Here is a 72089-nt window from a genome sequence, read left to right on the forward strand (position 1 = left end):
TAACCAATGAAAGTAACATAGACAGATAATTCTCCTCCATCATAGGGCAGTCACCTTCTTTTGTGTCCTGCTTGTTCAATTTGCACTGCATACTGTTAGAAGCCAAGTTTCATGCACAAATACATAATTTTCATATACTGAAAGAAAACTCCATATGGATATTCTTTGATAGCCATCATCCCTTTTTGAAGTAAATTTGTGCTGCCAGGAGTAGACATGTCTAACTGTTGTGAAAAACCTTATGTTATTAAAACACCTTAAATGCCATATTTTCTGTATTTCTGAAGTGTCTGATGATCATCTATCTAAAATATATCTATTTGACTTTGAAAACATATCTAACATGACCAAAAATTTGATTGTTAGATGGCTAAATACTAACCTGTATTTATTACTTATCCAAATATTTTGTAATAAAAGCTTTCAAGTATGAGAAATTTGTGTTACATTGTTAAATATAATATGTAGAAACTATGCATTAAACATGAATATAAACATATATACACTGTAACACAAATAATCTTAAATTTGTATCAATATGCAAAATCCATATCAATGTAAAATATTTGAAATTAATAACTTATTTGTAGATTAAGAGTAGATGAAATAATTTACTCTTTTATCCTTTCATTTCTATACCCCCCATTTTATTTATGGAAAGAAAGCCTTGAATCCTACCTATTTTGTTTAGTTTTTTTTTTTTTTTACCATCACCAATAACGACTTTCAACTATGCTCCTAATAAAAGGCAAACATCAGTTGAATGGCCAGAACAACCCACTCCACCTCTTGGCGATGTGGACATCGTGTTCTCCAGACTGTTTCCTGCTGTCTAGGACAAACAACACCTTTAGGGTACATGGGAAAATTCAGAAAAAGATTAACCCAAGGGAAAACTAGATGTAAATGTTTTAAATCATAGTGTTATGGGAAAGTATAGAACATATATGAAGTCTTGACTGAAGAATTCTGAGGCTCAACCATCTCAGCTAGTGCTTTTAATGTTCTGTGCACAGAATTTTGAGGAAACTACAACAGAAACATTCTGAGAGACTGGACCAGAGATATTCATTTTCATTGGTATCTTTCCTCTTGTTCCGAAAATACACAAACTTTTAAAGGTAACATATATATCTGATTAACAAATATAAGGAATATGCAGTGTGTACAAAAGATGATTTTCTTTTTTATTTTCAGCAGGTAAAAGGCATCAGTCAATTTGATAAGCCTGTTTAAACTATATAACTAAAACTTTGGAATACCCTATGAAAAGATGACATGTTTTAATAAGTCATGAAGATTCTGTAGCCAACAAAAGCTATCATGTCTCACTCAGTCTTAGAGCTATTCCCATGCAATGGGATCAGCATACACATCACATGATCTGTATGTTCTCCTGGCTTCTTCTCTCATGTCCATAGCCAAGATCCTCAGGATGTCTCCCCCATCAAATCTGGTCTTCATTAATTTTGAAGGAATTCATCTTTTTTCATTTTGGTGGAAAAAGAGAACAACTTCTCCCACAATGCAACACATTTCCAAGCTTTCATTTTGAAGCCAAGACATCTCTACTATATAGGCTGGTTTAATTTCAAATTTCCTTTTAATAATCAGATGCCTCTCCACATATGTTCTCGATTCATTAGTATTTAAAAATTTTAAAGTTAACAGAGTACCATAAGATATACAAATTCCCTTACGTGGCTTATTTTTATATTTCTTTACTCTCTCTTTTAAGACTTCATTATTTATTTTTCAACTATTTTTATTACTGTCTATAGCCATTTTCTGTTTTTTCTTCAGCACCTAAGCACCTTTTTAAGCATATTGTACATTTTTAGAGATTTCTTGTGTATGAACCTGGCCTTTTGTACATCTGCAGCCATGTGCTTACAGCTTTTTGCAGGAGATAAATCTTAAACTGTTAGTCTACCACTTCAGAGTGTCACTGGTGGCTGGCTATGTCCCCATTGGTTCCATGAGAGCCTAGCTTCCAGATGGTGGGTAGTCAGGCCCTGGGAAGCAGTAAAAGACAAGATCTCCTGATTAAATTGGCAGCATTGGAACCATGGGAGAGGATTGAAGGTGTGTGGAGGGACAGGAAGAGGGACAGTGAAAAACTATAGCTCAATAAATCAATAAAAAAATAAAAAGGCTTCTCTTTGAAACAGAATTTTGAAGGACTGTCTAACCTTTTCATGAAAAGTTTTGGCAGTCACTGTCTTTTACATCCTCCTTGTCTAATTTGAACAGCATTTCATCAGCATCCAAAGCAAGTGTACTTTCTTGACCAGTGCTTTACTTTTACCAAAAAGAAGACAACCCTCATGTGGAGTTTCTTTGATGCCATTATCTTTTCTGAAGAAGATTTGTGCTGTAAGAAGAGAAATGTTTCATTGTCATAAAAGGGAACTTATGTTATTAAAACATCTTAAATTCCATATTTTACAGCTCTCTGAAGTGTTTGAAGACCATCTGCCTGTCCAAAATATATCTGTTTGGTCTTGAAACATACCTAACATGACTAGAAGTTCTACTGTAATAGGTGACTAACTACTAACCTGCATTTCCTTATTATCCTAAATTTTTGGTAGTAATAACTTTCAAGGGCCAAAAAAATTGCATTATCTTGTTAAATGAGTTGCATATGTACAATATCTTGAACAAAATTACAAATGTATGCACAATATATTCTAACAAAAATAAATCTAAATAAGTATAAATATAAAAATCCAGTTCAATATACAATATTTGAAACTAGTAGTTGCTTCTTTGGATCAAAAATAGGTTCAATAATCTACCTTTTTGTCATATTTCTATATCCCCCTTTATCTTTTCAGAATAAATTTAATAATCTTCAATTATATCCTATCATATCAGTATTGCCCATTTTTTTCTCTCAAAATAAGAACTCTGAATCTAAATACCTCTGTTCAATTTTTTCCATGACCATTACCAATAACAACTTGTAACTAACCCCCCTAAACCATATCCATATTGTTGGAATATAAATATCCATAACCCACTGAACAACCAAAAACCACCCAACCTACCTTTTAGGAATGTAGGCATCATTTTCTGAAATTTATGTACTTCTTTCTGGGGGCAAATATCATCTTTAGAGGATGCTGAAAAGAAAAGGGTTTGGTTTATTGTCAAGTCCTGGCATAGGTAGGTATATCATTTGTTGTCCAGTTCCTGCATAAGAGAAAGTATCAAGGACATATCTCAGGTCCTGGCTAGAGTAGTATATGAGGCTGGATCATCTCCCCTAGCCATGTCAAAATGATCCTAAGAAGTTTGTAGTCTAAAGTCAATCTTTAGGAAGTATTTTTCAGCTTACTGGTATTATCATAATCCTAGTAGAATTGTTGATATGGGATCCCATCACCTTTTGGGGGACATCAGCTATCATGTTATGCCAGACTATTCCTTTTATTGGTAATTTATTCTAGGTAGATCTCCCTTCTTCTTTGGATGCTTATTTGTCCAAAGGTCTTCATACAGAACTCTCCTTTATACAGAAGCAAATCCCCAGCTTTAAGAAGCTGGTCTTGGAAGATTTCTATTCCTCTTCTCCTACTTCAGTGTTCAATTGCTTTAGCCTCATCTTTCCACCAGATGTAGCATGATTTCTAATTATTTTAGTAATAAAAACCCAGAGTCAGCTTTAGGGGCTGAGGGTTGAAATATTAGAGAAGTAGAACATCTAGCCTTTAGTTCTTACCTCTATTAAATCCTCAGACTGTATTGGTGATTATCTGTAGGAATTCTTACAGTGAATGTTTTCTCTACAAAACCTCAAACTGAATCCTCAGTTCCCATCTATTGCACCCTTATATTCCTCTCTCCACCCAGCCATTATAACTTCCCATTTCCACCTCCCTGGTGTGGGGAATAAAGGTGTGAGCCACCACCACTTGGCTCTACTTCACTTTTAGGCAGATTCAATCTCGTGTAACTCGGGGTAGCCTTGAATTCACTGAGACCTGTCTGCCTCTGTCTCCTGATTGCTGGGATTAAAGGTGTGTACCACAATTGCCTGGCATCCTTGGCTAACCAGTGTGGCTGACTCTGCATTCTAATCGCCTGGCAAGGTTTACTTGTTAAAACACTGTTGTAGGAGGAACGGACTCTGTCCAGCTGCCTGGCTAGCTTAGCCCCCGTAATAACCACAAGGAAATTGTATTAATTAAATTACTGCCTGGTCCATTATAATCTAGCCTCTTCTTGGCCAACTCTCACATATTAGTTTAACCCATCTCCATTAATGCATATCACCACTTGACTGTGGCTTACTGATATGAGTCTAACCAGTATCCGTCTCGGGTAGGAGAACCATGGCATCTGCTTGTCTCTGCTTTCTTTCTCCCAGAATTCTGTTCTGTCTTTCCCACCTACCTGAGTTCTGCCCTATCAACTAGGCCAAGGCAGTATCTTTAATAAACAATGAAAGCAACACAAATACGGAAGGACCTCCTACACAAAAAATTTATAATGAAAGGGAGCAGAATGAGCATGGTAAGCTACAAATATAAATTTTGAAGAGAAAAACAGCACCAGGAATTGAAATGGGATAAGTCCTATGTTTAAGGAGATAAATGAATTAAGAAATGGATATTATTTTACAGGGTAGACACAGGACAACCATGGATGATAATCATTATATCTAAATATTGAATATTTATTGTATTGTAGGACCAAGTAGACACTAAAGAAATGTTACAAAATGAAATAATTCTCAGGAAATTGAATCATTACTTCATTACTTTCTAGTACCCTAGAAAAGAACCAATCTTTTAAAACATAGCACATGGTGAAGAGAAATGAGTGGAAGTGTTATGAGTAGTAAAAGTAGCTGTGGTGGTTGTGGGTGCTTTTAGCTTGGGTAGGATAGAAATGATATTTTCATAGGGTAAGTGATACTTGGTAAGAAAACCAAGAAGGAATTGGAATACAGAAAGTCTGCTAAAATCTTCCACATAGAAAACAGAAATACACAGATCCTGATAATCTCAAGAAATTAAAAGAAGTCAGGTTAATCCAACTTAGAATGGAAGATAGAGGATTATCTGAATTCTATTTTGATGTGAATGGAAGGAATTAAAATTTATAAATACTAATAACCTAATATGATCATATTTATAAATGTTATATGTGTTTTATAGACAATTTTTTGTGAAACTTATAAGTGCAATTAACTGTCAGCCTAGCAAGGCATGTCTACTAGTACTATAGTGGCACAAATACCATGGAAGTAATCAAAAACTTACTTGGGCATAAGGTTAGTTCCATAAAATGAAGCCTACACTTAATAACAGTTGTATTAGTGCCAAAAAACTAAGCCAAATATGTCATAGGCTGTAGGGTATAATCTGCCACCACTATCCTGCTAGATATACATAATATCAACTGTATTTGCCTTGACTTGTCATTATACTGATAGACTAGTTTATCGCCCAAACATTAGCAGAACAGCTTCTTTTTGAAGTAGATGGTGATTAACATATGACATTTTAACATGCAGACAACTACAAAATATGTAATATTCAGTTTTAAGTGGGACATATTTATGACATCCCTTCTCTTCAAGCTCATAGTCATTGTGAAAAAGATGGATGGAAAGATTGTAAGAGCAAGCAATCATAGATGACTTAAAAGAAACATTGTTTACAGTACACATAAGACTGGTTGTAGATATGAACTCATGAGAGCTGTGTCCGCATCTACAATTTGAAACCAGACAAATCACCATAGGAGGGAACCAAGGGCATGTAGTCAACCCCTATCAAAGGTAATATTGTCAAATTGATATCTTCCAGGGGATGAAGAGTCAATTCTTTTTAAGAGTGTGGACCAAGTAGGCTAACCATGTGTCAACAGATGCCTATATACCTACTTGCAGTGATATTTTGTTTGTGATTTGGTGTAGGAGGTCCTTCTGTATTTGTGTTGCTTCCATTGGTTATTAAAGAAACTGTCTTAGCCTAGTTGATAGGGAAGAACTCAGGTAGGTGGAGAAGACAGAACAGAATTCTGAGAGGAAGAAAGCAGAGACAAGCAGACACCACAGTTCTCCTGCCTGAGAAGGACGCTGGTAATATTCATGCCAGCAAGCCACAGTCAAGTGGCGATACACATTAATGGAGATGATTTAACTAATACGTGAGAGTTGGCCAAGAAGAGGCTAGATTATAATAGGCCAGGCAGTAATTTAATTAATATAATTTCTGTGTGGTTATTTTGGGGGTTAAGCTAGCCAGGTGGGATGGAACAAAAGGGCCCTGCACTCTCTACCAAAAATTCGCACCTAATGTGGAGAGCCAGATAATGCATGAAACAATCCCACACCAGTTTGGAATTATAAAGTGGTTATTTATTTTATGGGAAAAAACAGGAAAGGAGCCTAGTCACCTGAACCAGAGTCAGAAGCAAGAGAGCCATAGGAGGGCTGCCACTGCTTTTAAAGAGAAAGAGACCACACCCCATTGGGCTAGTATCTCAAAGGCTATTGGCAGAAGGAGTGGGAAAAGCTCCTATAGCAAATTTTCATTAGAGTTACCACTAATATCTACATTTAGGAGACTACACCGGACTGCTTTAAAATTTCTTCTGCCAAGGGAATTAAATCAAAAATCTTCATTTTAATCTCAGGCAAATTCTTCAAAAAAGGAAGATAGAAGTCTTTCGCCACCAAAATACTAAATGAATAATCTCTAGGCAAAGTACTAAAAATCTTCTCCTCTGAAACTTCTCTAGTGAGCCCCCATAGTTTAAAACTCATAGCCCAACTATCTTCCATGCTACTGCTACTAAGGCCCATTAAGCAGTGCTTAAAGCATTCCATTGTTTTTTAAACCCAAAGACAAAAACCCAAATTCTTCAAACAAACACATGATCAGGCCTATCACAGCAATGCCCCAGACCCTGGCACTAACTTCTGTCTTAGTTTGAGTTTTTATTTCTATGAAGAGACACCATGATGACAGCAAACTTTTAATTGAGGGGGCTTTCTTACACTTTCAGAGTTTCATTCTATTAGCACAAGGATGGGAAGCATGCAGTGTGCAGGCTGAAGTGGTGTTAGAGGAATAACTGAGAGTCTTACATCTTGCAGGCAACAGGAAGTCAACAGACACTGGGTGGTATGCTGAGTATGTCAACCTCAAAGTTTGCCTTCACAGTGACACACTTCCTCCATCAATGCCATACCCACTTGAACAAAGCCACACCTCCTAGTGGTGTTACTCCCTGATTATGGGGGCCAATTGCATTAAAAAAATCACAGTATATGAGGGCAAATATGTGACTTAAGCTTTAGTAGTATTTATTTTACAAACTTGGGTGCCCTTGTGGTGAGCATGAGCATAGATGATAAAAATTAAAATGTCATATTGATTTTTCCTTTGATTGGTATGTAGTGTCCTCCCCTGTCTCTTCTGATTAGCTTTGATTTTAAATCTATTTTCCAGATATTAAAATGGATATACCACTTGCTTATTAGGTACATTTACTTGTGATATCTATTCCAACCTTTTACCTTGAGTTAATGTTTATCCTTATGTTAAGGTTTGTTTCATAAATGCAGCAGAAGTATAGGTACTGTTTTCAAATGCATTCTGTTACTCTGTGTCAGTATATTGGGAAATGATATTGGGGATATTAAAAACCAATGATTTTTATAGCTTTCACTTTATTATTATAGTTGATATTGGTGGTACTAGTGGCCATGGTGTTTTATATGTGTGTGTTCTTGTGATTGTGTGTTATTTCCCTTCTATTATTGTTTCTGTGTGAGATTTTCTATTTCCTGTGTTTTTAGAAGTACAGTTAACATCTTTATGTTGAAATTATCCTTCTATCACCTTCTATAGGGCTGTATTTGTAAATAAATACTGCTTAAAATTGGTTTATCATGGAATGTGGAATTTTAGCACACTAGTTGGATAGGCCAAGGAACAGGGAAGCTAATTGAAGACATACACTGCTCCCACCTCTCCTCCAAATTCAATCTCCCAGTATCATCACAGGCTCTCTGATAGATCACTTGCTACCCCGTTCCCTTCCCAATTGCATCCATCTACTTTGTATCTCATAATTTTACCCTTCTAACCTCTCCCCACCACTTATTGCTTTATCTCAGCTCCTAACTCCAGCAGGCACTCCCCACTAACCCAATGGACATTCCTAAAAGGGAATCAGGTAGGCAGACTTCAGATACTCACTTTCACTTTTCTTCCTTCTCTGACTCCAGAACCAATCACATGAATCTCATCCCCAAATCTGTAATAGAAAACTCTGGCAGTCTCTCTGAACTGACTAGATCCATAATCAATCACAAAGATCTTCACCTCTAAGCATCCTTCTCTACTCCAAATCTTCCATCTCTATTCTCTTCCTCTCTCACTCTGCCATGTATCTTTCCCCTCATAGCCCAGTTCAGTCTTCTGGCCTGGTACAGTCTGAACCATTCCAGATGCATCTGGCTGTGCACTTTCTCATATCTACAATAAAACTTTATCTTCAACCATACCTATGACTGTTCATGACCTCATTTCCATTCACCTGCTGCCAAAAACACAGAAGTACTATATTTTTGCCCTTCCCAAGGGACTCTTCCTCTTCAAAACATGTCTCTATTTTGACTCTCTCAAGATATATACAAATCATTTGATTCTTCTGTCTTGTGCCCCCCCCCCATATTTAACTCAAATTTTAGAGTCTGCCTCTTCAGCAGTTTCTTTCATTCACCTGCTATAACCATTCTGTCTCTCTCATCTACTCTGTAAGTGTCTCTATGTCTCCTTCATCTTGCTAAAGCTCCTGGGTGCTCCTCAAACATCTCAGTCTCTGTGGATCCTGTACCATGCTCTTAACTCCTAGATCACCTCTCTGGGCATTTCTTAGGTCTTCTTTGCCCTTATGGGCTTCTGTACTAAGACATTTGCCCCCTTCTGTTTCCAAAAGCCTTTCCCAGATGTCTTTCCAGCTGATTTCTCCTCTCCTTCTCTACTAGATAAGTGTCATCCTGGAGCTGCTTTCTTTGTCTATTATTACAGAAAAGATACAGTGGTGTGTGCCAGGTTGCCGCTCTCACACTACGGGGTTTCTATAGTGGTTAGTGACACTGTTTTATCATGATTTAAGACATTTCACTCTGACAATCCTTTCAATCCATTTGGGGATACCTCATTTTGAAATTTTTGTCACTTAAAAGCTTGCCCCTTCTATGCCCTTTGTTCTTTGCCCTTCTGAAGCTTCCTTTCATCCTCTAAGAGCTGCAACCTGATGCATCCCTATTCTCTCATAAGCCTCTATAATACTGAAATCCTCCTTCAGGTAGGGTCTGTGTTATAACACTTTGTGACGTTATTCTCTCTCAACACCCTCTTGGAAGTTTCACAAATCACTCATGCCCTTTTGGTGATGTGACCATTCCTTCACCTCGCGCATGTCCTCATTTCCCTCCTAAAATTTATTCTCCTCCTTTTTAGAACCACTTCTCTGTCTCTTTCTTCAGCTTCCCAGCTTTTATATATTAGAATCCTCCCTTGGGGGTAGTTCCTTACTTTACAACACTGTACCCTCTAAGCTCTCTCCTGAAAGTCCCAGAGCTTCTTTATGCCATCTTAAGCCTATACTGTGACCCTTGTCCTCACCCACCCTTCACAGCTGCCTGTTCTGTCTCTTCCTTTCTGAGTCTTATATAACACTTCCTATTTTCTTCCTTGCACTCAGAGATTTTATTAAAGTTTTACTGTCTTACTGCAAATGGCTTGGCCTTGACCCTAATACAGCTCAATCAATGGTCAAAGATTGACAAACTACATTTTTAATGTATTGCATATGGCAACAACTTTTGCCACTCCCCAAACAAATGGTTCACATAGCTCCTGTATCTAACCTTGTTCTGCTCTTCTATTCCAAAGGTCTCTTATCTCCAATGTTTTCCTACATTGCACTTTTTAAAATCTCTCCTTTTTGCACAATAACTACATTTACTTGAAACCTCTTTTGCATATACAGTACAGACAAGTCTGTTTTCTAACATGACCTTGCTCACGTTACTTCCTAACAAATATATATTCTTAAAAAACATAAATATTAAAATCTTCCCTCCCTTAGTAGTGATATATTTTGTACTTGGTCTTTAAAGTGGTTTTCATTACTTTGAAACTGACTTTTTTTTCCTTTTAGGATATTTTTAGCATAATGTATTCATCTCCTGAGTAAGAATCTAGTACCTTCACTTGTAAAGCACTTGTAGCTGCATTATGTGTGGTAATGCTTCACTTAGAAGAAAAGATTCATGTATCACCCATATCCATGACCCCACACATACTATGAATACTTTAAGTTTAACATCATTCCCTATGCTGCCTTGTCAAAGTAGGTTATATTTTCATCAAATTCCTCCTCCACAAGAAAATGTCTCAGACCTTCTGGTTCTGGCAGGCAAGGACTGATGGTGTCCTGTGCAGCTGCTGAAGATGTAATACTCTCCCATGTGACAAGAGAAGACCTACAACTTCTGCCTCTCAACAAAACCATCAAGACCACAGTTGCCTAGGATAACCTGCTAGGCAATAGGCAAGTCTCTCTCATTTTAGTTGGTACATAGACCATTTTACTTATACTTCTTATTATAATTTTTCCTGCTCAGACACCTTGTGATATTGGAGGCTAACTATATCTTTATGTTAACACAGCAAGCACACAGCTTCTCACCAAGACTGCATTGGTCATTCAATTTGTTTCATATGTATAATCAGGTTTCAGTCCCCAATTTCCTAGACATTTTGGGTCTCCTGCTGAGAAAGGCAGGATCAGTCACAGTTTACATTGCTGGAAGATAACTTGGTTAAAATGATAAATTCACAAAGAGGTTTCAATGTAAGTGTTTACTATTTCTTTAATTAAAGAAAATTGCTTTACAATGACTAGTCTCAGTAATCATCCACTTATGTCCCATGGTAAATGATTGAATGGGGAAAAGGTTTTAAAGTTTATGTAAGTTATTAAGGACTAAAAAAAGTAACTTAAAGAGTTCTAAAGTCTGAGGAATTGAGTGCTTAGATAAGTTGTAGTGGTCCAAGAGAGTGTTTTAAGGTATATAAAGGAAAGTTGTAAAGTCATAAAAAATTTAAGGTATATGAAAAATGAGAGATGCTTCAGACTTGTTTTCCTCTCTATGCTATTGCTATATTCAGACTTCAAAAAGTCTCAACAGTTATCATTGGAGTTATGATAAGGTATTAATCTCGCACTAGTAAAGCACTGACTCCTATTATCATAGTCACAAGCTCAGAGTCTCTTCCTCTATTTCCATTGGTTGCTATATGAAGCCTCTTTGATGGTAATGAAGCTAAGCTCCTGTCTATAAGTAGAGTTCATTTCATTGACTTTTTTTTACAATTGTGTTTTATTTTACTCTGGGTCTCTGGGATATCCAAACTCTGTTGTTTCTAGCCTTCCAGGAATTGCCTCTCCAGCTAGACCAGTCATTAGCTGGCTACTTCCCTAATTTCTCTGCTGCCTTTTCCCAGAACATCTTGTGGGCAGGAAAAATTATAGGTCACAGGTATTATGGCTAGGTTGTTGTCACAATCCCTCCATTGGAAGTTCTGCCTGGTTATAGGAGATGGCCACTTTGTTTCTTGTCCTTCATTACCTGAAGTCTTAGCTAAGGTCTCCATTGATGATTCTTAGGAGTTTCCATTGCAGGTAAGTAGTTGGCTTATCCCTGAGATACCTCCAATTCTAGTTGTTTCTACTAGTATTTCCTCCATCCATCTTTTCCCTGTTGACTAAGGTTTTTGTCCCACCTGGTTCTGCAGCCATTCAGTCCCAAAGAAAAACACCGATATGTACATTAATTACAAGCTGATTAGCCTATTAGAATGGGCTCTTATTAACTAACTCTCATATAATAAATTAACCCATAATTCTAGTCTATATTAGCCACTAGGCTTAGTACCTTTTATCAGTGAGGCATTCTCAACTTGCTTCTTCTATATCTGGCTTGTGACTGACTTTCTTCCTTTACTCTTCCCAGAATACTCTATTCTGGTCACCACACCTATACTTCCTGTGGGGCTACCAACCAATCAGTGTTTTATTAAACCAATACAAGTAACAAATCTTTACAGGGTACAAGACCATTGTTCCACAGTACTTCCCCATCTTTCTTTTCAAAACAAGAACTCTGAATCTTTTTGTTTAGCTTTTTTCCTGACCTTTATCCATAACAAGTTGTAACCAACACTCTAAACAAAGACAAACATCATAACACAATGTTACAGAAGAATTTTGGGTGACTGTCCAGGCAATGAGATGTTTCTGTCAATTCTAGAGTTTTGAAGTTGTGCTTACAGTGTACTTCCTGTTTACTTTGGTAATGTATCCTTCTGGATTTTTTAATGGAGCTGAAGAATTACTAGTTATAATTACAGTTTTTCTTAGTTATAATAAAAGGTAGAGTAAATATAGATACTGTAATTGTGACTGTTGTTTGATACCTGTTTTGTTATTTGTAATTTTGCTATGTTAAAGTTAAAACCTTCCTTTTCTTTTAGACAGAAAAAGGGAGGTGATGTGGGATTCCCCTCTGTATATTATGTATATGTTTTCTTACCATTGGTTAATGAATAAAGCCGCTTTGCCCTAACAGTAGGAGAGAATATAGAAATGTGGGAAATCTGAACATAGATACGTAGAGAGAGTAGGCAGAGTCAAGGAGAGGCCATGCAGCTGCCTAAGAAGAAAGATGTCCACCTGAGGCTGCTGAAAAATTGCCAATAAACCATGACCCTCATGATAAAATACAAAATAATGAAAATGGCTTAGTTTAAGACATAGGAACTAGCTGGCATTATTCCTAAGTGATTGCCCAAGCAGTGTTATAATTAATATAGTTTCTGTGTGTTTATTTGGATCTTGGAAGGCCAGGAATTAACTTGCAGTCTCCACCTACATTTCCCTACCTGATCCCTCCTGTTCTTATTCCCACAAGGCCTCAGGCCCCCATGATATCTACTCTATTTGTTCTTCCCAGAAAGATTCATGCAACTACTCTTGAGCCTTCCTTCTTACTTAGTTTCTACAGGTCTGTGGATTGTAACATGACTATCCTTACCTTTACAGTTAATATCCACTATAAATTAGTACAAACCACACTTATCTCTCTGGGCCTGGGTTACCTCATTCTGGATGACTTTCTTTTAGTTCCATCTTTTTTCCTGAAAATTTTTATGATGTTCAACATATAGTTTCATGATTCTAGTAGTGTTAAACATGAAATTTCATGTTATTATAATCATAGTTTTATGGTGTTAAACATGACCCAAGTATCACTTCTCATTCTTATCCCAGAGTATGGGATCATGATTTCCCAGGTCTTTTAATACACCCTCACACTATCAGGGGTCTTCTGACACCCCTCCACACACTACTATTTAAAATGCATACCAAGATAAAAATTTTCTTAACCTTCTTAACCTACTGCCCTTAGACTACTTTTCTTCTAGCAGACTTCCAAACAATTGAAGACTGTACATTGCTCCAAACATGCATCACAGAGGGCTCTAAAGCTGCCTAGATTTTAATGGTTCTACATGGTACCACAGAATCTGGGCACTGGGTGAAACAGATGTCTAATAGCCTCCAGTCCTGTCTCCTTTCCTATTATTAGACCAACATTTCAAACTTCCTGCCTCCAGGACAATGATGACCATTTCCAGCACAGAGTCAGTTATAGGACAGATTCCATCACTTCTTATCATCAATTGTTGGTCTCAAGAAGTCATTTTTCAAAGTCTGCTATTTAGATAAAAACCAGCATTCCCTCAGACTTAAAAAGATAGTTCCTGCTCTTCCTCTAAGCAGCCTGAAGTGATCTGTAAAGGTGGTTTACTACTGCCTTGACCCAGAAAACCCTACAGTATCATCCAAATCAGGAGATTCAAATCTCAGATTCATGTTATGGACACCTGTGAAACTGCCCAGGCCATCAAGGATATGCATAGCCAAAAGCTCACTGAGTATCTGAAAGATGTCACATTGAAGAAAAAAATGTGCGAATTCCAGTGGTATAATAGTGGGGTTGGGAGTTGTGCTCAGGGCCAAACAATGTGTCTAGACAAATGGATCAGTGGCAAAAAAAAGAGTGCTAAATTTTTGCTGCACATGCTTAAAATGAAGAGAATAATGCTGAAGAGTTTAGATGGTGTAGATTCTCTGGTCATTGAAGACATCCAGGTGAACAAAGCATCTAAGATGCACATGTGAACTAAGAGAGCTCATGGCTGGGTTAACATGAGCTACCTCTGTCACATTGAGATCATCCTCACTCTAAAGAATAAAATTGTTCCAAAGTGAGAAAAGAGGCTGAAAATAAGGAAAAGATATCCCATAAGAAACTGAAGAAATAAAACTTATGGGCAAAAGAATAAATTCAGCATAAAATAAATACAGACAAAAGTGTTTTTTTTTAAAAAAAAAAGATACTTCATACTAGATAAAATAGGGCATTCACCTTATCTCTGGCAAAAGGGGCTTATGACTCTTCCATTAAGTTATGCCTGTGATGCCTATTATCATATCAAGGTCTATGCCAGCCTCTAGATTCTCTCAGTCTCTACTCACAAATGCCTGTTACTGAACCATCTTAGATGTCATAACACACCCTCTAAGTTAAACCTCTCCACCTTCTGAACGTCACTTACCTGCTCCCAACTTCTCTTTCCTGGATAACTCAGCCATTTTGCCTATTGTTATCCTTGTTCTGCCATGGACTCACCTCCCTTTGTTCCTTTCTCTTCTTTACTTTTTGATCTTCCTTTCTTATTGCCCTACCCCTCTCCTGCCCCTCTCATCATCTAGTTCAGTCTAATTGTCTAGTTCAATTTGGACCTCACCAGATGTCTTTGGTTGTGCTCTTCCTTATCTCTACAATAAGACATTCTCCTCAACCATAATAAGGAGTGGTCAGTTCTGTGTATTCATTCAACGGTCAAGTAGACTTGATCCTAGAGAGTCAAAGATGGTTCAATATATAAAAATCAATAAATGTAATTCACCAAGTACTCAAATTGAAAAAGTATTTTAATGATTAAAGTATTTCAATATGAACTAAACTGAATCAAATAACAACTTGTTTGAATATTTACCTAAGGTAATTGTTATCATGTACTTCCCTTAAGTGCCAAGTGAAAGTGCACCAATACTCACATAACAGGAAAACAAAAGATCACTTGAGATTGACAGGTGACCCCTTGGAAATTAATTATTTTGTGTGAAATGTAGTGCTCCATACTCAATGGGAAGGAAGTAATGATCCGTGGTAATTTAAATTCACACTGCAAGCCATAACCTCAGCAGGGACTTATCCTTAGTAATAACAGTGCAGACAGCTTTGTAGGATAAAATCATAGTGACTTTGAACTTCTTACTTTGAAATGAATTCTTACTATAAGAGGTAAGATTTTGACTTTTTGGTAAATGGAGATACTTTATCCTTTGAAAACATTTACAAACAATATTCAGATGAAGTAAAGTGATCATATAGCAGAAGGAAAATAAAAATAGATTTATTAAACCACCTTATATTTCCATAGGTGAATTATTCAGAATGTTTGGACATAAAATTAAGTTTTCCATTTTTGTTTTATTTAAAATAGATTATTCTCTCATACATTACATCTTGCCAAGTTTCCCATTCCTACATTCCTCCCAGCTACCCCCAACTTTTCAAAGATTTCTTATTTACCAATCCATTAGTAAGACCAGAAACCAACATAACTTCAAAGTTGTTTACACATTCAGCCAAAGGCTAAGAAGTTTGCCTGTTTTGAAATGCTTTGTGAGGGTTTATACTCGATCTGTGCAATGCTAGATGAACCTTCACAAACCTCTTAACTTCTTAGCTTAAATATTTATTGATCAGTGTCCTCTGTTGAAAATCATGTGAATTTACCTCATCACACTCCTGTTACAAAATACTGTGAGACTGGGAAAGCATTTGGTGTGTTTTAATAAAAAATTAGTAATAGCATGTAAAATATTGTTCATATTTAACATGATGATGAAATTGCTATTTCAAGGTACTTTAAAGAAAAGTTATCTATTTAGAAATATTTAAAAAATTTAATGACCTTACCACAGGAAGTTGCATTTGCAATTTTAGTGTGATCTCTGTTTTATTTCTCCTCAGTTCTAATAAGAAAATTGATATTCTTTTTTTAGATTTTTCTTTTTTTATTTATTAAAAATTTCCACTTCCTCCACTCCTCCCATTTTCCTCCCCCTCCCCCCACTCCTCCTCCCCCTCCCTCTCTAGTCCAAAGAGCAGTCAGAATTATGAAAACCTGTCTATGATACAATCTGTGTATCTATACTTATAAACAAACAGAGACCCACATTGGAGCACCAGACTGAGCTCCCAAGGTCCAAATGAGGAGCAGAAGGAGGGAGAACATGAGCAAGGAAGTCAGGACCACGAGGAGTGCGCCCACCCACTGATATTCTTTTTAAAAGTTGATTAAGACATGGTCTTACTTACAGAAATGATAGACTTTGTGACCAGTGTCACCAGCAAAGCACCACTATATGTAATAACCTTTGGGAAGTAGAAATGCCACTCTGATGTCTATGCTTAATTTGAATGTGCCCTCAATTCCTTGGCCACGCATAATTATGTGTGGTAACTAAAAGGAACACTCTGAATTCAACAGGTCTAGTATTCATATCTACTGCACCTTTTAAAAGATTTGTTATTTTGATTTTATGTTTATGAATGTTGCCTGTGTATATGTATGTGCACTACATACATGCCTGGTGTCAGTGAAGTCTGAAGAAGACATTAGTTCCCCAGAACTAGAACCTCAGACTTCTGTGAGAAACCAGGTGAGTACTGGGGATCAGACCCTGGTTCACTGCAAGTGCAACAAGTGCTCTTAATTACTGAACCATCTCTGAAGACCAATAATTATAAAAAACCTTACAAAACGTAAAATACTTATGAATTATAAAATGGAACGTATAAAACTGTAATGATATTTAATGGAATAAAAATATAAAATATACAATATATTTTAAATCCTGTGCTAGAGATATAGCAAGCATTTAATAAAATTTAGCCATTATTTACCTCTTCAAATTGTCTGCTCTTACATTTGTTATATTTATAATAAGTATATTGCTATCTTCTTAAGATTTAGACTATTTATATTTGTTTATGCATTTTTGTGTGAAGGGGTGTTTCAGAAAACAGGTATGTTTTACTATAAATACGTGTAAATAAAAGTTACTTATTCTTTGTAACAAATTTCTAACATTTCTACTTAAATAATTCTGAAGAAATTATTATACACAGACCTATGAATTATGAAAACCCAGGTAAAACATCCATTGTAGGTCCAATTTAAAAATATATTTTTATATTAGCTGGTAATGCTCTCTATGTATGATTAAATGAAATGAAGTGATCTATTTTAAAACCCCGTCTTGTAATTTGTCAATCATGGCCTGATTCTGTCAGGAGCTACACTACCCATGGCTCTCCTTGAGGAAGGGAACCACACTGCAGTGACAGAGTTTATTTTATTGGGATTGACAGATGACCCAGTACTTAAAGTCATCCTCTTCATCATCATCCTGTGCATCTACCTGGTGACCATGTCTGGGAACCTCAGCACCATCCTTCTCATCAGAGTCTCTTCCCAGCTCCATCACCCCATGTACTTTTTTCTGAGTCACTTGGCTTCTACTGACATAGGCCTCTCATCTTCTGTCACACCCAATATGCTTGTCAACTTCCTGGTAAATCAAAATACCATCTCATATCTTGGATGTTTTATACAGTTAGGTTCAGCTGCTTTTTGGGGGGCAATTGAATGCTTCCTTCTGGCTGCCATGGCTTATGATCACTTTGTAGCAATTTGCAACCCACTGCTTTATTCAACCAAAATGTCCAGACAAGTCTGTATTCAGTTGGTTGCAGGATCTTACATAGGGGGTTTTTTCAATGATACCTCCGTCACACTTTCCTTTCTTTCTTTTGTTTTCTGTGGACCAAACAGAGTCAATCACTTTTTCTGTGATTTTGCTCCTTTGGTGGAACTCTCCTGTTCTGATGTTAGTGTCTCTGCAGTTGCTACCTCATTTTTTGCTGGATCAGTAAGCATGATCACAGTCCTTGTCATTGTTGTCTCCTATACCTACATCCTCATCACCATTCTAAAGATGCGCTCCACAGAGAGCCGCCACAAAGCCTTCTCCACCTGCACCTCCCACCTCACTGCAGTCACTCTCTACTATGGAACCGTCACCTTCATCTATGTGATGCCCAAGTCCAGCTACTCCACAGACCAGAACAAGGTGTTGTCTGTGTTCTACATGGTGGTGATCCCCATGCTGAACCCCCTCATCTACAGCCTCAGGAATAATGAGATTAAAGGTGCTCTGAAGAGACAGCTTCATAAGAAAATATTTTCTTAGTGCAATCTATTGTTTTATAAAACCTAATATAAGGATAATTATTCAAGACCAATGGGACTGTTAGCTCAGGTATATTATTAGGTTTCTTGTTATAACTTTTGTCCTCATCTCTGTTTTATGCAGTATATTTAGATATTGTATTTATTGCATTTCCCTTTTTATACTTCAAAATGTGTCTTTGAAAACATTACACAGTATTTTTTATTGTGTCCAGTTTCTCTCACAAGCCTTCTCCTTATAACTCCCTCTTCTATATACCTGATTTTTCTTTTTTATGAAACATAAATTGTGCTACCTGTACATACTTTGGTTTATATGTTTCCATGAAACATGTAAAGCTATATCATTAAAAATGACTCATCACCTGTAATATAACAATTGCCAACACCTCAGCTACTGGTAGACTTCATGCTCATGTCCCCTCTCCATGCTGGGATTTTGTATGATTTGACCTTATCCATACTGACACAGGCAGCACAGATACATATCTGCAACAGTTTTGTTGTGTCCTGAAAACATTGTTTATTTGTAGCTATCAACCAGCTCTGGATCTTACTATCTTTCCAATCACTCTATTACAGTGATTCCTGACCTTGGAGAGAAGGGTGTATGATACAGATATACTGTTGAGCCTTCCAAGTTCTCTAATTTTCTGCACACTCACAGTTATGTGTTAATCACCATCTGCTTAAAAATAAGTTTTGCTCATGAGGGTTTAAAGATTAAATAATCTGTGGATATCATGATAAGTCATTTAAAATTAGTTTAATATTATATCCATTTAGGGGAATATGATAATGGGTTCTTTCCTGTGGCCTATGTCCTGTCTAGCACAGGTTTTGGCCTTGAGAATCATGTTAGCTGTGATTTTTTTCTTGATAACTAACACATAGATCTAGTAAGATAGCTGATATTTACTCCCGTGAAATTTGTACCTCTAGAGCACCAGTAAGCATGTCTTCCCGTAATGGTGGTAATTGTACTTTAATTGTTCACAAGACAAGTTTCTGTATAACACATTTAAAAATACAGTTATGTTAGGCTACTTCTATTTCAAAAATGTAATTCTTTTGATTCATATCAGAATAAACTCTAGAGTTTTAACATGATTCTCTCTTTACATTACCCTGACTTATTTTTCATTTCCAGAGGTCATAATCTTGAGCGTACTTGCAATTTTGAATCTGGAAGCTTTTTGCCCAATCTTCACACCTACAAGCCTATCGTAGTTTTCTGTTCAAATAACACTTGCTCATGGGATCACCCAGTCCTGCGAAAACTAACCTTACCTTTCATATGAGCTCCATTTATTCTTCTCTATCACATTCTAAGTTTAAACGATTGATTCTTCTCTAACCTACTCTCCACTGAAGTATATATTTCATGAGAATTGTTTCAATCAGAAACACATTTTTAATGTCTACTTGGTTTTATAATACAATAAATACTCAGTAAAAACATCCAGATGAAATTAATGTCTCAATGTTTATCCTGTAGCTACCTGTAAAATAACTGCAAAGATAATACAATGTTCCTGAAACAATTTTGTCATGAAGAAAGACATGCTTGTTTTTGATGCTTCTCTTATCCATCTTCCTAAACTATCCTCAAAATGTAATGAATAACCCAGAAATTTTCATTTATATGGAAATTAATGTTTCTTACTGATCATTGATTTATTATTTCTCATCTATTCATGCCCAGGTAATACCTAATGTAAAATTCAGAAAAACAGTTGAGCATGCTGACCTAAGAGATGTGGATTCAGTGATTACAGGGGGGGGACTAATCTTTATGTTCAAGAATTTGGGGCTTACATGAATAAAGTTCTAAGGAACTGTGTAGTCAAATGCTTAAATTTTTACCACATATTTTAAAAAGTTTGTGAAGTGATAAAGTCTAGGAAGAAACTGTTAGGAAAGGTATATATAAATCTCTCAACATAAGAGCTATGAATATGAAGAAGCATATGCTTAGCAGGAAAAGTCATTGCCACCATGCTTGATAATCTGGCTTTGATACCTCATATCTACATGGTGGAAACAAAAACCAATACACATAATCTGTGTTCTTAAGAACACACACACACACACACACACACACACAGAATGAAACATAAAAACATAAAGAAGCAGGAAAGACAAACAGATGTACTACAAGACAGAAGGATACAGAGTAGAATTAAGAGGAGATTAGATGTACTAGAAAGATGGCTTAGAGATTAAGAGCAAATACTACTCGTGTAGAGGACCTAGGTTCTGTTCCCAGAATTCACATTGTGGCACACAGATATCTATAATTCCAAGACTGGTAGATTTAGATTCAGCACACTTTTTTGCATTCTGTAGGAAATATGAATGTACATGGTATGTATCCATACTGGCAAAGCACTCATACACATAAAAAGTAAAAGAAAATTATTTTTTTAATAAAAGGAAAAATGATATATTGGAGAGAGCTTATCTATGTGAACTTAAGGAAACTCCCTCTTTTACCTGGGTCTTGAAACTTACAGTGTCTGTTCCTATGATAGCAATAATCACAGTGTTGGTAACAGGAAGTGAAATGGGGTAAATCCTATGTTTAAGGAGGTAAATGAATTAATACATGGAAATTGTTTTACAGAATAGACACAAGACAACCTTGGAGGAAATTATTATATATAGACATTGAATATGTATTATATTGTATCGTAGGACAAAGTAGACACTACAGAAAAGTTGTCAAATGAAATAATTCTCAAGAAATTACATCATTACTTCATTACTTTCTAGTACCCTAGAAAAGAACCAACCTTTTCAAACTTAGCACATGGTAGAGAGAAATGAGTGTAAGTGTTATGAGTAGTAAATGTAGCTGCGGTGGGTGTGGGTGCATTTAGCTTGGGAAGAATAGAAATGATATTTCCATAGGATAATTGATATTTGGTAAGGAAACCAAGAAAAAATTGGAATATGGAAAGTGAGCTAAAATCTTCCACATAGAAAACAGAAATACACGGATCCTGATAATCTCAAGAAATTAAAAGAAGTCAGGTTAATCCAATTTAGAAATCATGGAAGACAGAGGATTATCTGAATTCTATTTTGATATGAATGGAAGGAATTAAAATTTGTAAATACTAATAACCTAATATGATCATATTTATAAATGTTATATGTGTTTTATAGATAATTTTTGGTGAAATTTATAAGTACAGTTAACAATCAGCCTAGCAAGGCATATCTACTAGTACTATAGTGGCACAACTACCATAGAAGTAATCAAAAACTTACTTGGGCCTAAGGTTAGTTCCATAAAATGAAGCCTACACTTAATAACAGTTGTATTAGTGCCAAAAAACTAAGCCAAATATGTCATAGGCTGTAGGGTATAATCTGCCACCACTATCCTGCTAGATATACATAATATCAACTGTATTTGCCTTGACTTGTCATTATACTGATAGATTAGTTTATCGCCCAAACATTAGCAGAACAGCTTCGTTTTGAAGTAGATGGTGATTAACATATGACATTTTAACATGCAGACAACTACAAAATATGTAATATTCAGTTTTAAGTGGGACATATTTATGACATCCCTTCTCTTCAAGCTCATAATCATTGTGAAAAAAATGGATGGAAAGATTGTAAGAGCAAGCAATCATAGAAGACTTAAAAGAAACATTGTTTACAGGACATATAAGACTGGTTGTAGATATGAACTCATGAGAGCTGTGTCCGCATCTACAATTTGAAACCAGACAAATCACCATAGGAGGGAACCAAGGGCATGTAGTCAACCCCTATCAAAGGTAATATTGTCAAATTGATCTTCCAGGGGATGGAGAGTCAATTCTCTTTAAGAGTGTGGACCAAGGAGGCTAACCATGTGTCAACAGATGCCTATATACCTACTTGCAGTGATATTTTGTTTGTGATTTGGTATAGGAGGTCCTTCTGTATTTGTGTTGCTTCCATTGGTTATTAAAGAAACTGTCTTAGCCTAGTTGATAGGGAAGAACTCAGGTAGGTGGAGAAGACAGAACAGAATTCTGAGAGGAAGAAAGCAGAGACAAGCAGACACCACAGTTCTCCTGCCTGAGAAGGACGCTGGTAATATTCATGCCAGCAAGCCACAGTCAAGTGGCGATACACATTAATGGAGATGATTTAACTAATACGTGAGAGTTGGCCAAGAAGAGGCTAGATTATAATAGGCCAGGCAGTAATTTAATTAATATAATTTCTGTGTGGTTATTTTGGGGGGTAAGCTAGCTGGGTGGGATGGAACAAAAGGGCCCTGCACTCTCTACCAAAAATTCGCACCTAATGTGGAGAGCCAGATAATGCATGAAAAAATCCCACACCAGTTTGGAATTATAAAGTGGTTATTTATTTTATGGGAAAAAACAGGAAAGGAGTCTAGTCACCTGAACCAGAGTCTGAAGCAAGAGAGCCATAGGAGGGCTGCCACTGCTTTTAAAGAGAAAGAGACCACACCCCATTGGGCTAGTATCTCAAAGGCTATTGGCTGAAAGAGTGGAAAAAGCTCCTATAGCAAATTTTCATTAGAGTTACCACTAATATCTACATTTAGGAGACTACACCGGACTGCTTTAAAATTTCTTCTGCCAAGGGAATTAAATCAAAAATCTTCATTTTAATCTCAGGCAAATTCTTCAAAAAAGGAAGATAGAAGTCTTTCGCCACCAAAATACTAAATGAATAATCTCTAGGCAAAGTACTAAAAATCTTCTCCTCTGAAACTTCTCTAGTGAGCCCCCATAGTTTAAAACTCATAGCCCAACTATCTTCCATGCTACTGCTACTAAGGCCCATTAAGCAGTGCTTAAAGCATTCCATTGTTTTTTAAACCCAAAGACAAAAACCCAAATTCTTCAAACAAACACATGATCAGGCCTATCACAGCAATGCCCCAGACCCTGGCACTAACTTCTGTCTTAGTTTGAGTTTTTATTTCTATGAAGAGACACCATGATGACAGCAAACTTTTAATTGAGGGGGCTTTCTTACACTTTCAGAGTTTCATTCTATTATCATAAGGATGGGAAGCATGCAGTGTGCAGGCTGAAGTGGTGTTAGAGGAATAACTGAGAGTCTTACATCTTGCAGGCAACAGGAAGTCAACAGACACTGGGTGGTATGCTGAGTATGTCAACCTCAAAGTTTGCCCTCACAGTGACACACTTCCTCCATCAATGCCATACCCACTTGAACAAAGCCACACCTCCTAGTGGTGTTACTCCCTGATTATGGGGGCCAATTGCATTAAAAAATCACAGTATATAAGGGTAAATATGTGACTTAAGCTTTAGTAGTATTTATTTTACAAACTTGGGTGCCCTTATGGTGAGCATGAGCATAGATGATAAAAATTAAAATGTCATATTGATTTTTCCTTTGATTGGTATGTAGTGTCCTCCCTGTCTCTTCTGATTAGCTTTGATTTTAAATCTATTTTTCAGATATTAAAATGGATATACCACTTGCTTATTAGGTACATTTACTTGTGATATCTATTCCAACCCTTTACCATGAGTTAATGTCTATTTCTAATGTTAAGGCTTGCTTCATAATTGTAGCAGCAGTATAGGTACTGTTTTCAAATGCATTCTGTTACTCTGTGTCAGTATATTGGGGGATAATATTGGGGATATTAAAAACCAATGATTTTTATAGCTTTCACTTAATTATTATAGTTGATATTGGTGGTGGTGGTGGTAATAGTATGTGTGTGTGTGCCTGTCTATGTGTGTTATTTCCCTTCTATTATTTTTTTCTGTATGACATTATCTATTCCCTGTGTTTTTAGGGTTGCAATTAAAATATTTAGGTTGAAATTATCCTTCTATCACCTTCTGTAGGGCTGTATTTGTAAATAAATACTGTTTAAAATTGGTTTATCATGGAATGTGGAATTTTAGCACACTAGTTGGATAGGCCAATGTAGGGCCCGGGTCTACCCGTGTCCCTGAGGCTCATCTTGCAGACAGTTTCTGGTCAGATGACTAAGCATCCTGTTTGTTCCTGTGCTCCTTCTGCCCAGCCTGGTGATTAGCTATAGGGCATTGTTGACTCTATTGTTGGTATGGTAATTTCCCACCTGCCTAGGTGGAAGTCCTTGTACAGTGCAGGGAGCCGATTTGCTGGCCACCATCACAAGATGGCGCTGAGCCCCTGCAGCGCCGAGTAAACAACTCCATATTAGAAAAGGCTCTAGACAGAACCTCCCGCAGGCATGACCCGTGTCTACTCTCCCTATATAAGCTGCTGCCGTTTAGTGCTCGGGGCCCCTTTGCTTTCAGCTCTCCCTTAACCAAGAGTCTCCAATAAAGCGTGATTTGAGAAGAATCCTCGACTTGGTGGTTGTTCTTCCCTGCTGGCCAGGGTGGTTCGCCGCAGTGCAGCAGTTAGATATGGGTAATTTCCGACCTGCCTGGGTGGAATTCCTTGGGCAGGAGTGGGGTATATAAGATTTTCCCCAAGGCTAAATAAACGGCATTTGGCTAATCTCCTTTAGAATGACCCAGGTCTCTTTGTGTGTTCTTTCAATCTCCAGGCCCTTGTCCGACTTGCTTAAGGTACAGTGGCGGGTGAACTGTACCAAGGGGGTAACACAGAATCGGGTGATACAATTGGAGGCCCCAGCGAGATCATCAGCAACTGTAGTCGGAGACCCATCTGCAAGATCGGGAAGCAGGGATTCCTGAGAGATCGCCCTCGGAAGTCTGGCCAGCAAGTAAGAAATTGAGTGGTGAGGGTGTATTGGTTATGGGTGCAAGTAATTCTGTTCCAGTGTTAAGGGGCCAGTTAACAGGCCAGTTGTTAAGTCTTTTGGAGAAACAAGGCACCGGCATTAAAGTTGAGACAGCACAAGAGATCGTTAAGACGGTTTTAGAGTTTAGTCCCTGGTTTCTACATGCAGGGGGTTTTAATATTACTGATTGGGAGCATGTAAAGGCTGACCTTCAAAATGCACTGAAAGAGCGAGGGCCAGAAGAATTCCCCATAGCAATATTTTCGCTATGGCGCTTAGTCAGAGATGCTCTTCTCAGTGATGATGTTAAAGTAAAAGAGCAATTAGAGAATTTGAACAAAACCCTTGAGGAGATTCAGGAAGTAGAATCTGTGAGTTCTATTAAGAGTTTTGAGGAACAGGAAGTTAAGAGTATTAGAAGGGATATAGAACAGGAAGAAGAAATTTTAGAAAAGGAGATCGCACTGACAAAAAAAGAAGTTAGAAAAAGGAAAGGAAGGAAGCAAACAGAGATGTCTCCATGAGACCTCTGCAGGAAAATACATTTCTTGACACTTCAAATCCTTACACCAGTGCTTCTGCCCCTATAGACTTAGAGGCAGAAATCCGAGAAATCCAAAACAGATTAAATAATCTAAGTAGAGAGAGGCAGATTTATTCTGCTGTGGAAATTATTGATCCGCAAGAACAGAGAATCAAGCAGCATAACCCCCTGGCCTTTAAGGATATTAAGCAGTTAAAAGAAGCAGTTATGGACTATGGAGCTCATGCTCCTTTCACTATAGCTTTATTGGAATCCTTTGCAGAACTCAACCTTACACCCAGTGACTGGATGCAGCTTTTCAGGGCTTGTCTTTCAGGGGGAGATTATTTGTTATGGAGAGGTGAAATGAAGGATAATTGCAAAAAGACCGCACGGAAAAACCCCAAGGCGGGTTTCCCCCAGCATAACCTTGACAAATTAACTGGTGAAGGACAGTATGCTGGTTTAGCAGCACAGATTGCATATGATCCTTGTCATATGATTTTGTCAAGAGGTTTTACGCCCCCATAGAAATGGAGATTTAAATGACTTTATCCGGTTATGCAGGGACATTGATGGCACTCATGTGATGGGTAGGGTAATTGTTTCTGCCCTTAAGGAAGATCAGGGCGGAGCTAGGTCAAGGAATTGTTTTTGATGCGGAAGGTCAGGACACAGCAAAAGGAACTGCCCTGCGGATAAAGGGATGGTTAATCAGCCCAGGAAAAAAGCCAGATGTAGTAGCACGTGCCTTTAATCCCAGCAACTAGACCCAGAAACTAGAGACAGAGACTGGTGGAACTCTATGAGTTTAAGACCAGCCTGGTCTACAGAGTTCCTGGAACAGCTAGAGGCAGGATGCATAGTGACATCCACTTCTCCCTGGAATACTCTTATCTTTATTATTAAGAAAAATCTAGTAAATGGAGGTTGCTGTAAGATCTTAGAGAAAGAAATGATTATGGACATTCTGCAGGGAAATCCAGACCCAACCTCCTTTCGTGAGTTGACACCTCAGGAAGGAAATCTATTACTTTAATTGAGAAAAAGCTTGCCTTTGCTCATACTCATTATATTGACTATAGTCAGCCGTTGCTATTGATAATTTTTCCCTCTCAGCATAGTCCTACTGGAGTTTTTTGGCAGCAAGGACCCATCCTATGGGTACATGAGCACGTGTCACCTGTAAAAATTGTTATCTTGTACCCATCAGCTGTGCTACATGTTATTCAGAAAGGGTTTAAACTTAGTTTGCAAACCTTTGGAATGTTACCTGATAAGGTTATTACACCATATACCCAGGCAGAAATAACTTGGTTACAAAATTTTGCTGAAGATTGGACCTTGTTTTTATGCACTAATCCCTGCAAGTTTGATAATCATTATCCTTCTGATAAGTTGGTCACCTTTTTCAAAAATCATCCGGTATGTTTCCCTAAAGTTATTTCTTTGCAGCCTCTGGCAGGGGCTCGGAATGCGTTTACTGATGGATCTTCCACAGGGAGAGCTCTGGTAGCCTCCCCTCCTGATTTTGATATTCAGCCTGTTGATACTAAATCTGCTCAGGTGGCTGAATTGATCGCAGTACAAATGGCCTTAGAGAAATATGCTGATATTCCATTTAACCTTTTACTGATAGTCAGTATATAAGCAAAATTCGTGCACCTTTGGAAACTGCAGCTTATATTGCCTCTGTATCTCGAGTCCAGACGCAGTTATTGGCTATTCAAACTTTGCTTTGGGCCCGGTCTGTTACTGTTTAGGTAGGGCATTTATGGGCTCATACTGACCTCCCTGGTCCCTTGAGCGAGGGGAATGCATTGGCTGATCAGCTTACCCGCGAAATTTGTGAGGTTAGCCTAGAATCTTATGAAGCCACGGAAAAAGCTCATAATCATTTTCATCTCAATGCTAGGTCGTTAAGATTTCATTTTAAGATATCTCGAGAGCAAGCCACTGATATTGTTAAAAAATGTTCTCTGTGTACAGAACTTTTAACTGTTCCCCATTTGGGAGTTAATCCTCGTGGGCTTGCTCCTAATCATTTATGGCAAATGGATGTTACCCATGTTCCTTCTTTTGGGCGTTTGCGATATGTTCACGTAACCGTGGATACATATTCTCATCTTATTTTTGCCTCAGCTCATACAGGAGAAAAATTACGTGATCTTAAAAGTCACTGTCTCCAGGCTTTTGCCTACATGGGAGTTCCAAAAACTGTAAAAACTGATAATGGACCAGCCTACACCAGCACTGGCTTTGCTAAATTTTGTTCTGAGTTCCTCATTTCTCATAAAACGGGAATACCTTATAATCCTCAAGGACAAGCTATAGTGGAACGAGCGAATCATATGCTCAAAGCCTATTTGCATAAAACAAAAAAGGGGGAATATGGTTCCACCCCCAGAGACCATTTGTCTTTCATTTTATACATTTTAAATTTTTTGACTGTTGATGCTCAATCTCATACCGCTGCTGACCAGCACTGGCGGCCAGATTCTTCTGGGATGCCTCATGTTAAATGGAAGAATCTAGCAGATGGCACCTGGTATGGTCAAGATCCTGTATTAGTGTGGCAAAGAGGGGCTGTTTGTGTTTTCCCACAGGATGCTGACAATCCAATATGGGTACCTGAGCGTCTGGTGCGTGCTGTGGATTTTCCCATCCAGAAGCCTGAAGACAGAACAGAGCCAAGAGATCAAGTAGATACTGGCTTGTCAACTGAAGAGTTGCTGGGATCCTGAGGAGCTGGCTGTTGTGATCCGAGTGCTAAGGACCAATCTGCCCATCCCACGATAATGCAGCCATTGCTGTGGCTGTCAGAGCAGCTAGAACTGCTGGATTTTCCATTAGTCAGTCAGTTGCTTCTGCTTGCACAATGGATACCCTCTCAGGGCAGGTTGGAAATACCTTGGCCATTCAAATTGAGCTAAATTTACATATGAATATTGCTGTTTTTCATGGACCCTGGAGTATACAATTTACTAATTGGCTCTTGAGATTATTCTAGTTTACTATACCAGGGTTCCTTTCACCAGTGCCAAGACCGTACTTAAAGGACTCCAATTTGGGCAGACTTATTAAGCAGGCACAGTCTCCTAAGGAATGCTTATATGCGCTGGAGCATCATCTTCATGGTTTCATGGTGCAAGAGCCAAAGGCAAACTCAGGTCAGTGTTGCCACGTGACAAGTCCTCTTAAAATTGCCCCAGAGAATCTTTCAGCACAAATCTGGCTGAACTCGGTGATGGGTGACTAGTGAGCCAATGACAGGAAAGGTTTTGGGGGGGCTACCCCAACCTAAGACAGGAAATGTGTTTGACCTGGATGCTTTCCCATGACGGGTAAGGGGTATTGATGACGTCCAATGCCACCCAAGACAGGCCTAGTCATAATTTATATAAAAGGGGGACCTGTAGGGCCCGGGTCTGCCCGTGTCCCTGGGGCTCATCTTGAGGACAGTTTCTGGTCAGATGACTAAGCATCCTGTTTGTTCCTGTGCTTCCTCTGCCCAGCCTGGTGATTAGCTATAGGGCATTGTTGACTCTATTGTTGGTATGGTAATTACCCACCTGCCTAGGCAGAAGTCCTAGTGCAGCAGTTAGATATGGTAATTTCCCACCTGACTAGGCAGAAGTCCTTGTGCAGCAGTTAGATATGGTGATTTCCCACCTGCCTGGGTGGAATTCCTTGGGCAGGAGTGGGGTATATAAGATTTTCCCCAAGGCTAAATAGACGGCATTCGGCTGATCTCCTTTCCAATGACCCAGGTCTCTTTGTGTGTTCTTTCAATCTCCAGGGCCTTGTCCGACTTGCATAAGGTACAGGGGTGCGCGAACTGTACCGAGGGGGTAACACAGAATCGGGTGATACAGGCCAAAGAAACAGGGAAGCTAATTGAAGACATACACTGCTCCCACCTCTCCTCCAAATTCAGTCTCCCAGTATCATCACTAGCTCTCTAACAGATCACTTGCTACCCTGTTCGCTTCCCAATTGCACCCATCTACTGTGTATCTCATAATTTTACCCTTCTAACCTCTCCCCACTGTAGTGTGGAGCTGCGGGCCGCCTTCCCGCCGCCCCAGCTCCCAGCCACCGGCTAGCTTTACCCGAAATAATTACACGGAAACTGTATTCTTTTAAATACTGCCTGGCCCATTATTTTCTGCCTCTTACTCACATCTTGATTAACCCATATCTAATAATCTGTGTAGCACCACAAAGTAAAGTGGTGCCTTACCGGGAAGTTTCTAGCGTACATCCATCTTGGGCTGGAGCTTCATTGCGTCTGGCCTCTCTCTCAGGAGAGGCACAGTGGTCTGTCTCACTTAGGAGAGGTGTGGGCATCTGACTGAGCCATCTACCTCACTTCCTCTTCCTGTTCTGTCTACTCCACCCACCTAAGGGGCGGTCTATCAAATGGGCCAGGCAGTTTCTTTATTAGCCAATGAAATCAACTCAAACAGAAGACTCTCCCACATCACCCCACCACTTATTGCTTTATCTCAGCTCCTAACTCCAGCAGGCACTCCCCACTAACCCAATGGACATTCCTAAAAGGGAATCAGGTAGGCAGACTTCAGATACTCACTTTCACTTTTCTTCCTTCTCTGACTCCAGAACCAATCACATGAATCTCATCCCCAAATCTGTAATAGAAAACTCTGGCAGTCTCTCTGAACTGACTAGATCCATAATCAATCACAAAGATCTTCACCTCTAAGCATCCTTCTCTACTCCAAATCTTCCATCTCTATTCTCTTCCTCTCTCACTCTGCCATGTATCTTTCCCCTCATAGCCCAGTTCAGTCTTCTGGCCTGGTACAGTCTGAACCATTCCAGATGCATCTGGCTGTGCACTTTCTCATATCTACAATAAAACTTTATCTTCAACCATACCTATGACTGTTCATGACCTCATTTCCATTCACCTGCTGCCAAAAACACAGAAGTGCTATATTTTTGCTCTTCCTAAGGGACTCTTCCTCTTCAAAACATGTCTCTATTTTGACTCTCTCAAGATATATACAAATCATTTGATTCTTCTGTCTTGTGCCCCCCCCCATATTTAACTCAAATTTTAGAGTCTGCCTCTTCAGCAGTTTCTTTCATTCACCTGCTATAACCATTCTGTCTCTCTCATCTACTCTGTAAGTGTCTCTATGTCTCCTTCATCTTGCTAAAGCTCCTGGGTGCTCCTCAAACATCTCAGTCTCTGTGGATCCTGTACCATGCTCTAAACTCCTAGATCACCTCTCTGGGCATTTCTTAGGTCTTCTTTGCCCTTATGGGCTTCTGTACTAAGACACTTGCCCCCTTCTGTTTCCAAAAGCCTTTCCCAGATGTCTTTCCAGCTGATTTCTCTTCTCCTTCTCTACTAGATAAGTGTCATCCTGGAGCTGCTTTCTTTGTCTATTATTACAGAAAAGATACAGTGGTGTGTGCCAGGTTGCCGCTCTCACACTACGGGGTTTCTATAGTGGTTAGCGACACTGTTTTATCATGATTTAAGACATTTCACTCTGACAATCCTTTCAATCCATTTGGGGATACCTCATTTTGAAATTTTTGTCACTTAAAAGCTTGCCCCTTCTATGCCCTTTGTTCTTTGCCCTTCTGAAGCTTCCTTTCATCCTCTAAGAGCTGCAACCTGATGCATCCCTATTCTCTCATAAGCCTCTATAATACTGAAATCCTCCTTCAGGTAGGGTCTGTGTTATAACACTTTGTGACATTATTCTCTCTCAGCACCCTCTTGGAAGTTTCACAAATCACTCATGCCCTTTTGGTGATGTGACCATTCCTTCACCTCGCGCATGTCCTCATTTCCCTCCTAAAATTTATTCTCCTCCTCTTTAGAACCACTTCTCTGTCTCTTTCTTCAGCTTCCCAGCTTTTATATATTAGAATCCTCCCTTGGGTGTAGTTCCTTACTTTACAACACTGTACCCTCTAAGCTCTCTCCTGAAAGTCCCAGAGCTTCTTTATGCCATCTTAAGCCTATACTGTGACCCTTGTCCTCACCAACTTTCACAGATGTCTGTTCTGACTCTGCCTTACACCTCCTGAGTCTTATATAACACTTCCTATTTTTCTCCTTGCCCTCAGAGATTTTATTAAAGTTTTTACTACTGTCTTACTAAAAATGGCTCACTCTTGACCCCACTACAGCACAATCAATAGTCAAAGAATGACAAACTACATTTTTAATGTATTGCATATGGCAACAACTTTTGCCACTCCCCATACAAATGGTTCACAAAGCTCCTGTATCTAACCTTGTTCTGCTCTACTCTTCCAAAGGTCTCTTATCTCCAAGATTTTCCTACATCGCATTTTTTAAAATCTCTCCTTTTTGCACAATAACTACATTTATTTGAAACCCCCTTTGCATATACATTACAGACAAGTCTGTTTAATAACATTCCCTTCCTCATATGTACTAAAATCTTCCCTCCCTTAGTAGTGATATATTTTGTACTTGGTCTTTAAAGTGGTTTTCATTACTTTGAAACTGACTTTTTTTCCTTTTAGGATATATTTAGCATAATGTATTCATCTCCTGAGTAAGAATCTAGTGCCTTTACCTGTAAAGCACTTGTAGCTGCATTATGTGTGGTAATGCTTCACTTAGAAGAAAAGATTCATGTATCACCCATATCCATGACCCCGCACATACTATGGTTACTTTAGGTTTAACTTCATTCCCTATGCTGCCTTGTCAAAGTAGGTTATGTTTTTTTTTTCAAATTCCTCCTCCACAAGAAAATGTCTCAGACCTTCTGGTTCTGGCAGGCAAGGACTGATGGTGTCCTGTGCAGCAGCTGAAGATGTAATACTCTCCCATGTGACAGGAGAAACCTACAACTCTGCCTTCCAAAAAACCATCAAGACCACAGGTGTCTAGGATAACCTGCTAGGCATGGGCAAATTTCTCTCATTTTAGTTAATAAATAGACCATTTGGATTATACTTCTCATTATAATTTATCCTTTTCAGACACTTGGTGATATTGAAGGCTAACTGTAGCCTATGTTAGCAACAGCAAGCAAAATAGCTTCTCTCCAAAACTGCATTTGTTATTCAATTTATTTCATATGTATAATCAAGCTTCAAGCCCCACCTTCCTACACATTTTTGGGTCTCTTACAGAGAAAAGCAGGATCAATCACAGTTTACGTTGTGGGCAATTATTTTGGTTAAAAAGATAAACTCACACAGAGGTTTCAATGAAAGTGTTTACTATTTCTTTAATTAAACAAAATTTGTTTTACAATGATTACTCTCAGTAATCATCCACTTATGTCCCATGGTAAATGATTGAATGGGAAAAAGGTTTTAAAGTTTATGTAAGTTATGAGGAACTAAAAAGTAACTTAAAGAGTTCTAAAAGTCTGAGAATTTGAATTCTTAGGTAAGTTGTAAGGGTCCAAGAAAGTGTTTTAAGGTATGTAAAGGGAAGTTGTAAAGTCATAAGGAATTTAAGTACATGAAAAATGAGAGATGCTTCAGACTTCTTTTCCTGTCTATGCCATTGCTGTATTAAGACTTCAAAAATCTAGAGTTTTAACAGTTATCAATGGAGTTATGATAAAATATTAATCTAGCACTAGAAAAGCAATGACTCCTATTATCATAGTCACAAGCTCTGAGTCTCTTCCTCTGTTTCCATTGGTTGCTATATGAAGCCTCTTTGATGACATCTATTGATGAAAATGAAGCTAAGTTCCTGTCTATAACTACAGCAGAATATCATTGATTTCATTTCATTGACTTTTTTAATAATCATGTCTCATTTTACTCTGGGTCTCTGGGATATCCAACCTCTGATTTCTGGCATTCCAGGTAGTGCCTCTTGTAGAACAAATCTCCAGCTGGACCAGTCATTAGTTGGCCACTGCCCTAATTTCTCTGCCACATTTACCCAGAAAATTTTGTAGGCAGGGAAACTGTAGGTCATAGGTATTATGGCTAGGCTATTGTCACAATCCCTCCATTGAAAGTTTTGCATGGTTATAGGAGATGGCCAGTTTATGCTCATTGTCCTTCATTACTTGAAGCCTTAGCTAGGATCACCACTGAAGATTCCTAGGAGATTCCATTCCAGTAAGCTTCTAGCTTATCCCTGAGATACCTCCAGTTCCAGTTGTTTCTCCTAGTACATCCTCCCTCCATCTTTTCTCTGTTGACTGATGTTTTTGTTCTACCCAGATCTGCAGCCATTCAGTCCCAAAAATATCTACAATATAGACATCTACATTAGATACAATAATGTAATATCTACATAGATATTACAGATATCTACATTAATTATAATATGGTAAGCCTATTAGAACAGGCTTCTTTTTAACTAACTTTCACATCTTAAATTAACCCATATTTCTAGACTATGATAGCCACGTTGCCTGGTACCTTTTATCAGTAAGGCATTCTCATTTTGCTTCTTCTACATCTGGCTTGTGATTGACTTTCTTCCTTTACTCTTCCCAGAATTCTTATATTCTGGTCACCCTACCTAGACTTCCTGCCAGGCTACTGACCAATCAATGTTTTATTAAACCAAAACAAGTAACAAATCATTATAGGGTACATGACCATTGTTCCACAGTACTATCCCTTTTTTTCAGAGCAAGAATCCTGAATCTTTTTTGTTTAGCTTTTATCCTGACTATTATCCATAACAAGTTGTAACAAACACTTTAAACAAAGACAAACATCATAACACAATGTTGCAAAAGAATTTTGGGTGACTGTCCAGGCAGTGAGATGTCTCTGGCAATTCTAGTGTTTCAGGATGTTGCTTACAATGAACTTTCTGTTTACTTAGGTAATGTATCCTTCTGGAGTCTTTCATAGAGTTGAAGAATAACTAGTTATAATTAGAGTTTTTGTTATGATTAAAAGATAAACTAAATATAGATATTGTAACTGTAATTCTTGCTTGATACCTGTTTTGTTATATGTAATTTTCCAAAGTAAAGTTAAAACTTTTCTTTTCCTTTATACAGAAAAAGGGGGGTGATGTGGGATTCCGCACCATATGCTATGAATATGTTTTGTTACCATTGGTAATGAATAAAACTGCTTTGGCCTACCAGTAAGATATAATATAGTCAGATAGGAAATCTGAACAGAGATATTTAGAGAGAGTAGACAGAGTCAAGGTGATGTCATGTAGTTGCCTAAGGAGAAGGATGGCTACCTGATCCTGCCAGAAATTTGCCAATAAACAATGATCCTCTTAATAAAATTCAAAATAATAAAAGTGGGTTAGTTTAAGACATAGGAGCTATCTGGCAATATTCCTAAGTGATTTGCCAAGCAGTGTTGTAATTAATATAGTTTCTGTGTGATTATTTGGGTCTCAGGGGACAGAAATGAACTTGCAGTCTTCACCTACATTTCCGCACATGACCCCTTCTGTACCCATTCCCACAAGGCCTCATGCCCCCATGATATCTACTCTATTTGTCCTTCCCAGAAAGATTCATGCAACTACTCTTGAGCCTTCCTTCTTACTTAGTTTCTACAGGTCTGTGGAGTTTAGCATGATTATCCTTATCTTTACAGTTAATATCCACTATAAATGAGTATTTACCATATTTCTCTCTCTGAGTTGGGTTACCTCACTCAGGATGAATTTTTCTAGTTCCATCTATCTGCCTGAAAATTTCATGATGTTAAACATATAGATTCCAGTAATGTTAACATGAATTTCATGATGTTATACATCATGGTTTGATGGTGTTAAACAGGTCTAAGTTTCTCTTCTAATGATCCCTGAGGATGAGATCATGATTTCCCAGATCTTTTGATATACCCTCACACTATCAGGGTTCTTCTGACACCCCTCCACACACTATTATTTTAAATGCATACCCATGATAAAAAAATTAATCACCTTAACTTATTGCCCCTAGTTTATTTCTCTCCAAGTAGTTTTCCAATCAATTGAAGACTGTACATTGCTCCAAACATGCCAACCCTTGGTGTTTTTGATAGAATTAAGCTAGTCAGAACCCCTGCATCACAGAAGGCTGTAGATGCCTAGAATATAATAGATCTATATGGTACAACAGAATCTGGGCACCACATGAAACAGATGTCATATAGCCTTCAGTCCTCTCTCCTTTCCTATTATTAGACCAATATAAACTTTCTGCGCCCCAAGGCAATGATGATCTAATTTCACCACAGAGTCAGTTATACAGCAGATTCCATCACTTCTTATCATGAATTTTTGGTCCCAAAAAGTCATTTTTCAAAGTCAGTCATTTAGATAAAGCCAGCATTTCCTCAGACTTAAGAAGATAGTCCTGCTCTTCCTCTAAGCAGCCTAAAGTAACCTGTGGGAATGGTTCACTACTCTCTTGATCCAGAAAACCCTACAGTATTATGCAAATCAAGAGTATCAAATCTTCAGTTTCATGTTAAGAACACCTGTGAAACTGCCCAGGGCATCAAGAATGTGCATATTCAAAATGTTACTGAGTATCTGAAAAATGTCTTTGTGAAGAAACAATGTGTGCGATTCTGACAGTATGATAGTGGGGTTGGGAGTTTTGCCCAGGCCAAGCAATGCAGCTCATCACAGAATCAATGGCCAAAAAAGAGTGCTGAATTTTTGCTGCACATGCTTAAAATGGAGAGAATAATGCTGAAGGGTTTAGATGATGTAAATTCTTTGGTCATTGAAAACATCCAGGTGAACAAAGCATCTAAGATGCACATGTGAACTAAGAGAGCTCACAGCTGGGTTAACCTATACATGAGCTACCTCTGTCACATTGAGATTATCCTCACTCTAAAGAACAAAATTGTTCCAAAGTGAGAAAGGAGGTTGAACAGAAGGAAAAGATATCCCAGAATAAACTGAAGAAACAAAAGCTTATGGCATGAGAATAAATTCAGCATAAAATAAATGCAGATAAAAGTAAAAAAAAATTAGTTCATACTTGATAAAATGAGTCATTCACCTTATCTCTGGCAAAAGGGGCTTATGACTCTTCCATTAAGTTATGCCTGTGATGCCTATTATCGTATCAACGTCTATGCCAGCCTCTAGGTTCTCTCAGTTTCTACTCACAAGGTCATGTTATGGAACCGTCTTAGATGGCATAATACACCCTCTGTCTTAAACTTCTCCAGCTCCGGAGCTTCCCTTCCCTACTCCCAACTTCTCTTTCCTCTATAACTCAACTATTTTGCCTATGCATTCTCTTGGTTCTGCTGTGGACTCACCTCCCTTTGTCCCTTTCTCTTCTTTCTTCTTCTTGATCTTCTTTTCTTACCGTACCCCTCTTCTGCCCTTCTTATCATCTAGTTCAGTCGAATATTCTAGTTCAGTTTGGTTCTGCTCTTCCTTATCTCTACAATAAAACATTCTCCTCAACCATTATAAGGAGTGATCAGTACTATGTATTCATTCAAAGGTTAAGTAGACTATATCCTAGAGAGTCAAGGATGGTTCAATATACAAAAATCAATAAATGTAATTCACCATGTACACAAATTGAAAAGTATTTTAATGTCAACTAAACTGAATCAAAGGACAACTTGTTCAGATATTTACCTAAGATAATTATTATCATGTACTTCCCTTAAGTGTCAAGTGAAAGTGCACCAATACTCACATAACAGGAAAACAAGAGATCACTTGAGATTGATGGGTGATACCTTGGAAATTGTGTTGAGTGAAATGTACTGCTCAATACTCACTGGGAAGGAGGTAATGATCCCTGGTAATTTAAATTCACACTGGAATCCATAACGTCACCAGGGACTTATGCTTAGTAATAACAGTGCAGACAGCCTTGTAGGTATAAAATCATAGTGACTTTGAACTTCTTACTTTGAAATGAATTCTTACTACAAGAGGTAAGATTTTGACTTTGTTGGTAAATGGAAATACTTTATCCTTTAAAAATGTACTAAATTTACAAACCATGGTGGAGAAACAAGATAGATGAAGTAAAGCAGTCATATACCAGAAGGAAAATAAACATAAATGTATTGAACCACCTTATATTTTTATAGGTAAATTATTCAGAATGATTGGATATAAAACTAAGTTTTTCTTTTTATTTTATTGAAAATATAATTATACCTTACACACTATATCTTGCCTAGTTTCCCCTTCCTGCATTCCTCCCAGCTACCCCCAAGTTTTCAAAGATTCCTTATTTACCAATCCTTTAGTAAAACCAGAAACCAACATAACTTCAAATTTGTATACACATTAAGCCAAAGGCTAACAAGTTCACTAGCTTTTAAATTCTTTGGTGCCTTACTATCAATGACTATCATGTATCTGTTTTGTTTATGGGCTGAATGCTCCAACATCATAGGCATCACAGTGGACAAACAAAGATATTAATATAGATGTGAGGGTTATAGTTAATTTGTGCCATGCTGGATGAACCTTCACAAATCTTAACATTTTTGTTTAAGTATTTATTGATCAGTGTCCTCTGTTGAAAATCATGTGAATTTATCCCATCACACTTCTGTTACAAAACACTGTGAGACTCAGAAAGCATTTTTGTGTTTTAATAAAAAATAGTAATAACATGCAAAATATTAATCATATTTTACATGATGATGATGAAATTGTTATTTCAAGGTACTTTAAAGAAAAATTATCTATTTAGAAATATTTAAAATTTTTAATGAACTTACTACAGGATGTTACATTTGCAATTTTAGTGTGATCTCTGTTTTATTTCTTCTCAGTTCTAATAAAAACATTTACATTCATTGCAAAGTTGATTAAGACATGACCTTGCTTACAGAAATAAAACACCAGCAAAACACCTCTCTGTGTATTAACCATTGGAAAGCAAAAATGTCACTCTGATGTCTGTGCTTAATTTGAATGTGCCCTAAATTGCATGGCCACGCATAATTTGTGTGGTTACTAAAATAAAATGCTCTAAATTCAACCTGACTAGTGTTCATATCTACTGCAACATTTAAATATTTGTTATTTTGATTTTATGTTTATGAATGTTGCCTGAGTATATGTATGGGTACATATACATGCCATGTATCTGTGAAGACCAGAAGTGGGCATTAGGTCCCCAGAACTAGAGCTTCAGACTGCTGTGAAAAACCATGTGAGTACTGGGGATCAGACGCTTGTTCATTGCAAGTGCAACAAGTGCTCTTAATTACTGAACTATCTCTGAAGCCCAATAATTTGGTTAATTATTATATAAATTGTATAAAACTTAAAGTACTTTGTGTTATAAAATGGAACTGATAAAAATGTAATGCTATTTAATGCAATTAAGAATAAAAAATGCAATATTTTAAAAATCCTGTGCTGGTAATATAGTAAACATTTAATAAAAGGTAGCCATTATTTAATTCTTCAAATTGTCTTCTCTTATATTTTGTTATATGTATAATAAGCATATTGCTATCTTCTTAATATTTGCATTATTTTATATTTATTTATGGATTTATTTGTGTGAAGGGCTGGTTCAGATAACAGAGATGTTTACTATAAATAAATATAAACAAAAGTTATTTATTCTTTGTAAAAAATTCCTGATGTTTCTACTTAAATTATTTTGAAGGAATTATTGTACAGAGATGTACAAATTATGAAAACCCTAGAAAACATCCATTGTAGGTTCAATTTTAAAATATACTTATATATTAGTTGGTAATGTTCTCCATGTATGATTAAGTGAAATGAAGTGACCTATTTATAAACCTTTTCCTGCAATGTTTCCAACATAGTCTGTTCTGTCAGGAGCTACACTACCCCATGGCTCTCCTGGAGGAAGGGAACCACACTGCAATGACAGAGTTCATTTTATTGGGCCTGACAGATGACCCAGTCCTTAATGTCATCCTCTTCATCATCATCCTGTGCATCTACCTGGTGACCATGTCTGGGAACCTCAGCACCATCCTTCTCATCAGAGTCTCTTCCCAGCTCCATCACCCCATGTACTTTTTTCTCAGTCACTTGGCTTCTACTGACATAGGCATCTCATCTTCTGTCACCCCCAATATGCTTGTCAACTTCCTGGTAAATCAAAGTACTATCTCATATCTTGGATGTTTTATACAGTTAGGCTCAGCTGCTTTCTTTGGGACAGTTGAATGCTTCCTTCTGGCTGCCATGGCTTATGATCGCTTTGTAGCAATTTGCAACCCACTGCTTTATTCAACCAAAATGTCCACACGAGTCTGCATCCAATTGGTTGCAGGATCTTACATAGGGGGTTTTCTTAATACTTCCTCCTTCACCTTTTCCTTTCTTTCTTTTGTTTTCTGTGGACTAAACAGAGCCAATCACTTTTTCTGTGATTTTGCTCCTTTGGTGGAACTCTCCTGTTCTGATGTTAGTGTCTCGGCAGTTTTTATCTCATTTTCTGCTGGATCAGTAACCATGATCACAGTCCTTGTCATAGCTGTCTCCTACACCTACATCCTCATCACCATCCTGAAGATGCGCTCTACTGAGGGCCGCCAGAAGGCCTTCTCCACCTGCACCTCCCACCTCACTGCAGTCACTCTCTACTATGGGACCGTCACCTTCATCTATGTGATGCCCAGTTCCAACTACTCCACAGACCAGAACAAGGTGTTGTCTGTATTCTACATGGTGGTGTTTCCCATGTTGAACCCCCTCATTTACAGCCTCAGGAATAATGAGATCAAGGGTGCTCTAAAGAGACAGCTTCATAAGAAAATATTTTCTTAGTGCAATCTATTGTTTTATAAAACTTAATATAAGCATAATTATTCAAGACCAATGGGACCTTTAGCTAAGGTTGGTTATAAGGTTTCTTATTATAGCTTTGGCCTTCATCTCTTATTCTCCCAGTATATATATAGATATTATATTCATTGCATTTCTTTTTTATACTTTAAAATGGGTCTTTAAAAACATTATACAATTTATTTTATTGTGTCCAGTTTTTCTCACAAGGCTTCTTCTTATAATGCCCTCTTCTATATGCCTGATTATTCATTTTTATGAAACATAAATTGTGCTACCTGTACATACTTTGGTATATATGCTTCCCCTGAAACATGGAAGTCTACACCATTAAAAAATGGACTCACCACCTGGAAGATAACAATTGCCAACACCTCAGCTACAGGTAGACTTCATGCTCATGTCCCCTCTCCATGCTGGGACACAGGCAGCACGGATACATATCTGCAACAGTTCTGTTGTGTCCTGAAAACATTGTTTATTTGTAGCTATCAACCAGCTCTGGATCTTACTATCTTTCCAATCACTCTATTACAGTGATTCCTGACCTTGGAGAGAAGGGTGTATGATACAGATATACTGTTGAGCCTTCCAAGTTCTCTAATTTTCTGCACACTCACAGTTATATGTTAATCACCATCTGCTTAAAAATAAGTTGTGCTCATGAGGGTTTAAAGATTAAATAATCTGTGGATATCATGATAAGTCATTTAAAATTAGTTTACTGTTATATCCATTTAGGGGAATATGATAATGAGTTCTTTCCTGTGGCCTATGTCCTGTCTAGCACAGGTTTTGGCCTTGAGAATCATGTTAGCTGTGAAGTTTTTCTTGCTACTTTAGACTTAGATCCAGTGGGAAAGTTGATGTTTACTCCCATGAAATTTGTGCCTCTAGAGAACCAGTAGGCATGTCTTTCCAGAATGGTGGTAATTGTACTTTGAGTGTTGTCTTATAACACATTTAAAAATAAAGTTATATTAGGCTACTTCTATTTCAAATTTTTAATTCTTTCCATTTATGTTAGAATAGACTTTAGAGTTTTTTAATTGATTTTTATTGAGCTCTGCAGTTTTCTCTGCTCCCCTGTCTGCCTCTCCCCTCCCCCTTTGAACCTCCCCCAAGGTCCCCATGCTCCTACTTTACTAGGAGATTTTTTTTCACTCCTTCCCATGTAGATTAGATCTATATAAGTCTCTCTTTAAATTACCTTGACTTACTTTTTATTTCTTCAGGTTATAAGCATAGTGCACTTACAATTTTGAATCTAGAAGCTTTTTGCCCAGTCTTCACACCTACAAGCCCTTCTTAGTTTCTGCTCAAATATCACTTGCTTATGGGACCAATCCGTCCTGCCACAACTAACTTTACCTTTTATATGAGCTCTATTTATTCTTTTCCACTACCTTCTAAGTTTAAACTGTTGTTTCTTCTCCAGTCTACTCTCCACTGAAGTATGAATTTCATGAGAATTTTTTCATTCAGAAACATATCTTTAATGTCTACTTGGCATACAATAAATACTCAGCAAAAACATACATATGGAATTAATGTCTCAATGTTTATCCTGTATTTATCTGTAAAGTAATTTCAAAGCTGATACAATGTTCCTGAAATGATTTTGTCATGAAGAAAGACACAATTTGTTTTTGATGCCTTCTCCCAGCCATCTTCCTAAACTATTCTCAAATATGTAATGAATAATCCAGAAATTTTCATTGATATGTAAATTATGTTTATTCCTGATCATTAATTTATTACTTCTTAGCTATTTATGCCCAGTAAATATATAACGTAAAATTTAGAAAACAGTTGAACATTCTGACCTAAAAGATGTGGATTCAGCGTTTATGGGGAGGCTAATTTTTATGTTCAAGAATTTGGGACTTACATGACTAAAATTCTAAGGAATTGTGTAGTAAGATGCTTAAATTTTTACCAGATATTTTTAGATGTTTAGGAAATGATAAAGTCTAGGAAGAAACTGTTTGGAAAGGTTAGCATGAAGCTCCCAACATAAGAGCTATGAAGATGAAGAAGCATATGCTTAGCAGGTAAAGTCATTGCCATCATGCCTGATAACCTGGCTTTGATACCTCGGATCTACATGGCAGAAAGCAAAAAGCAATTTACATAATCTGTGTTCTTAAGAACACACACACATACACACAAAATGAAACATAAAACCATAAAGAAGAAGGCAAGACAGACAAAAATACTACAAGACAAAAGGATACAGAATAGAATTAAGAGAAGATTGGAGGACTAGAAAGTTGGCTTAGTGATTAAAAGCACACTCTACTCTAATAGAGGACATAGATTCTATTACCAGAATTCACACTGTGGCCCACAAACCATCTATAATTCCAAGACTGATAGATTTAGATTCAGCATAGTCTTTTGCCTTCTGTAGGAAATATGAATGTGCATGGTATATACCCATGCTGGCAAAGCACCCATACACATAAAAAAATAAAAGAAAATCATTTTTTTAAAAAAAAGAAAAAAGAAGATATTGGAGAGAGCTTCTCCTCCTCCTCCTACAGGGAAAGGTCAGTATTCCAAGCAGATAGAGGAGGAGGATAGAGTAGGCACAGTTGAGGAGAAGCCATGTAGCTGCCACAGGAAATAGATGACACTGCCCATGCCTGTGGAACTTTGCTGGTAGGCCATGACCTCCAGCTTAAGTTATAATAGCTAGCTAAAAATTCACTTAAGGTACTAGCCAAAACAGCATTGCAAATAATATAGTTTCTGTGTGATTATTTCGGGTCTGAGCAGCTGGGAAATGAACACTCAGCCTCTAACAACAGATTGATGTCCAACATGGGGCTCAAGTCCATGCTTACCAGGATCCCTACCATGCTTCCAGATTGCCAGCCCAGTCATGTTTCTGGCTGCAGCCTCTCCAACTGGGACCTAGCCTTCCCTGCACACATCATGCTGTTTCAACTCACTCAGTGTATCAGATCACTTTAATTGTCCTTAATAACTGCAATTAATTTGTTAAACAAAGCATTTTGTCAGTATCTAAGCAGGATACACCATGCAACTGCTTGCATCTTTTTTTCTACAACTACAGAATTGGTGCCCAAATGACTAGGGCTAAACAGTGTGGCAAGCCACACACTTCAGATCTGGGTGACTGAAGGCCCGATTGGAGTTAGGAGGAAAGTAGCTGAGACCATCCCTGCCATTCAGCACTCCAGCCTGGAAAAGCAGCCAGATCAGGTCTCCTAGGCATGCACAGATAAGAGAGCATGGTGGATTCCTGTTGCCATACACAGAGATATTTCCAGGCTGTACAGAGTGTTGCATGGCAGATTTATCTCATATTCAGATAATAAAAGGGTTTATATGCTGCACAGTGTGGCTTGGAGTTGTGGTGGAGAGGAGAACTCCAACCCAGCAGTCCCAGAGTCTGTGGTGAACTACCTACACCATACTGAAAGTCTGAGAGAGGCAGAGCTAGCATCCAGGGTTACTGAGACCAAGCTGCTTACCGTTTTAAAAGTGGTCCTGGTTAGAAAATTATTACAGATATGCAATAAATAACAAATTCAGATGGAAAAGACCTCTAAGTATGTCACCAGTGTTGGATCAATGCATATAGGCTTGGGAGAGAGAAAAACTAGTTATAACAAGAAGAGTTCTCTCTCTTCCTGAAAGTCTCACCTATGCCTTTTGCCTAGCTATTATTTATTCATCTTTTTATTGCATCAATCACAGAAATACATCTTCACATGGTATATAAATATCCTAAAACATTTCAGTAGTTTGGGATGGATAAATATGCCTTTGTATGGAATTTGTGGCTTCTTAAAACCTATATCCAGTCGTCACTGCCAGTCATCTCTTTCCCTCTTCAATTCAATTCCCTATTCATATATTTTTTCAATAGTGAGTAGGTATCACAAATATCATTTTGACAATTTCATGCATACACATAACACATTGAGAAATTATCCACCACTTCAGCCACTATTACCCCATTTTTAATGCTTCATAAATGTCACTGCCCACATACCCTACATGTTATTTCTAGTGTCATTGTTTATACCTCTATTGCCCTAATCTGGGTTTTGGTATGTGTGCTCTTTTTCTGAAATGTCCTATTCTATAATACTGGTAGGGAGAATGCCACCACCTTGGGCCTACTACTTTTTGTTGCACTTGCTTCATTTAAATTTAAATGACAAAACCCCTCAGGAAAAGGAAACACATGTGTTTATACCATATTGTAAAAGTTTGAAGTCAGCTGATTTTAACTAGAGGTTTCTCTTCTATTTGCCATTTCCTGAATAAACACTTTGAGACTTAATATTAATTACAGACTGCTTGGCCTTTTAGTTCAGGCTTATTATTAACTAGCTCATAAAACTTAAATTAACTCGTTGCTATTATTCTATACTTTTATTTCATTTTACTATGAGTCTCGTGGCTTATTATCTCATGTCTTGCTTCCATAGTAGCTGCTGGTGTCTCCCTGACTCCACATACATTCTCCCTCCATCTCTGTTTAGATTTCTCATGTGGTTCTATTCTGTCTGACTGTTGGCCCAGTCAGATTATTAACCAATGGTAGTAAAAATATATACAAAGTTATCATTCACAGCTAAGGCCTATGAGTCTGCCTAGGAGGTGTTTTATTGCACAGCTCAGGATAATGACTACGGAGAAGAATTGAATTCTCCAGGAGTCAGACAGGCCCTAAATATCTTAATGTTTAAAAAGATACTAACTCTGAGTAGCCATATCTGCCCTCAATCTCCTGATATAAGAAAGTAGTGATATTTTTGTTGTGAGCCCAGCCTTTAATGACTGAGCCAGGAACAGAACAATACAGCTGTCTACTCTTTCCATATCTATTCAATATAGTACTTGAAGTTCTAGCTACAGCAATAAGACAACAAAAGGAGATCAAGGGGATACAATTTGAAAAGAAAGAACTCAAACTGTTGAATTTGTAGATGGTATAGTAAATAACTAACCTCAAAAATTCTACCAGGGAACTCCTATGAATGATAAACACCTTTGGTAATGTGCAGAATACAAGATTAATGAAAAAAATCAGCAGCCTTCTTGTCAGAAACTGATCATTTCCCAACTGCTTAGACTTGAATAATCACATAGAAACTATATTAATTACAATACTGTTTGGCCTATTAGCTCAGGCTTCTTATTAACTAACTCTTCCATCTTAAATTAACCCATTTCTATTAATTTCTGTATTGCCATGAGACTGGCTTACTGAAAAGTTTCTGGTAGCATGGCTTTTCTCTTTCAGCAGCTACATGGTATCTTGTTGACTCTGCCTACTCTCTCTCTCTCTCTCTCTCTCTCTCTCTCTCTCTCTCTCTCTCTCTCCACATCTTTCTTTGGATTTCCTACCTGTCTTTGCTCTACTAAGCCATTGGCCAAAACAGCTTTATTCATCAACCAATAAATACAGCACATATACAAAAGAACATCCCACAACATCTCCCATTTTCTTGTCTAAATAAAAAGTAATATTTTAACTTTAGCATAGTAAAATTACATATAATTAAATTCTGATTGGCCAGTAGCCAGGCAGGAAGTAGAGGTGGGGCAATGAGAATTCTAGGAAGAGGAAAGTTTTAGTCTGCAATAGTCATCCAGATAGAGAGGAAGCAAGACACAGAACAAGCAAGATGTGACTGTCTCGCCAAGAATGTACTAAGTCATGTGGCTAAAACAGACAAGAATTATGGGTTAATATAAATTGTAAGAGTTAATCAGAAGCCTGGACTACTAGGTCAACCAGTTTATTATGAATGTAGACCTCTATGTAATTCTGTGGGACTGAATGACTGAAGGCCTGGGTGAGACAGAAAACTCAGTCAACAACATCAAGCAAGAATTAGACTTAAAACATTTAGTCTATTTGTATGTAAAAAGTTTTACATCTAATTTAACTTTTGTCATAACTATGGAAGAAACTATAGCTATAACTGTCTGTCTTCAACTCTTAAAAGACCCCAGAAGAATATATTATTACCTAAATTAACAGGAACATTGCAAGAAACTTCTAAACTCTAGAAATGAGAGACATATTGCTACCTGGATAGTCACCCAAGTTCTTCTGTAACACTGAGGCATTCATCTTTAGCCTACAGGCCCATAGTCTCTGTCAGACTTTTCCATGAAGCAGGAAATTTGAAGATCTGTTCTGCCTATATTGGCAGTTTGTCAGTCACTTTTCCCTGTGTCCTGCAGAATGTCTGGCAGACTCTTTTATGAAGCAGGAACCCTAGTAGACTATCTCCCCTTCTTTTGGCAAGTTCAGCAGTATTTTCTCTGTGTGTCCTGCATGTTCAGTTCATACAGCATACCATCAAGCAGTTCAGACAAGAGAAGTTTCTTGCCCAAGTGATAGCAAACTCTATAAGGAGCCTCTTCATTGTCCATCATCCTCTTGAAGTAGATTGGTGATGCCAGGAGATGTACCTCATTGTCATGAAAAGTCTAAGTTCTCAAAACTTTTTAAATGCCATCTTTGTAGTCATTGTAGTGTTGAAGATTGTCCATCTAACTGAAATATATCTCTGTATATCTAGAAAACCTAATGAATATGACTATAAGTTTGACTATTATACATAACTATTAATCATTATTTCTTAATTATGCATTGCATTTTTAAATGCTTCACAAACACAGCACCTTAAACAGGAGTAGAAATACATATACAGTTGACTTTTAATCTGTATTAATAGGTCAAGATCAATAACAATGTATACCATATTCCCCTTATATTTTTTTAGAAATTAAATGTGACCATAATTATAACAAATCACTTTAAAATAAAAACAAACATTTATAACCAAACATTTTGGAAATTTGAGTGTAGTTTTTTTTTAAAAAACTGCTTCCTGATGTTTGTTGGGCAAAGTATTTTTTAATATGGTTTATTTTTTTATATTTAAAAATTTCCATCTCCTCTCCTTCTCCTTCCCCTTTCCTCCCCTCCCCTCCACCCATACCCCCCTTTCCTCCCTCTCCATGCCAAGGAGCCATCGGGGTTCCCTACTCTATGTTAAGACCAAGGTCCTCCCGACTCCCCCCAGGTCCAGGAAGGTGATCAACCAAGCTGAGAAAGCTCCCACAGAGCCCGTCCATGCAGAAGAATCAAAGCCCAGCGCCTTTGTCCTTGGCTTCTCAGTCAGCCTCCACCGTCGGCCACATTCAGAGAGTCCAGTTTGGTCTCATGTTCCATCAGTCGCATTCCAATTGGAGTTGGTGATCTCCCGTTAGTTCTGTCCCACCGTCTCCATGGGTGAACGCACCCCTCACAGTCCTGACTTTCTTTCTCATGTTCTCTCTCCTTCTGCTCCTCATCAGGACCTTGGGAGCTCAGTCCGGTGCTCCAATGTGGGGCTCAGTCATTTTCTTCATCTATCGCCAGGTGGAGGTTCTTATTATCTTCTCAAGGATCCCGAATTATAGGCTCGATGTCCTTTAATTATGGCTAGAAACCGACTATGAGTAAGTTCATCCCATGTTCATCTTTTTGGGTCTGGGTTACCTCACTCAGAATAGTGTTTTCTATTTCCATCCATTTGCATGCAAAATTCAAGATGTCATCGTTTTTTACTGCTGAGTAGTATTCTAACATTTATATATTCCACAGTTTCTTCATCCATTCTTCCACTGAAGGGCATCTAGGTTGTTTCCAGGTTCTGGCTATTACAAATAATGCTGCTATGAACATAGTTGAGCAAATGCTTTTGTAGTATGATTGGGCATCTCTTGGGTAAATTCCCAAGAGTGGAATTACTGGGTCCTGGGCTGGGTTGATCCCGAATTTCCTGAGAAACCACCACACTGCTTTCCAAAGTGGTTGCACAAGTGTGCATTCCCACCAGCAATGGATGAGTGTACCCCTTACCCCACAACCTCTCCAGCGAAGGTTGTTGCGGGAGCTCCTTCTGCTCCTTCAGCCAATAGCCGCTGAGATACCAGCCCATTGGGGCGTGGTCTCTCTTTTTAAAAATGCGGCCACTTCCCTCCGCTCGCTCTCTGGCTTCCGGCTCCGCTTCTAACGACTAGGCTCCCTTCCTGATTGCGCAGAGGGCTGTTGTCTGGGACGGTGATCTGTAAGTTTTTTCCCCTTTAAATAAATAACCATTCTATTAATCATAATTCCAAACTGGTGTGGGATTGTTTGTGATTTACGCCATCATCTGGCGCCCAACGTTTGGTTTTAAGACCCCTCCTTTCCCCGCTCGGCTGCCTGCCGCCAGCGCGGCTTGGCGCGAGCCCTCCCTCCCTCAGCGGTGGCCTGTGCCTTGTGCGTGGAGACAGCGTTTAATGTAAATTACACACAGTGGCTTTTCTTGCTGAAATTCTTTATATTTTCTCTTTACATACCTCAGATTGACTCCAAGTCCCCACGCACCCTATCGTTTGCCTCCCCACGTGGATTTAAACTCCACAGGCCCGCACAGTCTCTGCACGCCTGGCCTACTCTTTTCTGAGACGCTTTTAAATCTCCCTTGCAAGCGCAGCGCTTGGGTGGCGCAAACCAGCGTGCAGGCGGTTGCTGAAAAACTGCAACCCCTCAGGGTGACTCTGTCACGTGGAGGCCATACACAGCTGCGGCTTCCAGGTTGCTCTTCTTTTCCCTTGGATTCTGGGTTTCTAGTTCTGTGTGTGGAATTGATTTAATTACATTTTCTTTGTTGAGCAACTCGCATTTCCCAGTTTTTAACAAATACTAAGGCGGACACTGAAACAGGACCCCGTTTTAATCAACTTTGCAGCAGTTCTAGTCGCGACTCTGCAACAGCACCACCGGCTGGATAATAGGTAATATGGCAGTTTTCGTTTCCAACGCAAATTTTACTGTTTTGTTTATTAATACATTGGACTATATCATGCAAGGTTTATATGATTATGGGGATACCTTAATTTGCTTGTTACTAGGTTTCAGTTTTATTTTCCATATTCTATCATTAAGGAAGAATAAGGCACTCGTAAGAACAATACAATCTCTGCGGACTAATAATGAACAACTAGTAGAAAGGATTAAAATTATTGAAAATCAGAGGTTATCTGAACAAGTGGATACTATGATAGACAAAATTGACTCCATATCCAAGGGTACTAGGAAGTTACCTGAAAGGGTTCAGGCTGTTGAATTTGATGTTCAGACGTTATCACAAAGTTTTGATAAGGTAACAGACAGAATGTACCTCCAAGATGGGAATCTACATGATATACAAGAAAAGTTTAAAGAGGACATATTATCTTTGAAGGAAAAAATTAAAACTTTGGAAACACAAGTACAGAATAGAGACCAAAAATTTGATACCTTAGTGAAATCACTAGAAACACATACAGGTCAGGAGATTCAGGATTTAAGAGAGATGATGATAAAAAGATTTGAAAAGATTGAAGAACTTATTGGAGCTGGTGAACAGAGTAAGGAGGCACAAGGACAGGCTACAATGCCACCACCAGCTATTAGAACTGGCTTACCCAGGGTTTTAGCGACATACCCTGTAATTAATTCTGACAAAGCATCAACTTCCAAAGGCTCAAAGGGAGTCAAAGATGCTAGATGGAAGCCAATAGAACTGAATGATCTAAAAGAAATTAAGCAGGCTGTTGTTAATTATGGCTTGCACTCTGCATTTGTTAAGGAAATGATAAAGACTTGGGCCTCTAATGTCAGAGCTACCCCCCATGATTTCTCTCAGTTAGTGTCTGCAGTTTTAGATGATGGACCTTCCTTGATGTTTGGAATTTATTTCAGAGAAGAATCCAAACATTTGGAACAGCAAGGAAGAGCAAAAGGTGTGGAGGTTTCCCAAGATCAAATTCTTGGTGTAGGAGCATATGCTGATCCACAGGTCCAAGCTCTTTACGACGAAGAAGTATTATGTCTATGTCACCAAGCAGCCTTAAATGCTTGGAATAGAATACAAGATCCAGCGAAAAGGGTCGAATCATATACAAGGATTAGGCAGGGACAGAGAGAACCCTTTATTGACTTTTTGCAAAGATTAATTAAGGCTCTGGACATAGGGGTAACAGACCCAGAAGCTAGACGAATACTTCTTGAATCTCTAGCTTTTGAAAATGCAAATGTAGATTGCAAAAAGATAATTGGGCCTTTAAAGTCTAGATCAGCACCTATGGATGAATGGATTCAGCATACGATGAATGTTGAGACATTTAGCTATAATGATGAATCTTGGGTAGGAGAAGCAATTTCCAAAGCAATGAGGAGACATCAAACTGCCAGGTGTTTTAATTGTGGTAAATTAGGGCATCTGCAAAGGGATTGCAGACAAAGAACTTCTAGGAATAATATCTCCTCTGGGAATGACAAAAATAGGAGACCTCGGCCTTCAGGTATATGTAGGAGATGCGGTAAAGGCCGACATTGGTCCAACGAATGCAGGTCAACAACAGACAGACAAGGAAACCCGATACCATCGGGAAACCCCTTGAGGGGCCTCTCGCAGGCCCCCAAGCCAACAGTGGCCCAGTCATTCCCAGTCACAGTGGAGAACGTGCCTCACCAAGAAAACTAAAAGCTCCAATTTCTGCTGTAAAAAGTAATACTGGTCTAAATGATGAATTACATGTGGAGGACGAGTCAAAAAATCCAGTAGGACAGAGTAAATGTATATTTTGGCAGACTTCTATTAATGATCAAAGACCAAAGCTAAGAGTCTGTATAAATGGCATTTTTATTGAAGGCTTATTAGACACAGGTGCGGATGTAAGTATCATTACTCCAGAATCTTGGCATCTGAATTGGCCTCTTCAAGAGGTAGATGTTCAGTTCCTGGGAATTGGAACCCTGTCTCGTGTAAAACAAAGCACAAGATGGGTCGAATGCATAGGGCCTGAAGGGCAAATAGGAAGACTAAGGCCATATATAGCCAATATTGCAATAAATTTATGGGGCCGTGACCTGCTACAACAATGGAATACCCAGATTAACATTCCTGCAGTCTCAGGAACTCATAATTCTGGGAAGGATGTAATAAAGTACCATGCACAAAGGTCACCAGCCATTCAGGCTGTACAAGAACATAAAGCAACTAACAAACCTTTAGAGGTACCAACAGCTCTACCTTTAAAATGGCTAACTGAGAAGCCAATATGGGTTAAACAATGGCCTTTAGCTGAAGATAAATTACAGGCATTGGAACAGCTGGTACAAGATCAACTAGATGCTCACCATATTGAGGAATCAACCAGCCCTTGGAATTCTCCTGTGTTTGTTGTAAAAAAGAAATCTGGTAAATGGAGAATGGTGACAGATCTAAGAGCTGTCAACAAGGTAATTCAACCTATGGGCCCACTACAATCTGGAATTCCTTTGCCTTCTCTATTACCAAAAGGATGGCCTCTTATAGTTATTGATTTGAAAGATTGTTTTTTCACTATACCTTTACAAGAAAAGGATAGAGAAAAATTTGCCTTCACAGTGCCTACTTATAATAATTCTCAGCCTACTAAGAGATATCAATGGACTGTCCTCCCACAGGGGATGCTCAATAGTCCCACATTGTGCCAATATTTTGTAAGTAAGCCATTGGAAATAATTCGTAAACAATTTCCCAAGTCAATAATTTATCATTATATGGATGACATTTTGTTATCTGATTCAAATAAAGATACTTTGGAAAGGATGTTTGAAGAAGTAAAGAAAGTCTTGCCTAAATGGGGATTACAAATTGCCCCTGAAAAAATTCAAAGAGGAAATTCTATTAATTACCTAGGTTACAGAATAGGGTTAGAGAAAATTAAAACGCAAAAGGCACAAATTAGGAGAGACAGGTTACAGACTCTTAATGACTTCCAAAGATTGTTAGGAGACATTTCCAGTCTACGACCAGCTGTTGGGATAACACCTGATCTAATAGTTCATTTAAACAAAACCTTAGATGGTGATAAAGATTTGAATAGTCCCAGAAAACTGACAGCTGAAGCAGAAAAGGAACTGACAATGATTGAGGAAAAATTACAGGAGGCACATGTGGATAGGGTGAACCCAAATATTAGCTGCATCCTAGTCATATTGCCTTCCAGAATTTCTCCTACAGGGATTTTAATGCAGAGGGAAGATACTATTTTAGAGTGGATATTTATGCCTAATAAACCAAGTAAAAAATTAAAAACTTATGTGGAAAAGGTCTCTGAATTAATTATAAAAGGTAAGCTGAGACTTCGTCAACTAGCAGGTATAGACCCAGCAGAAATTATAGTGCCTTTTACTACTGAGGAAATAAAAAAGTTATGGGAAGACAATGAACCATGGCAAAGAGCTTGTGCTAATTTTTTGGGAGAAATTAATAGCAACTATCCCAAAAGTGATAGACTTAACCTCATAAAGAGAACTTCTTGGATTCTTCCTAGAATTGTACGTGATGCTCCAATAACTGGAGCCCGTACGTTTTATACTGATGCAAATAAATCAGGGAAAGCTGGTTACAAGTCAGATGAATTGAGTAAGGTGGAACAAAGCCCTTATAATTCTGTCCAAAAGGCAGAATTATATGCCATTCTTATGGTGCTAAGGGACTTTAAAGAACCTCTTAATATAGTTACAGATTCACAATATGCTGAAAGAGTTATCTTGCATATTGAAACTGCTGAATTTATTCCAGATGACACAGAGTTGACTTCATTGTTTATCCAGGTACAAGATATAATTAGGAATAGGCTTTGTCCAATGTACATAACACACATCCGGTCCCATACGGGTCTGCCTGGTCCTCTAGCACAAGGTAATGCAGAGATTGATCAATTATTGATTGGAAGTGTGTTGAAGGCCTCAGAATTTCATAAAAAGCATCATGTCAATAGTAAAGGCCTAAAGAAAGAATTTTCCATTACATGGCAACAAGCTAAGGACATTATAAAGAGATGTCCTACTTGTTCTTTCTATAATCAAACACCGTTGCCTGCAGGGAGTAACCCAAAGGGTACTCAAAGGAATGAAATCTGGCAGATGGATGTGTTTCACTTTATGGAATTTGGTAAATTAAAATATGTACACCACACCATAGACACATATTCAGGTTTTCAATGGGCTACTGCCCTGAGCTCAGAAAAGGCCGATTCAGTAATCACACATTTATTAGAAGTTATGGCCATCATGGGTATACCTGCACAAATAAAGACAGACAATGGTCCAGCATATGTATCTAAGAAAATGAAACGCTTTTTTGATTATTATAATATAAAACACATTACAGGTATACCAAATAATCCTACAGGTCAGGCAGTTATAGAAAGATCAAATCATACTATAAAGGATATGCTGAACAAACAAAAAGGGATGGAAAATACCCCCAGAAATAGATTGCATAATGCTTTATTAACCTTGAATTTTCTTAACGCTAATGAGAAAGGAACAACAGCGGCAGAAAGACATTGGATATTGGAAAAGTCTGCTGAACTAAATCAACCAATTTATTTCAAAGATGTGCTGACCTCTCAATGGAAGCCAGGAGATGTGCTACGTTGGGGAAGGGGTTTTGCTCTTGTTTCCACAGGAGAAGAAAAATTGTGGATACCATCAAAATTAATAAAGGTTCGATTTGAAGAGGAGAAACCTCTTGGAAAGGTGAAATGACAGCTCATCCACAATGATGATATTCATACAGGTGGTAAGAAAAACATATAGAATGGGGGCAGGGTTCTGTTCTTATCTCCACAGGTAAACATTCATCTTTGAAAAATTCAAGGGACTCTGGATGTTTGAATTCTGACAGATGGGAAAATAACTGCCCAATAGGGATTATCAAGAAAACTGAATGGATTCTGTAAGTAGAATATACTAAATCATATTTCTAAATTTATAGAGCTGGTTTTGGAGTTGGACTCTGGCTCAGTCCCTCTCTAATTCCAAGCCTGTTGTTAAGAGAAAACCCAGAGTTTCTGGAGTTTCTGTCTCATGTCAAGAGCCATGATATGGGACAGAAAGAAAGATGAGTTTAGAAAACATCTTTGCTTTTCTTCATACCTCTCATACTTCTCATTGAACATATCATGTCTTTCATTGAATATATGTATGTCTGTATATGTCTATATGATTAATGTTTGAGCTTTTCACAATGAACAATGAGTTTTTCCTGCAGTGACATTTGAAGTTTCCAGGAAGAAGGTGGGGCCCCATAACAACAACTCTACCTGGTTGATATGATGTCATGATACTGATAGCGCTACTACAAGACTACAAGACCTGTTTTGGGTACCAGCTGCACAAGACAGTTCCAACTTGGTTATCTGAAATGGTGCACATCTTGTACAACATTCTGGCCAGACCTACACAAAATACTCAGAGACTATTTGCAATTTTAAAAGATATTGATCTTGGAATTTAACCATCATTTTACTTTCACAGGATCCCCCAGAAAGACGTCGCCCCCATGACAGCTGGAAGTAATTCTAGAGGACGACGTCCCCTCTCCCCGTAAAGTTTGTCCTTGGGTTTAGGGACATTATTTAAGGGTTGATTATAATTAGTATATGGTTGAGGGTTTGGGGGTTGGGGGAGGAATTTTATAAGCTCAGGTATCTTTTTGAAAAAAAAAAAGAGGGATAATTGGATGATGGGATAATAGATTTGTAATTGTGAGTTACTGTTTTTAGACAAATAATTTGGTATCAATTCTTGTATATTGATACAAAGTTAAATTATATTGACTATTGTATGCATGTATGTTTCTACCTCTGTTTAAAACATTTATGTATTGATATATATTGTATTGATATATATATATATATTGTATGTATTTACCATATTGCATTGTATATTTGTACATTGTTTATATTTGGAGGTCATTGTCCTCATTTATTGCACAGTTGTTTATTGTCTTAGTCTTTACGTTAGATAGGTATTGAGAATTATATAGATCAGTAGTCATCTATGTTTGTCATTTATAATTAGACTAATCAGGTTCGTTAGATAAATAGAGATTATACTCAGAATAGATAGATAATCTTCAACCTCTTCAAAGAGCTGTAGAAAATGGCCTTTAATTTAACTCAGAGTTCCATGGTAGACAAATAATTTGGTAGTGAGACACAATTGCTCCTGGCAACACCAATCTATTCCCGAGAGAATGTTGAGCACCAAAGACACTCCACGTGGAGCCTTTCTTCTTGGCAGAACTGGCCTTTGGGCAAAGAAATGCCCATACCTCAACCACTGACAGATACAGAGCATCCATAAATGGATAAAACAGGACTGTCATATCCTGCCAAGACAGGGTAAGATAGTTCTGAAAAGTTTCTTGCCTTTGAAAATGGTATGTCAGTTACGTTAGGCCTTAGCCAAAGTTGGTTGCTTCAACGCTGCAAACGTGACTTTGGGTGATTGTCCAGGTAGCTAGTTGTCTCTGTGATTTGTTGCATGTTTTAGAAGTGGTTTGAACGCACTTCCTAATTACTCAGGTAACATTATTTTCCTTCTCAGATCTTCGATGGGGTTGAAGACTATATAAATGTAGTTACTTTCCTCTCATGACTTGGCCAAGTTATTTATTATACAAGACTTAAGCTAGTTGGAATAGGATATTTGTGCTTATTGTATATAATTTCATAGTAGGTTTAGAACTCTCTTACTTAAACAAAAGGGGGAGGTGTTGCGGGAGCTCCTTCTGCTCCTTCAGCCAATAGCCGCTGAGATACCAGCCCATTGGGGCGTGGTCTCTCTTTTTAAAAATGCGGCCACTTCCCTCCACTCGCTCTCTGGCTTCCGGCTCCGCTTCTGACGACTAGGCTCCCTTCCTGATTGCGCAGAGGGCTGTTGTCTGGGACGGTGATCTGTAAGTTTTTTCCCCTTTAAATAAATAACCATTCTATTAATCATAATTCCAAACTGGTGTGGGATTGTTTGTGATTTACGCCATCAAAAGGTTATCATTGGTGTTTTTGATTTTAGCCAATCTGACAGGTGTAAGATGGTATCTCAAAGTTGTTTTGATTTGCATTTCCCTGATAGCTAAGGAGATTGAGCATGACCTTAAGTGTCTTTTGGCCATTTGAACTTCTTCTGTTGAGAATTCTCTGTTCAGTTCAGCGCCCCATTTTTTAATTGGGTTAATTAGCATTTTAAAGTCTAGTCTCTTGAGTTCCTTATATATTTTAGAGATCAGACCTTTGTCAGTTGCAGGGTTGGTGAAGATCTTTTCCCAGTCAGTAAAGTATTTTTAAGGGTTTTCAGAGACCTTCCAGGGAGTCTTGCTCTATCAAACCACATTTGTCTTGAAGGAATCCACAGGTTTTTATCTTCTGTGGAAACAAAGCAGTACCTCTTTTTTAAAGCAACTTATCCTTAGACCCAAATTTTGAAGTCAAGATACATTTCTGTTGGTTTAACTTAACCAACTTAACAGTCCCCATAATCAAATGTCTCTCTACATTCAAAAAATTCAAATAAAACATAATAATTGCATAATCCAGACTCTCTGTGTATTTTCCATTACTCCTTTAATCCATAACTGTCTGTACCCTTTTATATTAGTTTTACTGTCTCTTTAAAGACTTTATTTTATTTTTAAAACTATTTCTTTTTATAACTGTCTATATACTTTTTCTTCTCTCTCCCATATGTACATACATTTATCCAACACTGTATCCCATTTAGAGGTCTTTTTCTTTTGAATCTGTCTGTATTGCATATTTTTAATCATTTTCTGAACTGGAGTTTTTTGTTTAATGCTAATCAGGTGTGGCTAGGACCAACTCCACAGCCCTGCCTGTTTGTTTGGCCCAGTCAAACATGGTGGAGGCATGTTCACTTCCTCTGTGACCCATGCTTATGACCCCAGTTCCAGGGACACAGCAAGTCTATGTTGTCATTAAGCAATTTGTAACACACTACTCACAGACCCTATTTTAGTTCAGAACCTCCTGAAAGAGCAAAAGTTCATTCTGCCAGCACTGGATCTTAAAAAGTCATCCAATTTTTTGCTGCTAAGACTGAGTCAGAAAGAGTTTTCTTAAAGGAGCCGTGCTTCTGCTTGCCTCCAACAAACAGAAGATTTCTGAAAGAAAAGTGGCTACCAAGAAGCTGTGCTTAACACTGTCCTTTTATGTTTAGAATTCCTTCCCAAACTCTCACAGTTTTTATATGGGTATAGTTATCTCACACTGCCAGGAAATCAATGAGCAGTCTCTAATAAACAGACCTTAATAAACACAGAGAAATTATATTAATTACAATACTGTTTGTCTTATTATCTTGGGCTTCTTATTAACTAACTCTTACATCTTAAATTAACCCATTTCTATTAATCTGAGTATCTCCATGAAGCTGTGGCTTACTGGAAATGGACCTTAAATCAGTAGACCAAAATCTGTACTAATATAAAATATTTATCTGTATATCAAATGAGCATATACTTTGAATGGATAATGGGAACTTTTAGTAGTCCTGTCTAAAATTTATAAGTTCTATTCCATAAAGTTAACGTTTTGGTTTCCTACAGATTTATAAGTTCACCTGGAAAAAGGTGAAGACATGAGTAAAAGAGATTATACAATGTCACCATGTATTGGTGGAAAAGGGCACACCCAGAAAACTAACGGTTGCTTGGTTAAAATCTCAGTAAAAATATTGGGAATAACTGAGTTATGACAAATTAAGAACCCCCAAGTTGCTACAACTATAAAGACTAAAAACGATTGCTACCTAATTGACTCCCATGTGAGCTGGATGGTATGTTACTATCCCTGAGAATATCATTTTTCTTGGCTGCATAACATAGAGAAACTATACTGGTACTGAAATGGATGATCCCTCCTTTTTCGTTAGATTTCATTCTGATGGAAGATGCCATAAATTATGTTGGGAGAAATTGTCCCTAGTAGTCCTGATTGGTTCTGATACCTTTATGATACTGTAGTACCAATATGCCAGAATACTTTTTCAATAAGATAGGAAGACATGTATGCAACCAGCTGCTTTCTGACATCTGGTAAGTCAAGTAAAAAGACCACAGCAGGTGAAAGTATAATTCCCAGTGGAGAAGCAGCTGTTATTGTTCTGTGAAGTACATGTGAGATGATTGTCAAATTGCCTTCTAAACATATGCACTCATGCTCAAGATTGCTACTGTTGTCACTCACAGTTGAAAATGAAAAGTTTTTCTTGCAATGGGAAGAGCACTTACTACAGATGTTAACAACTATCCAGAAAAAAAGTGACTGTTCCTATAGCATAATATAACAGTGATTAGATATACATAGGAAGGAAATCATATATCTATTTTATCTCCTAGAAGTTCAGGAAAATTGCAGAAGACTGTTATTTCATTCATAGAAAAGCAGTAAAAATCATAAAAGACATCGAATGAAAGAAGCAGAAGTGATGTGTGTGTATTCTTGATTTAGTCTACTGAAACCTGAACTATGAAATAAAATTAAAACCAATATTTACATGAGATATTTTATCATATCCTTTTTCCATATCCAATGGAAGCATGCTAGCTCATACAAAAGAGTAAAATATCACTTGAGACTGACAAACTCCTTGAAAAGTAGTTATATGTGTGTGTAATGAACTGCTCAGTACTCACTGAGACTAAGATAATGATCTCCAGGGATTTGAAATCACACTGGAATCTAGAGCCTCATCAGGGACATATCCTTGATGACAAACAATGACAATAAAAGACATTTGTGCAACAATAAAAACAAAGTAAGCTTGACCTTTTTACTTCACAATGAATTCTTAAGGAATGAGGTAAGTTTTGATATTTGTACTGATTTCACCTTTATCTTTGGAGAATTCTTTACTCTTTGAAAATGTAACCAAACTTATAAGCTTTAGTAGATCAACAAGTCAGGTGAAATAAGGCAATGAACTAGACCAAAATTAACTGATTCAACTTCTATTTTCATATTCAAACTCCTTTGAATATTCAGGTAACCTTCATTGTGAGAGACTTCTTATTTTTCTAGTTACTTATTAATCCAGAATGCTGGATGATATTTTAAAAGTACAGGAAGTTAATACTCAGGTAATCCAAAGTCACTATCTTGAAATGTTTTGATGACAACATTTTTGTAATATTTTGCTGACATACCTGCTTTGCTTATTGACCACATGTTCTAGTATCACAGACACCAGATATTTTAGCCCAACAGAAGATATAATGTCAAAATCTTGAAATAAGAGTACATAAAGTCCCAAGCTGGAAGAACCTGGGTAAATTTTTATTTTCCTATTTTGAATATTTACATGCCATTGTACTGTGTAGAAAACCATGTGATTTCATGCCACCACAGTCCAGTTAGAAAATACTGATTCCTCATTATTTTTCATTAGTTTTCCAAGATTTATTAGAAAAATTTATCTTGATATGGCCTTACTTTACTAATAGACTATAGAAATATAGGAAGCTGACCTTTTGTGCATTAACAACACAGTTGCAAAATTAACCTGCTGTATATCCCAAATTTGTATGTGCCCTCAATATCATTGTGATTTTTTTGAGGAATGAATTTTAATTAAATCTTTTTTATTTTTTATTTTTAAGTTTATTTATTTAACATTTCCACCTCATCCCATCCTCCCTTTTCCCTCCTACTCCCGCCACTCCCCCTCCCCCTCGCTCTCCAGTCCTAAGATTCTTTCATAAATAGTAGTTACTAAAAGGTTAGATTAAATTCACTCTGCTTTCTGTTTATATATCCTCAATCAAGATCTCATATCTATTCTTAAGCTATTTGCCAATTTTCAAAGTACCTGTTGGAAAATAAAGCACACACACACACACACACACACACACACACACACACACACATTTCTGTCTTGTCCTGGTGCTTAACAAGCATATAGCAAGAATAGCCATTATTTAAGTCTTCATCACAAAATTCTGTGGTTGCATATTTTATCTCTTGGTATTTTTAACAAATTTTATTATTACCTAAGTCTCACATTTAAAACTATATTTATGAAGCCACATAGGCATATTTTACTATAAACAACTAAAAAGACAAAAGATGCATTATTTGAAGTAAGTTTGCTAGAAATTGTTTTAAAATTTTAAGTACATTAATCTAGAAAAACATATGTACACCCAGAGTCCTGACTAAAATTTTGTCAAATAAAACTATTAGTTCTCCTTGAAAGATATATTTATTTGTGATACCACATGATTGAGTTGTTAAAAAAGAAGCCATTTTTATAAGTTCATTCCTGTACTATCTCTATCACAACCTTGACCTGACAGGAGCTACACTGTATCATGGATTTCCGAGAGGATGAGAACCACACTGCAGTGACAGAGTTCATTCTATTGGGCCTGACAGATGACCCAGTCCTTAAAGTCATCCTCTTCATCATCATCCTGTGCATCTACCTGGTGACCGTGTCTGGGAACCTCAGCACCATCCTTCTCATCAGAGTCTCTTCCCTGCTCCATCACCCCATGTACTTTTTTCTCAGTCACTTGGCTTCTGTTGATATAGGCTACTCATCTTCTGTCACACCCAATATGCTTATCAACTTTCTGGTGGAAAAAAATACCATTACCCACCTAGGATGTGCCATCCAGCTGTGTTCAGCTGCTTTCTTTGGGACTGCTGAGTGCTATGTGCTGGCTGCCATGGCTTATGACCGCTTTGTGGCAATCTGTAGCCCACTGCACTATTCATCCAAGATGTCTACACAAGTCTGTGTCCAGTTGCTTGTAGGATCTTATATTGGTGGTTTTCTTAATGCTTTCTCCTTTACCCTTTCATTCTTTTCTTTTTTCTTCTGTGGACCAAATAGAATCAATCACTTTTTCTGTGATTTTACTCCTTTAGTTGAACTCTCCTGTTCTGATGACAGTGTCTTTATTGTTCTTGCAACTACTTCTGTTAGCATTGCCATTATGATCACAATGCTTGTAATAGCTATTTCATACATCTACATTCTTAACACCATCCTGAAGATACGCTCCACTGAGGGCCGCCAGAAGGCCTTCTCCACTTGCACCTCTCACCTCGCTGCAGTCACTCTGTTCTATGGAACCATCACCTTCATCTACATGATGCCTAAGTCCAGCTACTCCACGAACCAAAACAAGGTGGTGTCTGTATTCTACATGGTGGTGATCCCCATGTTGAACCCCCTCATCTATAGCCTCAGGAATAATGAGATTAAAGGTGCCCTGGAGAGACAACTTGGTAGGAAAATATTTTCTTAAAAACATTTGTTTTGTTGTAGTACTTGATATTTAAATAATGTCTCATAGATATAATAATAAACATTGAGTGTCTGTAATTGAAAATGTCTACTGATGTATTATTAGCAGATGAAAAGGTTTGCAATAAATATCAGCATTCAATTTTTAGAAGAAATAAAAAGCATCATAGTAAGTTATCTTTAATAAAATCAAATATAGTTTTTAATTAAGAGAAAAAGTGATTCACATAAAACAATATGCTAAAAATATTTTTATTTCCATATTTTTTCAACATTTTATTATCAACTTAATTACAGATGGCATCTTACCTATCTCAAAAGTCTCATATATTTGTTAAAAATCATTCCCTAGTGCTATTGGGAAGGGTTAGAATAAGAAAGGTTGAGCCTAGTGAGAAATATTTAGTTTAGAGGCACGCCATAAAGCATATTTGTTACTCAGAATATTCTTTGTCTATTTTCTTTATTGATCATAAAATGAGGAGTTTTGTTCAGCCATGTGTTCCTTTGGTGATGTACAACCACAGAAATACATCAATGGAGTCAATTCATAAGGTACCAAGAACTCAAAACATTGTATGAAGAATAAACCTTTATCTTCATCATCACTTTATCTTACCTACTTGCTATAGCAACAGTAAGCTCAGTAATGCCTACCACATGCTTCAGAGTGTGGCTGGTTCAACACCTGCTTATCCTTACATAAGTCTGATAATTATTGTTATCTCTACATATTTCAAGAAAAATGATAGCAAAAAAAACCTAGAGGTAAAATTTATGGAAATGTTCCTTTTATGGAAATGTTGTCTCTTAGTTGTGTGTTTTGAGTATCCATAAAAATCTGAAATGTGATTTTTAAAAAGATTGTGGCACTAGCATAATTGTGAGGTCTATAGAAAAGATCAGGGAACCCTCTTTCCTTAATCTGAATTTTTGTCAGACCAAAAGTTGAATTCCTGCTTTAGATTGAGTCAAATTCTTGAGCTTTCAAAGACCAAGGGAAGAAAACAAACAAGAACAACAACAAAAACAGAATCCTAGAAAGAGTGAAGTTTACAAATCTAAGAGTGACACTGTGAAGAGGAAATTCTTATAAAGACTTCATGGTCCAGACCCTAATCCTCATGTTCAAGTAGGAGCAGACATTGATGTGGGATTCCCCTCTGTTTGCTGTGAATACCACTGGTTAATAAAGAAGCTTCTTTGGGCATATTGGAGCACAGAATAGGAAAAGGCAGGAATTCCAAGCAGATAGAAGAAGAGAGAGTAGGCAGAGTCAGGGAGAAGCCATGTTAGCCTCAGAAGGAAACAGATACCGGAACATGCATGAGCACAGGGACCACTTCCTAAATATAACAACAGTAGCACAGACACTGAGAGCAACAAAATATAAATGAGACCTCCTGAAACTGAGAAACTTCTGTAAAGCAAAGGACACAATCAATAAGAAGTCAGGCTTCTGAATGAGAAATGAACTTCACCAACTCCACATGAGTCTAGATTCCATGACCCTGGAGAATATAAGTAACAAGTGGTGTAGGAGTTCCTTCTGTTTGTGTGTTGCTTTCATTGGTTAAGGAATAAATAAACTGCCTTGGCCTAGTTGATAGGGTAGAACTTAGGTAGGTGGAGAAAACAGAACTGAAGGCTGGGAGGAGGAAGGGCAGAGACAGAGAAGCCATGGATCCGCTGAGATGGGTGCTGGTTAGAATCCCTGATAAGCCACTGCCATGTGGTGATACACAGATTAATGGAGATGGGTTAAACTAATATGTAAGAGTTAGCCAATAAGAAGTTAGAGCTAATGGCCAAACAGTGTTTTAATTAATACAGTTTCTGTGTGGTTATTTCAAGTGTAAGCTAGCTGAGTGGCCAGTCCAAACAAGGGGCCCCTTCCTTGTAGCAATGTTCTTGTTTTTTGTATTTTTTTTAAAAAAGAGGGGGAGGTGGTGTGGAATCATGGTTTGTATTCTGTCAATTATAATTTAAATAAATGCTGATTGGCCAGTGGTAGGCAGGAAGTATAGGTGGCGCAACCAGACAGGAAGTAGAGGCAGGTCAATGAGAACAGGAGAATTCTGGGAAGAGGACACAGTGTGACCTGGCCAAAGAAGAAGCAAGATGTAACTGCCTCGCTGAAAAAGGTACTGAGCCATGTGCCTAACACAGATAAGAATAATGGAATAATATAAGTTATAAGAGTTAATAAGAAGCCTGAGTTAACTGGCCAATCAGTTTATAGCTAATGTAGATTTCTGTGTGATTTCTTTGGGACTTAGTGACTGCGGGAACCAAAAAAGACAGAAACCCTGACAACAAACAAGGTGAACCCTAAGAAAAACATATATAGATCTACCTGGAAATGGGAAATAGACAAGATCTCCTGAGAAAATTTGGAGCATGTGGGTGGGGGGGAGAAGGAAGAGTGGAAGCAGAAGAGGAGGGGGAAATGAAAAAAAAGGAGAAAAACTAGAAGAAGCAGGATAGTCAAGATGGAGGAAGGACAGAGGTAAGAGCAAGGAAAGAGATATTTTGATTGAGAGAGCCATTATGGGGCTAGCAGGAAATCTGGCACTAGAGAAATTCGCAGGGATCTATAAGGATGACCCCAGCTAAAACTCTAAGCAAGAGAAGAAAGGGTGCCTGAACTGGCCTTGTCCTACCGTCAGATTCATGAATCTCTTAAATATCACCATAGAACCTTCATCTAGAAACTGACAGAGACAGAGGTACAGACCTGCAGCAGAGCACTGGGCTGGGCTCCCAAAGTCAGGTTGAAGAGTGGGAAGAGTGAGAATGTGAATGCAGGGAGGTCAAGACCATGATGGGGACACCCACTGAGGCAGTTTGCCTGAGCTAATGGGAGTTCACCAACTCCAGCTGGACAGGGAAGGAACATAGAACTAAACTAGGCCCTCTGAATTTGGTTGACAGTTGCATGGCTGAGGCAGGCTGCGGGGCCACTCACAGTGGCACCAGGATTTATTCCTGTTGCTTGTACTAGATATTGGGGAACCCAATCTCTTTGGATAGATACCTTGTTCAGTCTAAATATAGTGGGAATGGACTTGGACCTTTCCCAAATCAATGTGTTTTATGCTCTCCGAGGAGTAGATGGAGTGTGTGGTGGGGGGAGTGGGAGAGAGTTTGAGGAGGAAAGAGAGTGGGAACTGAAATTTGTATATAAAATGAAAAGGAGCCGGGCAGTGGTGGCGCACGCCTTTAATCCCAGCACTTGGGGGGCAGAGGCAGGCGGATCTCTGTGAGTTCGAGGTCAGCCTGGTCTACAAGAGCTAGTTCCAGGACAGGCTCTAAAAAAGCTACATAGAAACTCTGTCTCGAAAAACCAAAAAAAGAAAAAAGAAAAAAAATGAAATGGATAGTTTGTTTTCTTTTAAATAAAATAAAATAAAATAAGGAAAAAAGAGTTTCCATGATCATAGTGTCTCTTCATAGCAATAGAACTCCACTAAGACAGAAATTGGTACGAGAGACTAGGATATTTTTGTGATCACCTGGACATGTGTTTGTTTGAAGGAGTTTAGACTTTGTTACTTTGGAATAAGAAAACAGTGGGATGCTTTAAGCACTGCTTAATGGGACATACTAGTAAGAAAATGGAAGACAATGGTCTTGAAAGTGATGTGATGCACTGGGGTCTTACAAAAGAGGTTACATTGGAGACAAGTATTCATATGTGGTATAGAGATTGGTCATGTGACATTTTGGTGAAGAAAGTGGCCTCTTTTTACCTTGGCCCTAAGAGTCTACCTGAGGCTAAAGGGAAGAGTTTCAGATTAATTCTGTTGACAGAAGAAATCTCAAAACAGCCTGGTATAGACTCTCTCATGTTGTTATTAGTGCTTACTTTAATAAAGATTTATAATTTAAAAGAGCATGCTGAGTAGGGTAAATAATAAAATGTAAATTATTAGGAGAAAAAGAGCACCAGGAAATAGAATGCAGCTAACTCCTGTGTATAGTGGTGTAATGCAAAGCAGCCACACTATAGAGGCCAGGCAGTGGTGGTACATGTCTTTAATCCCAGTACTAGAGAGGACTATAAAATGGGAGGAGACAGGTTTTAGCTCAGTCTAAGTCAGAGCATTTGTAAAAGCAGGATCACCCATTTCAATATAAGGTACAGGTAAGATTCAGTGGCTGGCTGCTTGGCTTTTCCAATCTTCAGCTTAAACCCAAATATCTGTCTCTGGGTTTTTATTGTTCATGCTACATCTGGCACCCAACTTTTGGATATAAATTCACACACACAAAAAAAAGGTGTTTGATGTGACTTTATAGTCACCAGCATATGCCAAAGCTACAAGTGGCCAGAGTTACTACACTAACAACTAGGTTTTTCTTTCTTCTCTCCTGGTGGGTTCTCCCTGATCTGCCTTCTCAGGCTATTGCCAAACTAGGTAGCTTCCTTGAAATCCAGTCAGGCTTTTTACTGTACTATGAAGCAGCAATAAGCCTCACATCTTCATCAGAAGCAGCAGCATATTTAATGAGAAAATTAGAAATTCTTTAAGGGAGGAATTGGTTTAAAGGGAGATTATTTTCCCACCTTAAAAGATGGGAAACACTGGGCCCAAGCAAACTCCAAAGGAGCAGGCAAGGCAAGCCCAAAATACCTCTGCAAAAGTAGGCAAGTCAAGCCTGAATGAGCTCCACAGGAGCAAGCAAGGCAGACATGAGCAACCTCCATGAGAGCAGGAAAAGCAAACCTGAATGACCTCTGAAGGAGCAGACCAAATGCCCTGTAGGAATGCCAAGCAAACTCCAGCATGACAGGAATGGTGGCCCTGACTCCATCATGAAGAGCAACCATCTGAGCCTTGGATTCACTGGCACCTGGAGGAGAGATCACATGGCCCCAACTATACCAATTGATAGAAAAGATGGGTAGACAAAATAAAAAGCACTAAACAGCTCAAAGAGAGGACCAGGAGGAGAGTTTCCTGCTGAGAGTACCAAGAGTGTAGATCAAGAGAGAGGACCAAAAGAGAAACTCTAAAGCACAATTGTGACTGCACAGATGGTACATATACCCAAAAGATGCTCAGTCATACTACAAAGATGTATGTTCAAATATGTTCATAGCAGCATTATTTGTAATAGCCAGAACCTGGAAACAACCTAGATGTTCCTCAACCAAAGAATGGATAAAAAGGGGGAGCCACATTCACCCATTAGAGTACTACTCAGCAGTAAAAAACAATGACATCACGTGAATTTTATGTGCAAATGGATAGAACTAGAAAACACCATCCTAAATGAGGAAACGCAGACCCAAAATGATGAATATGGTTTATACTCACTTATAAGTGGATGCTAGATTTAAACAAAGGATATTGAGCCTATAGTTCATGATCCTAGAGAAGCTAAATAACAGCATTAAGCCTAAGAAAAACATATATAGATCCTCCTAGAAAGTCAAAATAGACAAGATCACTTGACAAAATTGGGAACATAGGGGTGGGGGAGAAGGGAGGGGGGAAGGCAAAGAGAAGGGGAGAAGCAGAGGGGTGAAGAGATCTTAAGGGAATGGGATAGTCAAGATGGAGGAAGGACAGAGATGAGGGCAAGGAAAGAGATATCTTGATTGAGGGAGCCATTATGGGGTTAGCAAGAAACCTGGCACTAGAAAGATTCCCAGGAATCAACAAGGATGACCCCAGCTAAGACCCTAAGCAATAGAGGAGAGGGTGCCCAAACTGGCCTTGCCCTATAGTCAGACAGATAACTATCTTAAATATCACCACAGAACCTCCATCTAGCAACTGATGGAAACAGAGGCAGAGACCCACATTGGAGTACTGGACTAAGCTCCCAAAGTTCAGCTGAAGAGTGGGAGGAATAAAAATATGAGCAAAGTAGTCAAGACCATGATGGGTACACCCACTGAAACAGTCTACCTGAGCTGATGGGAATTCACCAACACCAGCCAGACTGGGAAGGAAAAAGCATAGGACCAAACTAGTCCCTCTGAATGTGGTTGACAGTTGCAGGCTGGGGCAGACTGAGGGGCCACTAGCAGTAGAACCAGGATTTATCCCTACTGCTTGTACTGACATTTGGGGACCTATTCTCTCTAGTTGGATACCTTACTCAGCCTAGATATAGTAGTGAGGGCCTTGGACCCTCTTCGAAGCAATGTGTGGAGGGGTAACTGGAAAGAATAGGAAGAGGGAAGGGAGTGAGAACTTGGATTGGGTATATAGTAAATATTTTTTTTAAATTAAAATACACGAAAAATAAACAGCTCAGAGAGCAACAAGGCACCACCTAAAACTAGTGGCTCTACAACAACAAAATTTGAACCAGAAGAAAATGACCAAAAAATAACTTTAAAAATGTTTGAGGCCCTTAAGAGGAAATAAAATATTTCCTTTAATGAAGCAAGAACTCTAAAGGATCATCTCACCTTTAGGCAAGTTCAGCAGTCATTTCTCTTTGGGTCCTGCATGTCCAGCTCATCGAGCAGTCCAGGCAAGAGTAGCTTCTTGCCCAAATGGCTACTAAACATTCTGCAGTACACAATAGAAAGTGACTGACAAACTGCCAATATGGTTGGAACTGTCCTTGAAATTTCCTGTTTCATGGAAAAGTCTTCTGAATACTATGGTCCTATAGGTAGGCTGAGATGGTACAGAAAAACTTTGGGGGATTGTCCTGGTAGTGAGATGTCTTTGTCAATTCTAGAGTTTTAGAAGTTGCTTATAATGTATTTTCTGTTTACTTGGGTAATATTATATCTTTCAGGAGTCTTTAGTAAAATTGAAGAATTTATAGTTAAAAAAATATTTCCTTAAAGAAATTGAAGAAAAGAAAATACAAAAAATAGGAGAAATCAACAAATGCTTTAAAGAAAATCAAGAAAAAGCAATCAAACAGGTGAGAGAAAGGATTCAATACTTTAAAACCAAAATAGAGACAATAAAGAAAACAAAACCCAAGAAAATTCTGGAAACAGAAAATATGAGAAAATCACCAGCAACCACAAATGAAAGCATAAACAGCAGAATACAAGAGATGGAAGAGAGAATCTCAAATATTGAAGATACGATAGAGGAAATAGACTCGTTAGTCCAAGGAAATGTTAGATCTAATAAAAACTTAATCTGAAATATCCAGAAAATATGGGACACTTTTAAACGACCAAACCTAAGAATAGTAGAGCTAGAAGTCCAGCTCAAAGGCACAGAAAATATATTCAATAAAATCATAGAAGAAAAATTTTCCCAATCTAAAGAAGGATATGTCTATGAAGATACAAGAAGCTTAAAGAACACCAAATAGACTGGACCAAAAAAAATGTTTCCTCACCACATAATAATCAGAAATCTAAACATGCAGAATAAACAAAGAATATTACCAGGTGCTAAGGAAAATGTGAAGTAACATATAAAGCCAGACCTATCTGTATTACATCTGACTTCTCAATGGAAACAATGAATGCCAGGTCTTTCTGCTTATAAAGACATTTAAAGACCATGGATGTCAATCTAACCCAGCAAAACTTTTCATCACCATAGACAGAGAAAACAAGATATTCCATGATAGAACCAGATTTAAATAATACCTAACCACAAATCCGTCCCACACAAAGTTCTAGAAGGAAAACTCCAAACCAAGGAAGTCAGCTACACCCCCCCCCCAAAAAAACCCCACAGACTATAGATGATCTGATGGCAGCAAATACCAAAGAAGGGAAAAGCACACACAACAGCACCATCGACACCAAAATCTAAAACAACAGGAACTAGCAATCACTTGTCATTAATATCCCTTAATATAAATTGACTTAACTCACCTAAAAAAGACACAGGGTAAAAGATCCTTCTGCTGCATAAAAGAAACATGCCTCAATCTCAAAAACAGACCTCACCTCAGCATGAAGGGTTGGGGGGAAAATTTTTATGATTAAATGGAACTAAGGAAAAAACTGGTGTAGCTAGAATATCTAATAAAATAGAATTCAAACTAAAATCAATGAAAAGAGACAAAGAAGGACTTTTCATATTTGTCACAGAAAAAAGTCCATTAAAAGGAAACCTCAATACTGAACATCTATGCCCCAAATACAGGGGCACACTCATATGTAAAAGAAATATTACTAAAGCTTAAATCACACAATAAGCTGCACACACTAATAGTGGGAGACTTCAACACTACATTCTCACTAATTAACAGGTATACGGCAGAAACTTAATAGAAAAATAAGGGAACTAACAGATGTTATGAAACAAATGGTCTTAACAGACATTCATAGAACATTCCATCCAAACATAAAAGAATATACTTTCTTATCAGCACCTCATGGAATCTTCTCAAAAATTGACTACATACTCAGTAACAAAGCAAATCTCAATAGATAATAAAAAATTGGAATAACCCCATGAATCTTATCAGATCACCAATGTTTAAAGTTAAAATTCAAAAGCAAAACTAATTTCACAAAGTCCATAAACAGCTTTTGCCTGCGAGGTCCCTGGCCAGCAAGTGGCCCTGATCCTGTGCCAGAAGATCCATCAGAGGGGTGAGTGTGTTCCTGACCAGCCGGCAGAAGCCCCAGATAGGGAGCACAGACACTCCTCATCCCCCTAAACTTTCTGGTCATTCTGCAGGAGCTTCTCTCCCTGTCTACTGCCTCTCTTCCTATCCCATCCCAGTTTGCTCCCAGGTACCCCTTCCCTTCTGTGGGATCATAAGAGCCCCCAACTTAGCCTCTGTGGGGGCTGAGGCTCTGGGATGAGATGGTAAGTGGAACCGGGCAGGAGTTCCTTTGTTTCACTGAGCCTGCACTCAGCAAGCTAGTCCTTTTGTCTGTGAGGTCCCTGGCCAGCAAGTGGCCCTGATCCTGTACCAGATGATCCAGGGAAGAGCATTTGAAGGAAGAGATGGGCAGGCGCCAATGCAAGAATTCCTCCAACAATCTGAAAAACAACATGATAACACCAGAACCCAGTGAACATACAACAGGAAGACTTGAACATGCTAATCCAGAAGTAGAAAAAATAAACATTATGAAAGCGACAGAGTCCCTTAAACAGGATGTAAAAAACTTCCTTAAAGAAATGGATGAGAAGAATAACAAAAAGTTTGAAGAAATGAATAAATCCCTAAAAGACACCCTAGGAAACAAAAAACAATCAGATAATGTTCAAGACTTGGAAACTGAAATGGAGGCAATGAAGAAAACACAAACCAGGGGCCAGCTGGATATGGAAAATCTAGGTAAATGAACAGAGACTACTGAGACAAGCATAACCAACAGAATACAAGAGATAGAAGAGCCTTTTGTTCCTGCAGTGTCCCTGGGCTACCAGGAATCCCTGATTCAGTGCTGTGGAGTTCCATCTGAACGGGTGAGTCTGTGCTATCCTAGGGCAACCTGCCCCAGAAGAGAGCACAGCCCCCTCCTCCAGCTCCTGGTGCAGGGGTGTCTTTGTTACACACGTCCCTGCTTCCCCCAAGCCTTCCCTAGTGTATTCAAGTTCCTTGGCTCAGGATCATTGTCCTGCTCCTGCACCAAGACCATCCACCCAGACAGGTGAGAGGCTGCCCCCAAGGCAGGTCTGAGGATTCCCTCAAGGGAGTGCAGATACCTTCAGCTTGTGCTACAAGGTTCACTGTGTGATACTCGACCCCGCACTTCCACCACATTCACCCTTTTGACTGTAGTGTGCTGGGGCTACCAGCATCGCTGATTCAGTGCTGAGGAGTTCCATCGAGTCAGGAACAGCTCCTGCTCCTGCACTGAGGAGATTCACCCAGACTCATTCACAGCAAAGATTAGACTAAGACACCAAGTCTCTCCTGGCTCCATTTGAAGGAAGAGATGGGCAGGCGCCAATGCAAGAACTCCTCCAACAACCTGAAAGGCAACATGACATCACCAGAGTCCAGGCATCCCGAAACAATAAGAATTGAATACCCTACTACAGAAGAAATAGAAGAAATAGACCTTAACCAGTACTTTATGAAAATAATAGAGGACCTTAAACAGGAGGTAAAAAACTGCCATAAAGAAATGGAGATGACAAGCAAAAAGGTAGACGAAATAAATAAATCTCTCAAAGATACCCAAGAAAAACAAGAAAAAGCAATCAAACAGGTAAGGGAAACAGTACAAGACCTGAAAAATGAAATGGAGGTAATGAAGAAAACACAATCCGAGGGAAGACTGGAAATGGAAATTCTGAATAAACGAACAGAAACTAGAGAGACAAGTATTACCAACCGAATACAAGAGATGGAAGAAAGAATCTCGGACTCTGAAGATACTATAGAGGAAATAAACTCACAGATTAAAAAACAGAACAAATCCAACAAACTCTTAACACAAAACATCCAGGAAATCTGGGACACCATGA

At 38.1% G+C, this 72089-nt stretch overlaps 3 protein-coding genes and 2 pseudogenes across 3 annotated transcripts; all 5 read left to right on the forward strand.

Moving 5' to 3' along the window:
• The first annotated feature begins 1997 nt into the window (after nt 1–1997).
• LOC119823608 lies at nt 1998–14450 on the forward strand (annotated as a pseudogene).
• A 3100-nt stretch (nt 14451–17550) lies between these two features.
• Nucleotides 17551–18495, forward strand: LOC119818990 (olfactory receptor 494-like). The gene has a single exon (XM_038336942.1). The coding sequence runs from the start codon at nt 17551–17553 to the stop codon at nt 18493–18495; it is 945 nt and encodes a 314-aa protein (XP_038192870.1).
• Nucleotides 18496–36137: 17642 nt separating this feature from the next.
• LOC119827907 lies at nt 36138–36682 on the forward strand (annotated as a pseudogene).
• Nucleotides 36683–39557: 2875 nt separating this feature from the next.
• LOC119819037 (olfactory receptor 502-like) lies at nt 39558–40502 on the forward strand. Its single transcript, XM_038337023.1, has one exon. It carries the CDS (start codon nt 39558–39560, stop codon nt 40500–40502), a length of 945 nt encoding a protein of 314 aa, XP_038192951.1.
• A 20261-nt stretch (nt 40503–60763) lies between these two features.
• Nucleotides 60764–61708, forward strand: LOC119819091 (olfactory receptor 502-like). Its single transcript, XM_038337114.1, has one exon. The coding sequence runs from the start codon at nt 60764–60766 to the stop codon at nt 61706–61708; it is 945 nt and encodes a 314-aa protein (XP_038193042.1).
• The last annotated feature ends 10381 nt before the right edge of the window (nt 61709–72089 follow it).

Source organism: Arvicola amphibius, chromosome 1 (assembly GCF_903992535.2).
Source record: "Arvicola amphibius chromosome 1, mArvAmp1.2, whole genome shotgun sequence".
NCBI classification, from domain to species: Eukaryota; Metazoa; Chordata; class Mammalia; order Rodentia; family Cricetidae; genus Arvicola; species Arvicola amphibius.

Bases quoted from the DNA above. Each gene is read 5' to 3' on its own strand.
- LOC119819037 (XM_038337023.1), top strand. From the start codon at position 39,558: ATGGCTCTCCTGGAGGAAGGGAACCACACTGCAATGACAGAGTTCATT.
- LOC119819091 (XM_038337114.1), top strand. From the start codon at position 60,764: ATGGATTTCCGAGAGGATGAGAACCACACTGCAGTGACAGAGTTCATT.
- LOC119818990 (XM_038336942.1), top strand. From the start codon at position 17,551: ATGGCTCTCCTTGAGGAAGGGAACCACACTGCAGTGACAGAGTTTATT.